Raw genomic sequence first — 72,089 nt, 5'->3', positions numbered from 1 at the left:
CCAGCCTTTCCCAGGCTGAGCCAGAACTGCTTGATGGAGTGTGAAGTGTCTTGTCAGAGTGGACAATTGAGTTCCTGTGGGTGGAGAACTTTAGCTGCAGAAGCCAAAAGGCTGGAATGGGGTGAAGGAGCCAGATTAGTTTTTAAAGGGAGACCGACAGTTTGGGACCAGCAGAGGAGGGCCCCCACATCCTGCATCCATAGCCACACAGAAGCCTCAGTAATTAGATTATCATATAATACCATACATTGGGGAATAGGGAAGATATAATATTTTTTGTAATAAGAATTTGAGCCAAGCATACTTGTTTTTTTATTATTTTCAAAGGACCAATTAGGTTACATCTGTGGCGTTCCTGATGAGGGCGATTTTGTCGCCAAAACGCGCGTTAAGACCATGAATTACCCACTTTTCAGTCCTAAAAATGGTTCATATACTGCATCAATGGATATTGTGAAAATGATTTATATACAACATTTTGTCTAGAATATGACTATGTATGGATTGTGTTATATTTTTGACAAAGCAATATGACGTCTTAGATTACACATAGCATAGGAATCAAGTATTGGAAATATCAGTAATTGGTCTTGATTTTATGATGTACAATTTTTTGAAATACAATAAAAAGTGTGAATGTTATCAGTTATGTTTGGCTCCATTTACCTAATCATAATGTTAAGTAGATCATGTAGCTGCCTAAGGTTTATTTATACACACATAACTCTGGGATTATAAGTATACCATTAATTGAAACTGTGAGATGATTGGAAAGGTTTTGCTGTGATTCACACTTAGGGCACACAGAGTAACAGAGTAAGACATGAGAACCATACATTGTATTCACTGAATCTGGTTCAAGAAATTTCACCACATGAGAACATGTGTACCAAGTGTTCCAAAATGAAGGACTGCGTTCGATTCTTCTATGTCCTGCATTTTCTGTGTTTTCGTCAGTTGCCATATTTCAGAGGCACTCGTGTTCTTCTATTCTACGATAAAACTCATGTGCTATATTGATACGTGTGAGAAGATGTCATGCAGAACCTATGAATCTGCAACAATATTTGGCGAGAGGAGTTTGAAAAGGAAAAACAATATATTCTAATGGCAATTTAAATTGTAACTGCCGTTAAATAGTAACTGCATGTGAAAGGACAGTAGATTTCTGTAAAGCTTTGCAGTCTGCTTTGTATTCTCAAGGCCAGGCATTGCCTTATAAATTAAGGCATCTTACCAGTGATACAATGCAAACCTCACATTTGTATAGTAGAATACAAAATGTCATCCCACACATATATCATAGACAGAATATTGGCTACCATCATATCAAGATTGAATAGCCACATCTGTTAAGATTGAGTGGATCTTTTTCAATAATTTTTAAAAGTCAATTGTCATGGGTACACTGTAGTGCTATTGATCACAGTGGGGCTATTCGCAAACTATATTTTGTAGTGTTTTAGTAGTCCTAGAGTAGCACTACTAACATACTGCAAAATGATATTCCCTAACCTACCTGTGGATGTCTACAGGTCGTTCTCGCCTCTCTTTTATGTGTGGAGAACTGTGGCTCGACTGCAGACATCTCCGCACACATAGGTATTTTTGAATCCAGCGCGTGAAATAAGGCTCGGACACCAGCTACTATTAGGCACGTCTTTATTCTTTGCCTTCAGATCCCTATCTCCTGTTACTTTCCCCGCTACTCCCCTTCCTCTTTTGGCCATGCCTGATCTTTTTCATTTTAAGTGTCCCAGGTTTACTTTCTTAAAGTTCTTTGATGAGCAGGGTGGGTCTCTGGATAGTTCTCTGTGGTCGGTCAGAAAGACGCCCTTTTCTCGGCTCATTTGTATTCATCACAAATCGGGGTTCTTCTTGATTGTCCACCTCTTGGCTTGATTCGTCCGTGTCCCACTCAGGTTCTTCTGTTTGAGCGTACACTGCTGGATTGCATTTCTTTAAGTGTGACACATTTCTTGTTGTCCTCTGTGTCCCAGAGGCGGCAGTAATTATAGTTCCTTTCCGCCTCGTTACTTGCAACAGCTGAGCACAGTATTGACTGTCGGTCTTGGTTTTCCGCTCCTGCCTTACTAGCTCCCAGTCTCCTTCTCGGATGTCAGATGTCTTGGCATGTCGACAGTTATCAGCATACTCTTTCATCTTTGCTTACTTGGTCCTCTCAAGATTCACTAAAGTCTCATGGTGCGAGGTTGGGGATCTGGCCTGCATGACGATGTCTGCAGTTGGTATCCTGGTGCTCGGATTTCTTCCAAGCCTCAGAGTGGTGAGGCATCTATTGGTGGTGCTATGTGGTGTGGTCTGTATGCTTGTAGTACTTAATTGAGAGCTGGTTTGGTGTCGTGTTGAGTCAGTTCAGCTTGCTGTATCATTTTCATTATGGTGGCCATGAATCGTTCAACCATCCCATTGGCCAGGGGCCACAGGGGAGTGATCTTTCAGTGTTTGAAGTTCAGGTGACTCGCAAACTCTGCAAATTCATGCCCGTTGTCTGTCTTCACTACTGTGGGGATTCCCCACGCTGCAAACGCTTCATTGATGACAGGTATGACAGCGGTTGCTCTTGTGGGAGAGACTTGTTGCTCAATGGGGAATCGGGAGTACTCATCCATGATGACGATGATGTATTTTCCAGACTTCAGTGGACCGAAGAAATCAACAGCTACTTGCTGCCACAAGCTATCTAGAAGGTCAGACATTTGCAGTGGGGAGTGTGGTTCGTCACGCCCCACTACTTGACATTGCGGGCAGTCTTGGAGTGTGGCTTCTACCATCTAGTCGAGGGATGGGAACCAGACTCGTTCTCGCAACGCTTTCTTCATGGCCACTACACCTCTATTTGCTTTGTGTGCTAGGTTGATGGTTGCGTGTCTCAGTTGTTGAGGAATGATGATTCTCCTGTCTCTCAATAATAATCCATTGGCGCTGTTCGTGAGCTCGTCCTTGACATGACTTAATTACATTAGTTCTTGCGTGTTAATGGTGTCGTTGTTCTGCGGGTCCTCCAGATGTCTCCAATAGTCTGTGTGGATTCGATGCCTGATGTTTTGGAGTGTGACATCATTGACAGTGGCTTCTATGATGGCATCCAGTAGGACGTCAGAGGTCGTCAAAATGGAGATATTATTCTGCTCACGAGCCACTCGTCCGTGTCAAGGCTTGTGGATGTTGTGATATGTAATCCGCCAAATTCTCTGCCTTCCCCTGTTTGTGAATGATGGTGTATGAGTAGTCTTGGAGGTGAATCCCCCACCTTTCAATTAACAGTGGCATCTTCAATTGGGGGGTTTCCAAAGATGGTTATCAGGACCTGGTGATCAGTGAGGAGTGTGAAGTGCTTCCCATAGACAAATAAATGGAAATGCTCACATGCCTGCACGACCGCCAGGCTTTCCTTTTCAGGCTGTGAGTAGGTTTTCTCTGTGTCAGTGAGGCTACGACTAGCATATGCTACAATGTGGTGTTGTTCTCCTTCGTCATCGAACTGAGCTAGAATAGTGCCAAGTCTGACAGGGCTAGCATCTACTATGATCTCAGTATTTCTCTGAGGGTTGAAGTATGCTAGGTTGATGGCAGAGCTCACAATTGTTCTGATTTTATTAAAAGTGTGTTCGCACTTGGCTGACTAGTGGAAACTTTGGCCTTGTCTTGTGAGTTCTCACAACGGATAGCTGATGGTCGCATAGTCTTTGATGTAATGGGCACAGTAGCTAGCCATGTCTAGGAAAGATCGAATGTCACTGACGCCTTGGGGTTGTGGCGTATCAGATAGAGCCAAGACATTTTCAGGATCGGGTCTCATGCCGTCTTTGGAGAAGATGTGACCATAGAATTTTAAAGTTGACTTGTGGAACCCACATTTATCTCAGTTAAGCGTGAGGTTGGCATTGAGAAGGGCATGACATAAGCGATCAAGTCCTTTGTCGTGATCCTTGCGGATTTCACGAAACACTAGGATGTCGTTGCTATAATTAAATGAGTTTGGGATGTGCTAGATTATGCACCGTACTGCCTCTTGAAAGATCTCCGCTGCCGAAGAGATTCCGAAATTGAGGCGCTTGTATCTGAAGAGCCCTTGGTGTGTGGTGAACGTAGTGAAGTACCTAGACTTCTTGTGATGTTTGAGCTGTGGTACCCCTTGTTGAGATCCAATTTTGAGAAGACAGTTGCTCCATTGAGGCGAGTGATCATGTCGCTGATATGGGGTCCTGGATACCACTCCCGCTCAATGGCTGTGTTCGGGGCTCACATGTCTACACACAAGCGCACTCTATTTTCTTGCCCTCGTTTGGGCACGACTACTACCAGCGACAGCCACGGAGTAGGTCCTGTTGACCTTTCTATGCTGTCCACTCTCAGCAGGTCTTGGAGCTCGTCATCCACTACTTGTTGGAGGTGGAATGGTACTTTCATATGGTGCTGGGCCACAAGCGCCACCTGTTTGTTAATGTGCAATCAGACTTTGAAATGAGCTTGTTAACTTAGGCCAGAAAATAGCTTTGTGAACTTGCTGATGACGCCAGGCGAATTGTCATCTTTTTATAGAATCTCTACTAGCAATCAGGCGTTCTGCAGTTGGTAAGCTGAGAATGCAGTCAGCGGCTTCAGGGCCTTCTATCACATGGATTTGTGCATGGACTGTCCTGTCTTTGTAGGTCAGAGATGTACGAAATTGTCCCAAGAACGGCAGCGGTTCTTTGGGAATCCACGTGTAGACATGCACTGCAGCTGGTTCTAACTTAGGCTTTGGGTTCATTTTTTTACTCAGTCTTGCATTTATAGTTGAGTGACACTCCAGTGTCTAGGATGAACTTTGCATCGTGATTTCCCATTTGAATGTGTAACCGTGGGTACTTCTTTAGTCGGTCAGGGTCCGCTACCATCCATCCGTACTCATCACTGTCTTGTGATATGGAAGTGAGGGTGGACGATTCTCTTGAGGTTGATCATCGGAACAAAATGAACCTTGCGACCGGGTGCTGGATCTTGATGAGCTCATTGAGCGGTCTCTTCTCCTTTGCACTGCCCTCACGTGGTGACGTGATCCTGTGCTTCTCTTGCTTGACCCGGGTTCCTTGCGACGGGTTTGACATGCTGCTTTGAAGTTGTTGTCTTTCCCACCTCAATGGCACTGTTGTCCATTGGCTGGGCAGGGGACTGTGTGGGGTGGTCCTGGCCACAGCGATAGTATTGCATATTTTTTTTCCGATTGTTGCTGCTCTTGTTTCTGCTGTGGGTCGAATTCCTGAATTTCTCATGTTTTCAATGAGCCAGTTGGCGTCTTGAATCTGTTTGAGACTGTATTCAGAAGGCTTGTTCACGTTTCTCCATCTTGCTAGCTTCCATCTTTTTCGCATGCTCTTCCGCTTGGTCATTTCTTTGTGTGAGCTCCTCGATGTTGTCGAGCGAGTAGTGCTTCTTCAGCAGACGGCAGTGCAGTGACTCACACTGGCACCCCTCAATGATTCGTAACCAAAGCGCAGCTTCAGTGATACAATTGTCAAATTCACAGTAGCGGGCCTAACGCTTGAGGCAAGAGATGAAATCACCCATGGATTCAGCTTGTTTTTGAGACGTTAGGTTGAAGGTGTAGGGTTCATAGTCCAGGTTTCGCTTTTGGAGAAACTTCCTGTATAATGCTTCTCTCATATCTGTGTATGACGCAGAATTGCAAAACACACAAGATGATGGACGGAATGTTGCATAATGGCAAAACATTCACCCCCAGTCATAGATCTGGGTTTAATCCATCGTTATTTTGCTCACCAAGCCACCCCAGTTCAGACATGGCCATATGCAAATCAGTCTTGACCCTGTGCCTCATGGGAACAGTCCAGCCGGAACTGGCAAGCCATGTCTTTCCTGGACCGAAATCAAGCATCCTACGACCGGTTTCTGGCTATCAGCTGTCTTCAGCCAGGATAGCTACACTCCAGTGGCTTAGTGAGCAAGGGACCCACGTCTGGGCTTACCCTTCCCACATAGGGTGAGCAGCAAAACACATAAAATGATGGACGGAATGTTGCACAATGGCAAAACATTCACCCCCAGTCACAGATCTGGGTTTAATCCATCTTTATTTTGCTCACCAAGCCACCCCAGTTCAGACATGGCCATATGCAAATCAGTCCTGACCCTGTGCCTCATGGGAACAGTCCAGCCCGAACTGCCTAGCCCTGTCTTTCCTGGACCGGAATCAAGCATCCTAGGACAAACTTAAAAAGATAGCCCCCTAGCGAGGCTGATATCGCATATGGCGGGCTGGCTGAGTGGAGAACAAAGAGGCAGACTCTGCTGCTCCCCAGCCTTTTATTATCCCCCCATACACTAGGCCAGTCTGGTTCTAACAGGCCTGGCGTTGTTCAGACGTGCGATTGTAATCACTTCCGGGGCGCGCACCCGAAACCCCGACCAATGGTAGGCGAGGCTGGCCAGTCGCATCTTCACTATGCGCAACAAGCCTGCCCATGTTTGGTCATCTGGGGCTGGCACAACCGCCATTCCTTAGGCGTGGCCGCTGCCGTCCCCGCCTCGCTAAACTGTGCGAGTATAATGAAACATTTTCCCAAGCCTAGTCAAAAGCCAAACTAGAGATACGTTTCTCCACAGAACTTGTATATGACAAAACAAAGTAGCCCTATGGTCACTGCGAGAGTATCCTTTGGGAAAGATGAATGGTGAAATAGAAAAGGAGAATCCATTTTAAGGCTGTTTTGCATAGTTTTCACTTCTGCTGTGTGAATATAACTTACCCGCGATAAAGGTTTTGTACCCTATTCACAAAGATGTTGCTATGACTCAATGGATTAGTAATCTTTGTTTAATCCTCAATCCGAGGAGTAAGCAAAAAGTAAGCCAAGATTACTTCCCGTTTTATATTGGTTTTCAAAAGTAAACCAGGAGTACGAAAAGACTAGCAAAAATCTATGGGGCTTACTTGCAAGCCCCTTGCGCCGCCGGTGCCTAACTTTTAATATGGAAAAAAGTGACACACCGGCGACGCAAGGGGCTTGTAAATAAACCCCAGGTAATCTACATTTAACAAAGTATCCTCATGTTATTAAGGAAGATACATGTTCAGAGGATGCAGTGACCGTCAATATTTGCTGTGCCACCACGACGTCTGTGCAAAATATCAACAGTTGATGAACAGAATGCAGAACAATGCCATACATTCACCCCAGTACAGAGATCTGGGCCTAAATCCATCTTTTTTTGCTCACCACACCACCCCACGACGTCTGTGCGCAGGTTTGTACTCTACCTTCGTTTATCACTGCTCATGCACAAGGTGGCCGCACAGCAGGTCTGTTTTACAAAGGCAGCTCTTTCCGGGAAGAGTGTTTTTTCCCTTTCCATCACCCAGGGCATATTTGATGGCTTCCCATAGTGATTTCAACAGGGAACGTATTACTGTTGGTAGCTTTGAAATCTTTTAAAGAGAACAACTGCCACAGTGTTCCAATTCCGTCAAGAAGATTAGTCACCACACCTGCTGAGTGCTCGTCTTGTTATTTGCTTCTTCAAACCGAGAATGAGATTTACATGGAAAAAATGACTGCAATGCTTCACTGTGTATCTCATTGGTAGTGTGTACTGAATCGATACAAAGTGAACTATAACCCGTGTGCAATTTCGGTGCGCAAGTGAAAACAACCTGTGCCTCTGAGTTTTAGATTGGCTCCCTACGCCACGACTGTACTATCCCAGCATGTTTTCATATTCTGTCACGTCCCTGAAACTCAAGCTGTTAAAGACTAGGCAACTTGTGAAATCTATATTTTGAAAAGTATGGTTAAGTGCTGTAAAATTACAGCATACACAGCCCAAGTACATTTTATTTTGAGAGGAGTACTGCTTTTTAACTCATTCCATAAGCTAGCCTATGCATACAATAATTATATGGATGCCTGGACCACATAATATTGTATTCTTAAGTACCTATGCCTCTAAGCTTCGCCCGGTGATGCCTTTCTGCATTTGCTATGGAAAAAAAGTTATCTGCCCCACCCATATAATTTCCTGCAGCACTTTTAGATGTATTAAAACTTTATATGGGTCACACGTTTTTACAATTTTATAGCTTTTTTATTATTATTACTAGGTATATGTTTTATGACGTAACATACACTGTGTTTGTAAATGATTTTAGGTAATCATACAATAAAGAATTTGCCCACATAGACAGCCCGAGCCAGTCACTCTGTGAGAAACTACACTCACAGATATGTTTTAGGATGAAAACAAAATACTTGCAAAGGTGGTCGCTTCTTCAAATCAAAAGGCGAATAAATTATGGTAGAATTATAGTGAAAGTAATTGTTTTTGATGGGTACTCACAGGTAACGGAAGGTGAAAACCCAGTGCAATTTTCTTCAGACTTCGATGAATTTCTGCAAGGTGACCAAATACTACCTCTCTTATATGTGTTTTAATTGAAAATTAGTGTTTCACCTAAGGACACGTTCATAATTTTGTTTTCCTTTCTGCGAAGAAGTGCAGTAACGAAAGTTACATCCTTCAATTTTATGTTTTTTATACATTTTTCAACATTAATCACAGCTGAAATAATTTCCTCATGTGTCCATAACCATTTATTACTTGTATTTTTTTCTTAAAAATGAATACATGAATTGTTTTGGGTATGTGCTTTGTTTTATTACCAGGTGAAGCATGTCTTAGACTGTGACAGATTCTGGAACAAACGCTACGCCTTGTTTTCCTTCAGGTATTGTTTTAAAAATTCCATATTTCAACTCGAGTAAAAAGTTATTTACATTAACATTAACATTTTCACCCAGCCGCATTCCACAATGACCGCACATAGCATATCTTGTGCACACAGGGACAGAAACGCAACCCTAGTGCTCCGAACATCATGCACGACCGGGAGCCCTTTCTATGTGCATTTCAAATGCGCTGTTTCTTGCAGGAGATCACACTATGTGACCCCATAGAGCATACTGTATTTTGAAAGCAAACGGACTTAAAACCTCGAAATTCTGGGCCCGAATCAGAATGTAGAAATTTGGAGTAGTTATTGCACGATTATGTTTTTTAAAACAAGAGCCCCTATTAAAAATAGAGCACAGTTTCCATGTTTGTACCACAGTGCACCTTTAAAAGGGTGTGCCAGGTGCAAACAGGAAAAGTCGGTCCTATTATGATGACTGCGCTGCCCTGAGGGCAGAGCTTTCAAGTGAAATATGGACCTGCGCTGTGTTTCTCTGTGCAGGTGGCAACCTACTTGCACTTTTGTAGAGGGATTAGAGATCCCCCTGCAAGCAGGTGCGGTGAGTGACTGGGAGGTCCATGGGGCCAACGTCACAAAATCCAGTCTCCGGATGCTTGTTTCTTGTCTAGGGAGGATCTTGTCTGGCCATTTGGGCTGGACTGTTCCCATGAGGAGCAGGGTCAAGACTGATTTGCACATGGCTGGTTCCAAACTGGGGTGGATTAGTGAGCAGAAGAAGAATGATGGATTCAGCCCAGATCTGTGACGGGGTGAGTCTCTGAAAAGTTTCTGCACTCCATCCTTCATCTTATTGTGTTTGCTAAGTTCACCCTAAGTGGCCAGGGTAGCCCAAATGTAGTTCTCTTGCTCATTTTGCCACTAGATTAAAGCTAGCCTGGCTGATGATGGGTGATACCCAGTAACTGGTCCCTGGATGCTTGTTTTCAGTCCAGAGAGGACCTGGCCTCGCAGATAGGGCTGGACTGTTCCCATGAGGAGCAGGGTCAAGAATGATTTGCATGTCACTGGATTCAGACTTGGGTGGCTAAGTAAGCAGAAGAACAATGATGTATTCAACGCAGATGTGTGACTGGGCTGAGTGAAAAGTTTCAGCACTCCGTCCATCATCTTATTGTGTTTGCTTGGTCCATGGGACCACCTTCCTCCCCTCGAGAGAGCTTCCCTCATGGGGTGTGATGACAGTGCAACACCTTTTTGTGGATCTCTTTCAGTGCATCTCTGAAGGACTCATTTGCCTCTGTACCTGCTTCTGTAATAGGCAGGCAGAGAGGCGAAAAAATTGCCCTATTGCATTGAGCCATTGCCCCATAAAATGAAGAGAATGCCCTCTCATTATAGCGCTAGTGCTTCATGTGTGCCAGCACTATCAGTATTACAGAAGGGGACGCACCGTTGGCTGTGGCTCCTTCTGTAATACCAAAGTGCCCTAGGGGTACACAAAGTGGGCCCAGATGCCTGCTGCGGCGATAGGGCGTTTTCCGTAATATGGCACAAGATATTCACTGTGTAAAACATACAGGGATTTCTGCATGCAAAAGTCACACTTTACAAATATGCACAGAGAAAGGGACTATATATGGATTCTGTGTTATGTCCCATTCCCAAGTGCAGAAGTCAGAAAGTAAACTGCCTATGGTAAACAATGTGTCCTGCAGTATCGGTATTACTACGTGAGGTATTGCCACACAAATTCTCACAGTACTTGTAGAAAACCCCAAGAGGTCAAACATATACCATAACCTTGTTTCCTGGTATTCCATAGTAATATTTCACTCTCACTCCCATATTACATTTTCAATGCTATAATGACCTCTCCAAAGGTGAGGTCTCTACAGCATCGCTCTACCTAATTCGTCGGGGAATTGTCTTTTTTAAATTTTTTGTAGTTTTATTCAGCATGATCTTGACCCAAGGGTATTAGAGCACTTTACATGTGCATTATATTGCATAACATTTTTTGGGGCATTGGGAGATCAAATGATTTGCCGGGAATCACCAGATGTTGAGCTGGCGTCGGGATTCAAATCTGGTTCCCCAGTTCCAGACAGGCCCAGGCTAAAAACCAAAAGCAGCCTCGTCTATTATGTCAGACCAGCCCCCTTATAGTGCATAATGAGAAAGCACAGTGTGTGAGCCTGATATCTACAAGGGGTTTTTTGTAGGTGTTCTCTCACAAGAAATGCAAGAGAAAAATTATGAAAATGGTGCATTTCCCAACTAATTTTTCGTTATATATTGAAAGGCATAACGTTTATATATAGTAAATGATGACCTTACCGTGCTCCACGAAACCTAGTCATAGTGAGAACATAAAGAAGTGCACAGGACTGATTTATGCTACATTCATAGTTGCAAATGACAAAGCCTTCTGACCGTTCAGTCTACAGTACATTGTTTTCATGGATTCGTAGTTTTACTTTTAATAGTAGACATGAGCACAAAACTCCCATCATGTAAAATGCCGTTGGCTGAAATAACAGGACATACAGAGTGTGTCATAGATGATATGGGCAACATTGACAGCTTTGTGTGCCTTGCAACAGTGGAAATGTTACTTGGCTGAAGCAAACTCCGAGCTCGCTCCCTCGACTAAAAAACATAATTGTTGCATTTGTCCAACCAATCAAAGTGCATTAACAAAAAGTATGGGAACTGTGATCCAGAGGCCAATTGGGAGTGAGGGGGGTGATGTTAGCTTGCGAAGAGGTGAGGTTAAATGTGTGGCTAAAAAGAATGACATTTTGCAACTATTTCGTTGTTCTTTGAACTTCAGGTAACGGCATAAAAAATAACACCCACCAGTTAAGCTAATCTGTGGAAATGCCCAATTATACATTAATAAACTTCTTTTTTTAATGTGATTACTACTGATGTCTAGATGTGTGTAACCAGAGAGCCACAAAATTGATCCTGGTTGCTGCAGTGGGAAATAGTGACTTGTGTATTTTTAGTGCTACAAGGTCCCAGCCTGTGACAGCACTGTACATATGTAAGTCATTGTTAGAAATGGGGATATCTAGTTGGCAGTAGTTTGCACCTTTGTCTAAGTAGGGACCCATAAACTAGTCAGGATGATGAATTTACACTCTTAAAATAACCCCTGTTCACTCCCTTGGTAGCTTGGAACGTGCAGTCATGCTTATCTCAGAGGCAGTGTGTAAAGCATTTGCACATAACCAACAGTAGCACAGTGAAAACACTACAAAAGGACACCACACCAGTTTAGAAAAATATCCAATATTTCTATATATGCAAAACAAGACCAAATTGATAAGAGTCCAACATACATTACTTAATTTTTTTTTTTTAATCACATACCTTGCAAGAAATCCTTTAAAATTGCAGAAATATCTCAACAACACAGTTCTTTCATGTCGGTAGCTCTGTCCGGGGCTAAGCTATACTGAAAACAACAGAATCTAACAGTTCCGTCTGACTGCATTGGTCGGGGGTGTCATAAGACTCGTAAACAGTACCTTTTCCATTGTGGCCGGCACTTTGGTGTGAGTCAGTTGTAGAAACCGTTGCAGTTGCTATGTGAAGTGAAGCGGTGCAGTGTGCGATGCCCTCAAGGCACTGTGCAGGCAGCAGCTCGGTGACGGTCATCCATCGGCATCGGTGAGACCTGGGCTACGATGCGGCGTGAGGCGGTGCTCGTTGCGGTGCCAGCAGGTCACGGTGCAATCGACAGAGTCAGTTAGCAGGACTGGCGTCGGTCATCCCAGACTGCTGTTTGATACGAGGTGGTGTGTCATGAAACTTACGAGCGGTGTCCCCAGCCACAATGCGGTCACCAGTGTCAAAGTCAGCTGGCAACGATGGCGTAGGTGAGACCAGGGAGGAGAAGTGAAGCGAGGTGGTGCAGAGTGGGGTGCCCACAGGTCATGGTGCAAGCAGTGGCTCAATGGTAGCGGCACCGGTCTTTGTTGTCAGTTAGACCAGGTTTGGGGTACAAGATGCGCCGGTGCCTTCAGGACATGGAGCCAGCGACAGAGTTAGTGAGAAGTAGGTTGCTTTTCCATTCTCTGTGGCAACTGAAACAACGGTACCGAAGGTCCCTGAGACTTCAGAACAGGAGGCAAGCTTTCCGCTAACGTTAGGTCGTGACCGATTGCATGGTGAAATCTAGCACTCACATTGGGGATGTTGCTGTTGAACTCGAGCAGCAAATAAAGCTGCATCCTCTGGCACTGCACGTAGTGCTGTTTGCGCTGATTTTCTAAAAATCAGTGCAAGCACTGCTACATGCCATACCCTGCTGCTCTCGGAGCTAAGGAGAGCGCAACTGAGTCTTCGCATCAGTTCACGAAGTTTCGCAAAGCAGAACTATGAGAACTCCTCCCAGGCTTAGTCACAATACTGTTGTTTGAGGAATGCAATTATCTTCCTTTTTCAGAATAAAGCATCCGCCTTTCCATGTCTGATCCCAGGACAATACGAAATAATGTACTGGAACTCTGAAGACATTCCAAGAGTTGAGGAATCCTACATTTTTATGGTTTGCCCAGACTGTAACAGGATGGTGACATCCTAAGATGTCCAGACATCTCTTTCATAACCAATAATTCCCTATTGCAGATTGTTTAATTATGTTCAGCTGATAACAGGGTCATTAAAAAGAAATCTCCATTATACAAACCCTCAGTTTTTAGAACCTTTGTTATAAAATAGCCCCTTTATCAAAAGAGGAAGGACATGTCTGTACTGCAAACGGCTTTTTGCAGTTAGGATGTCTTACAATGTATGCAGAGGTAAATTCCCCATTTCAAGTTGAAAAGAACTGTTCAGATCCCCACTGTAAGGGAACACCCCTCTTGGTCAATGAAGTAATTGGTAATGCAGTGGTAGAGAAGCCTCTATAAAATAGCTATACAGGTTAGCAAATCCTAGAAAACATTGCATGTCTTTCAAGTTTGTGAGGGTGGGCGATTATTTTACTGCTGATAATTTGCCAGGATCCATATAAATACAATTTGCTTAAATGTGGAATGCATAGAAGATGATCTAATCACTAAGATTGCGCTACGGTGCAAGTGTGCCTGCATTGGCGCTAGGCTGCACACAGTGAACTAGCACAAGGAGAGACAGAAATACTCCATGAGTTTGTAAATATGATGTATTTCTGCTCTCTCCCTTTCATGCAATGCTGTGCAGTAATTCTGCTTGCTGCCTTGCATTGTTTGAAAAGTAATTAAATGTGCCCCCTAGTGTGGAGTATGCACAAATGCCCAATTTGTCTATTAGATAAAAAAGAAATCTCCCAGTACATGTACTAGTTACAGAAGTAGCAAAGCACTACAACCACCTAATAGAATCCCCCTGGTCCCAAACACACAAACAAAAACATAATTCCCTCATGGACTATTTTGAAGATATTTGGATTGGCAGAATTCACCATTCAGGTCAAAGGTGCCAACCCATGCATCACATACCATGTTTGAATGTATATGACAGTATCATGGCTCAAGGGGTCAAAACAAACAGTGTGTTGAAAGAATGGCACAATGCCTTTCAAAGCATAGTAGGCTAAAGTCACATAACTGCTATCACTTACTAGAAATAATAAAACTAGAACAAAGCTACCAACATCTTAGAAAGGAACAATCTATTACCCAACCGAAATCTGAAGTGTCCAAACAAACCAAAGAAATGACACTACAGGGCAAAGTACAAATATTTGTAAACAATCAATGCCTACCATACCTGGAATCCATAGCAAGACCACTTCTCTAAAAATCCCAATATGCAAATTACCCAAATCCAATTTCTTTAAAGTATTTTGTCAAAATATATAAATATATCTTTCAATAAAAGAGAACGCAGTCCTACTGATAAAAAATAAAAAACAATTACATGAATATACATTAAAATAAAAATATAACACTCATTGAGAAACTCAACACCAATAACATACCACTTAAAAAAAGGATTGCAAAAATTGAAACAACTATAAAGAAAAATAAACATCTCCCACCCAATCATAATAATAAAATATATCCTATAGTTTTGTCACTGAGTCTCATGGCATACAATTAAGCCATAAAAAATAAACCTGCAAAGATAGATTGAAATATTCCATCAAAATAATTTGATTTAAAAAAACACTCCTCATAAATCACCAAATAAACAAAATTAAAAGTAATGGTGGATAAAATAAATCACTCTCATTTTCTTTAAAAAATAGCATCCAAAACCACATGAAATCATTGAGTCTAACAAATAAAACCTTTACATAAATTACAACATTTTCACCCACATTAAACAAATACCCTATAAATACACAACACAACATAGGGGGTCATTAGGATGACGGGCGGACTATGTCCGCCCGTCATCCTAGCGGGGTTTGGTACCGCCCGCCATAAGGGCGAGGGTCCCGGGTGTGGCATTAGGATGTGCCCGCCACTGTGGCGGGCACATCCTTCATTTCTAGCATTGTGGCGGGCGGTGCTCTCTGCATCGCCCGCCACAATGCTAGAAATGCTTTTCAGCATTTGCATTAACAAAGCGGCAGGCTCCGTGCGGTGCCTACCGCTTTGTTTATGCAAATGAAGGGGGGTACCACAGGTACCCCCCATGTGCAATTCCCACCCCTCCTTCCCTCTGGGGGCCCCCTGCGGGCCCCAGAGTGAAGACCGCATGCTTTTCCGTGGCGGCATCGCCACCACGGAAAGGCATTCTCCAAAGCCCATTGTAATATGGCTGGCGGTGTCTAATAGACAGCGCCACCATATTAAACATTTTCCGCCCCGGCCGCAAGGCGACCGGGGCAGAAAAGTGGCTGGCGGTGTTTTGCTCCACTGCGCCCCCCCGCCATTTTAATATGGCGAGGGGGAATTCAGGGAAGGCTTCGGGCGGATTTCCCCCGCCAGGTTGGCTGTGGCTACCGCCAGCCTGGCGGGGGCAATCCGCCCGACATCCTAATGGGCCCCATAGTGTTAACTATAAATAAATATTTTAAAAAATGTAAATATATGGGAAATGCTTTAGAAAGTATAGTTTTTCTTTACACTAATGAATACAATAAATTAAGAATGCCTATGTTTTCCACAAATGTCCATATAAAAAAGAAAAGTTTTTTCTTGAAAAACATGGTCCAAAAATATATAAAAAATATTAAGACATACTGAAAAGTAAAATATTAAAGGCCTAATTATGATTTTGGATGGACATACTTCTGCCCTACACTGCACCGGGCTTACCATACGGTGCACAAACTCCCATAGACAAATGGGAAAAACTGTTCATCCCTGCACTGTGCGGCAGGCACCTCAGGCAGTACTAGCAACCCCGAATGTCACTTTCCGACAGCCTTACCATGTCGGAAGCCCAACATGGAAAGCCTGTCGAGAACCAACTTCGTAACCCTTTGGCGGAAATGCCATTCATAAGGATTACGGGCAGGCTTCCGACTGGCCAACGGGCTCCTTGATCCCATCAGAATCCAGCCGGAATGATCAGCGGGTTTCACTATTGACCACCTGCATCATAATGCGGCAGTCAAAACTGAAACTGCAATGAGACTTGGAAAGCCTCCGACCTGCGGTCAGAGGTTTTCTGATTCTCATCGTAATTAGGCCCTAAATCTTTGGTTAAAGAAATTAAGAGTATACATGTTAAAAAATATCAAAAAAACTGTGATAATGTTTAGTCATTGCATTGTATACTACAAAAAAATACCAACAAATAAAAACAATGTTAAAAGTATTTTAAATATGTAGTCTATATAAAAAAGTGTCTACGTCTGTGAAAATAAAGCTGGCATCCACACAAAAATGCTTAAAAAATCTTTGTAATATTGCACCAACACCACACCATAACCTACTAATTAAAATCCCTACACTTTAGAGGGGGTTTAGTAACTATTTCCTCTACAAGGTAAGCTGCCTTGAGGTAGGTGTTGGACATTGAACGCTGAAAATACGGAGATCCTGCTCTAGTTTTGGAGCTCCTCTTGGTGGCCAACTGTAGTGGGCCCAGCTCCTGAGCCCACGAAAGTTGCAAAAACCTAGGGGTATTAATCCTTGACTCCTTATGCATATAAGAGCAAGGCAACACCACTTGCTGCAAATTATTAGGAGTACTTAAACTTTAAAAAATGTTCTGCTGGGTTCTGCTGGGTTCCTGTTGGCTGGCAAACTGATCACACGTATTCTAGACTATGGGAATGCACTTTATGTGGGCATGGTCGACTATCTTGTCACCTGACTTCAGGTAATTTAAAATGCAACAGGCAGGCTTATTTGCAATAATGATAGATTTAGCTCATCATCAGCCTTTCTAGAAACCATCCACTGTCTGTTGTAGCTCTGGTGCAATGGTGGAGGTGGCTTTCTGGAAGATGTGCAGCGGGCAGGGGTCATTGGGTGCTCCAGAGTGGATGCTTTTCATAGTCTTAGTGGTGTCTTCTGTGGTGACAGGGGCCCAGGTGAGGACGGTCAGCTGGGTGGCATTGCTGGGGGAGGGTGTTGGGTTGGTGCCTTGGTGTCTCGGCCTTGGTCTTCGAAGTTGTCATAGAGCGTCCTGATCTTGTGGTGGAAGAAGGAGCTGAGTTTGTTGCAGAGGTCCTGGGAGGAACGTCTTTGGTTTTGCTGTGGGGTCTGGTAAATTCTTGTAGGATGGGGAAGAGTTCCTTGAAATTGTCGGAGTTGGAGAGTATTCTGTCCTGAAATGTATTTTCATTGATTTATTTAGTGGTGTGCTGGGGTAGCAGCCCTGTAGGCAGTAGGTACTTCCGGGGTTTTGCCATTTCTCCATGCTTTCTCCAATTGTCGGCATGAGCGCTTGAATTCTCTGATGTCCTTGGTTAACCAGGTGGCTTTTGGGTTGTGTTGTCTGTCAGAGTTGGCTGCAGAGTTGGCGTCTATTGAGGTAGGTGGAGGAGTAAGCTGAGATGAGGTGTCCTTCTGTGAATTTGCTCCAGTTTCTGCATGGAAAATCTGGCTGTGTGCAGTGGGTTTCGAGAAGGAGAAGCGGATGCAGTGGCGGTCCTCCCAGAGAGGTTCCATGGTGTGACTGAAGCAAATGTTGTTTCCTCCGGCGAGGATGGGGTTGAGCGTGTGTCCCACAGTGTGGGTAGTAGTAGAGATGAGTTGCTTCAGTCTAATGTTGGCGAGGTTCTCTATGGAAGCTGTGGTGTTGGGGTAGCTGAGGTTGTCTAGGTGGAAGTTCAGGTCTCCGAGCAGAACATACCCTGTGGAGGTTAGGGCATGGAGAGAGATGTAGTCTGCGATGGTGTGGGTGAATGGGGAGCAGGGTCCGGGTGGTCTTTAGGTGAGTGTTCCACAGTGTGTCATTTTGGGGTTGGGCTGAATCTAGAAGTGGATGTGTTCCATGGGGGGCCAGGGGTCATTCGAGATTGAAGTTGTCGGTCAGAGGGAGCTTTTGTGGATGATGGCGAGGCCTCCTCCGTGGTGGTTGGGGCGATCTCTTCTCAGGATCTTGTATACATGGGGGATGGCAGTTGCGATGTCGGGAGCAGAGCTGGCATTGGTCCAGGTCTCTGTGAGGAAAGCAACATCAGGCAAGAGGGTGTAGAGGAGGTCCCAAACTTCAACTGAGTGACTGTACAGGGAGCATGCGTTCAGGAGGATGCAGCTCAGGAGTTTGAGTGTGCTGGCTTTCTTTCAGTTGGCAGTAGATGTCTGGGCTGAATGCGTGGAGAGTGCTAGAGTCATAGAGGAGGGAGGTCGGAGGACCAGGGTCCCTAGCGGTAGTCACGGTAAGGTCGCGGACGGTCGTGGATGGGCACAGACGGGCTTGCCTTTGGCTGCCATTAAGTAGGGGTCGGGGAGTGTGAGCAGCAGGTAGGCAGGAGGCAGGAGTGGGGGGAGGAGGGGTAGGAGCTGCAGGGGCATCAGTGGCAGCAAACAGACAACAGAGAAAAAAGGGAACAAAATAGAGAATCACAAAAGGCAAAAAAACAGACAGAAAAAAGAGGCAAACAGAAAAATAAACAGAAAAAGGCTGTCAAGCACAGAGCGGACCAGCAGAAGAGCAGACCCTTCCGCTGGACCAACAGGGGTGAGGCACAGGCAGGAGCCTGTGGGTGGAGGAGGGCCTCGAACACCTACCTGGGAAACCAGAAAGCACTGGGGGGCAGTCCCTCAATGAGGGAGCTGCGCTAGGGGAGAGCAGTTTCCCTGACCAGGAGGTCGGAGGACTTGCTTTGAAAGAGACCTAAACATCTTGATTTGCTAAATGAAACACTAGGTAGAAGATGATTGCTCTGCCTATACCTCATTGTGATGTCCCGTGGGGCTTGATATAGGTTTTGATGATTATTTGTTGGCTGGAAAAAACCAAGGTAAATTATGACAGGGTTATCACTCTGATAGGTTGTACGGTCACATAGTGTTATAGTCCATGCATAAGTTGACAGCGATTTCAGCAATACTGACACAGTTAGGTGAAACATTGTACATCACGATTAATTTTGTGACTCTGATATGAATTTATATACATATTTTTTCTCTTTGTGTTGTGTCTTGTAACTAAATAATATATAAACATAGAGGAAAGACCATGCTCTGTATTGTTATTTGGGCTTGAGATAGCCCTGTGCAGGGTTACAATGTGAGGGCTAGTGCCCTGCCTGAAAAATTCTTTTTAACCTCACCACTTTAGGAGTGCCTGCATCTTCCTTCATTGCAAAATGACATTTTTGTATGTGATAGTGGTTACTTGCTGGGCACCTGACTGCTGTGAACTGAAAGCAAAATAACCTCAGTAGAATCCTAAAATGCCCTACACTTAACAGCGTATGTATGCACTTCATATCTCATAACTTACACACCAGGGCATTAAATGTTTTACAGATTTGACAATAAGATAATGTCCTTTAAACTCAAATCACACACATTTTCTGGATACTCCACAGAAAGCTAAAATCTTCATATTAACCCCTTCGATGCTCATGACGGAAAGCTTCCGTCATGAGCGTCGGTTGAGCTGTGCTCATGACGGAACCGTTCCGTCATGAGCCGGTAGGCTCATTAGAACCTTCAGCACAGCGCAGGAATCTGCGCCGCGCTGAAGGTGTTAAAATCCCAAGCAATCTAAAATAGTGCCTTGAAAGGATACAAAATCTCAAAGAGAAGGTATACCTGAAAATCAAATATGGCTGTCATCTCTCCAGATGTATGAGAGTCCATAGTCCACTGGCATACATAGCTAACTGGCAGTGCTCTACAGAGTGGAACATTCCCTACATGCACACAACTTAAATCCAGTCAGTGGTAGTTGGTGTACTAACTTTAAGACTTTCATTTAACAAAAGGCCCTCTGCATAGAAGATCTCAAGATACTGCTGCCTTGCACCTTAATATGCATAAAAGTAAGTTGCATTTTCAGTGCAGCATCCTGACAGCGCCCCACCCCAGCAGTGGGGCTCCTGGCTTTCCAGTATATGTACCACACTACCTTGTTTAAAAAGTATTTTACTAGTTTCAAACCACAAGAACACTTTTTGAAATGTACTAAGCCCAATTAACAACTTTGAAGAAGCATGATTAAGGTATCCCATCTCAATATTGATTCATTATGGTATTTATTAATATTTTGTGACCAAAATCCAGTTACAAAATGTTAATATTTTACCATGAACTCAAAAAAAGTTTCAGCCTAATCGCAAAAGTGAAGTGGTCCCTGAGGGATCCTTAACCCTTTATGAATGTTGGCAAAAATATTTTTAGGATTAGGCAGTGGTCCATTGCACCACTGTCTACTCCTAGAAAAGGTATGTGTAACTTTTTATGTTTTTAAATGCAGCCCAATTTCCTTTAAGGAATAACAAACAATCACAGACATGGTGGTTTGGTGGGGTCCATCCTTGTGATTGTGGCCAATCGTAATGAGTTTCAATTTGCAACCTTCCTCATGAATATTGATGAGGTAGGTTGAATGACAACCCAATATAATTCTGAATTATGTGAACTGAAATCAAAAACAATTCGGTAAATGTCAGTGTGCAATTTGCAACCACTTTGACCAAATCAATTCTTTAAACATGATGCCCATGGAGTTGTTGCAGCACTCATGAGCATACAGATTTGAAACTGGTTCACATGACCTTTCTTCACGGTGAAAAGTTTTCCCTTCCACCAAATATTGCGACTTCCCTTGCACAACTCTTGCATTCGAAATTCCATATACTTCATACTGATTATCTGGACTGGATTAAATGGGCAAAAGCATGAAGCATGATGTGTTTTTTCAGGACAAAGCTTTAACAGTATGTCATAAGCTGAGGCAAATTCAACCTTGTCGTAACTGAATTTGGGATTGGCTCTTTGTAAATGACTCTACACTTTTAGTGTGCAATCCAGAGGGTCAAAGGCAAAATATTTATTTGCAAGTAATCTTATTTTGTCCACTACATCATACTGAGACGCAGGACTTTTCTTTTTATCAGCATTACCCATCTAAGTGTCTTTTGCCTTAGTAAAGGTCTCTTGTACAGAGTCCTGGTTGTCAATTGACATATTTAAATATTTTATACTGAGAGAGCAGAGGTTTACATGTACTGATCCAGAAGAAACAATAATGCTGATCAAACATACAAACGGAAGGTTACATCCCAATAAATTGATTCTTTATATTATTGTATCTTAACTCTGCCAACTACAACATTGTGCTCTAATGACCTTAGATAGTGTTCAACAAGCTGAATAAATTGGTCAGTTTGTCCATCCATCTGGGTATGATAACTGGGTTGCAAATGAAGCTCCATAATCTAACTATTTACACAAGGAAAAGCAAACTTGGCAAATTAACTGAGATTCTCTGTTGGTAATTAAAACCTATGAAACATCATGTAAATGAACAACTTGTGATAATAAACAAACTCATTTCTTTGGCTCTACATTGGACAGTAAAAAGATATAAAATGACCCATCTTAGTTAAATGATTCACAATCCCTAGGAATGCAACACACAGTTAATTATGGGGCAATTCTACAGTAAAACCGATTAGTACTGAATGCCAAGGTCTAGGTAGAACAAGACAGGGACTCAACAATCCTACCAGTTTATTGCACAGACTCTTGGCTTGGACATACATTTAACATGCTTTTATAAAGGTTTTAACATCAGCATATAGAGTTGGCCACCGACAATATCTTTACCTGCCAAACAGTTTGCAATTAAAAGATGCTCAGCCACTCAGGAATCATGACAGATAGTAAATATAGTACTTTCCACAATACAATAGTACATCTTTGTCATGTCTCTTTTCTGGTTCATTTAGCAAAACCCCTTTATCTAGTAAATGATTCCCTGTACACACCTTAACCAAGCTCAATCAGCATTTATCAGTGTAATAGAAGTATTGCCCAATGCCTTTGGATTCAAAAATCATTCATGGGCTCGCAGTTACGTGATTTTCTTTTTTCGTTTTTCATTTCTAATTGAACTTTTCTTTATAAGGCATCTATCTTCCCATTCTTAGGATTTAGTCTATAATTTTTCATAAATTCATGGTCAGGGAAAACCAAACTACCATCTGAATTGCTAGAACTGAGTGATCTAATTTACTTTTAAAACTGAACTGCAGATGTCTGTGGTCTCTAAATACTCACATGGGATGTGTTTCTCTTAATAAATAATGTCTCCATTCTTCAAAAGATATTTTTTAAGGGCAACAGTGCTTTTCAGTGATGGTATAATTTAGTTCTGAAGGTCAAAAGGTACTTGGAGAAATAAGCTACTGCATTCACCTGGCCAGTATCGAGATCTCTCTAAGATAAAACTCCTTTCATCAACAGCTAAGAAGCATCAGTTGCCAGAATTAAAGGACATCCTACATTAGGGTGTTGCAAAATTGGAGCATTTGGAAAATATTCTACCAAAAAAGAAAATCCCTGATATTTTTCAGTTGATCAAACAAAAACTAATTCTTTCTGTAGTAGCTTAGTAAGAGGGCTTACTAATCAGAAAACTAAAGCTTCCTGTAAAAAGTGGTGAGCCCAAAAACTCTGAATTGCCCTAAATGAAGCAGGTGTAAGCCATTGCATTATGACAGCTACATTATTTTCATTTTTCTTTGTAATCCCTGCTGTCATGAAGTACTCCAAGTATGCCACGGTAGAGTTATGGAAAAAAGCATGTACCCAGTTTCGAAAAAAGGTTTTGTTCCCTTAAGCTGTAGCATGAGATATGATAATGTTGAAGTTGTAATAGTAGATCAAAAATGTCATCTAAAAATACCATTCAAAACACTTCCACGAAACCCCTCCATAATTCATTAAAAAAGTAACAAAATGCTGTAACAGCATTTCGGAGTCCAAAAGGTCTGCCCTGATATTCCGACAATCCAAATATAATACGGAAAGTAATCTACAACTCTAGGACTCAGACTTTTACTGAGCTCATTTTAAATAGAATAGAGTGAATATTGTAGCATTTCTAATCAGATCTAACAAGACAGATATCACCAGTAAAGAATAATGATTCTTTACAGTAATTTTATTGAGTGTCCTATAATCAACACACACCCTTAATTTACCTCTTTCCTTGCATATGAGCAGTAATGGAAAGAAGTTGGAGACTGTGTGGGCCTAATAAAATGTTTAGCTGCATTTTTATGGAGACACTGTCTGAGATAGATGGTTTCTGACTGTGAGTGCATACACTGGTTACACTGTACTCTTACAGCTGGTTACAAATGTATTTTGCGGTCATAACTTCTGAGCACAGGTAATACATTTCATCTTGTCACATACATTGCTAAATTCTGGTTAACAAGGTTGTAAATAAATAGCAAAACACCCACAATTGCAAGAACCTTGGAAGGATGATTGTCTCTTGGTGGGCACAAAATTAACTATAGTTCTGAAAATAATCAGAATTGAACTGAACTGTCTTGGCATGCCAAGCAAAACATGCATTATGTTGTGTTAACCAGGGCATACCCCATAACACTTTAAAATGGAAAGAATATGAAACATCTTGCTTTGATGATTTCCAAAACAAATTAGTGGTATTTTGTTTTGGTAATACTTTATTTGTTGATTAATGAAAATCATTACAACCAAGAATAAAACACAATGGGTTATGAGCATTATTTTTTAACGATAGAGTACATATACTACATTGTATTGAAATATATTGTGGTACATTAGTAAACAATATCATATTGCAAACTAGTCATAGGCGATGTCCCTTCAAATGAAAGTTATAAAGGTCACAATGGGACGTCCAAACTGCCCCCATTTTTTTTAAATTCTCATTTCAATATACTCTAGTTGAAATACAATAAGATAAGATAAGTTTATTGCACAGTTAATTAAAACACAATTTAAGATACACAACTTTAAAAGAGATACATGTCAAAGGTAAAAATTAATTAGCAGGAGTTAAAAGTATGAAGTTCATATTAACAGTTTACATTTTTGTCATTGTTCGTTTGAGCTGCAGACCCAAAGTTATGCTCGGAGGCAGTGTCTGAATGTTACTCTGTTGAAATACAATAGGTAAAGTGCACTTGTGCAGTGTCTCGAATTTAACAATAATAACAAGTGTGCACTTAATTAGACCAAATCAATCTATCTGATATGGCGGCTATAAAAAACAAAATCACATATAATACTAGTATTATAGAGGTTCATTTTAAGATTCTTTCAAATTTCACACCTATCAGAAAGACCATTTCTCCAAAAAGGCCCAAATTTGAAATGCACACGTGGGTATTTCAAAAATTAAGATGTGTTAAATGAAGCGTACCTGTGCAATATATTACAATTAGCTGCAATGGATGAAAGTGCCTGTGCCAAGTCTTTTAGTAACAATACTTAAAGTGCAATTGTGCAGAATCTTGGAGCTAGAAAACATTTTTGAACTGTTAATTAAAATGAATAATTTCTCCTCTTCAGAACAGACCCACACAATACAGATAGTTAATCTTGTATTACGATTTAACCAGTTGCTATGAACAATTAAACATTTTTATACAACCTTTTAAAAATCTCGAATTTGTTTTTCCAATTACTATGAACAAATAAAAACGTTTTAGAACTTTAGATTCAGGGTCCTACACAAGACTTATTTTTTTGGGGGGGAGGGTTACCGATTTTTGTTTAAAATTAATGAGATTAACGACATTATCCTGCAAAAACAATCATTAACAGTCTAGGCAAGTGATTGGTGTTGGGTGTCGCACTTGGAGAGTAACTTCTTATCTGCGATAAAAATAAACTTTACAAATTGTGAGGTCAGGCGGGTCATATTCCCAGTGAGACCGGTTATAATAGCTTGTTGACATATTCTCACCCCATAGTCATTGGAGATGGATTTCAACAGAACTTTCCTCTCTTCTAACAGCTGATGGCATGAAGTTACAATATACATCAAAGATTCTGTATAAAAAAACAAATAACCTACAGCTGTTTGAGGACCAGTTTTATTATGTAAGAATTCCATCCTTTGTGGGATATCTCCCACACCATAGCAACATAAATGTGTTCCTTAAAAATGGTTTTAAGTGGGTCGTGAGATATGATTGAGGTTCTAGTTTGGTAAATGAGTTAATAACTGACCAAGAGTGACTCTTTTTTTTACGAGCTCATGCTTATCTAGAAGACTTGATAGAACAGTATCTGATCGAGGTATTGTTTGTTTGTACACCGCTTTGCTCCTGATTTCTTCTTCAAACGGTAGAGACTTAAACTTGTTTAAACTCTCTAATAGATAAGCTCTCCAACTCCTAGTGTGCCCATACCTCATTATCTCCTGCCAACATTGGTTTGCGAGGGTGCCCTGGTCTGAATGAAAAAAAAGAATATAACGATTTTAAAAAGGCAGATTGCCTTGACAGAGATTGTCTTTTCAGACCAAATTCCAATCTAATATTGGCATGCCCCACATACCTGGGACCCCCAAAGACGGATTTAAAAACTTTTATTTGTAGGTCATCAAGGATTTTCGCATCCTTCCCACAAAAAATCATTGAACCGTAAGCCAAAGAAGGAATCAGCTTTGCTTTCATACCCTTAAGTAGATGATCATGGTTTGGACAAGTCAACTTATCCCTCAACTTTCTAAAAGCAATGGCCAAGGCTGTAGCTTTTTCTTTAAGGTTAGTGAAGTGCTGTTTAAAAGACAAATTATCATCACATTTTATTCCTAGATACTTGTAATATTTCACTGTTTCAATACGTAACCTGTTAATCTACCATTCTTTCTTGCCTGTTTTGTACCACCTATCATCATTATTTTTTTCTTCTTGGTATTTATTTGAAAAAATTACTAATCTTCTGAGGCCTATTGCAGTGTGACTTAAAAAATGGTGTTGTCAGCATATTGCAGGTATGTGATATCTTGGACTAAGAAAGTAGGTGAGTGAGTGTTAACTTATTCAAAATACAACTGTAGGTCTGCCATAAAAAGATTAAAAAGGCATGGAGCCAAGACGCAACCCTGTTTAAGACCACTCTTAGTTTCAAATCGGCAAGTTGTACAACTTCCGTCCCCGACTTTAAACCAGACCCATGTATTAGTGTAAACAATTTAATCATGTCAAGCAATTGGTTTGAAATACCTCATTCAGATAGTTTAGCCCTAAGTAGATTACGGGGGAAGGAATCAAAAGCGGCCTTAAGATCGACATAACAAATATATAGCTTTTGCTTTCTATACTTTGCTCTTTCGACCAAAAATGTCAGTGACATTATATGCATATTTAACTTACGTAAACCAGAGGATAGATTGGAAGCATCCACTGCCTCAACATCCTCAAGAAACTTTTTCCGTATGACTGGAATCTGTAAAGATTGCAACAACCTTTTAGCTGTATAATTCGCAGAAGTTCTAGACTCTGAAAGCGCTGACATCACCTTTTCCTCACCTACATTCAAAATCATCTTCATAAGGATTCTAATATGTGGCGCAGCTAACTACATGGTGTTCACAACCCTTCTTGGAACTGACTTACGTTTCTCACTCGATACAGCAGTTCCTTACTGTCCTGATGGCTCTACCTTTCCTCCATATGACTCATCTGTGTACAGCACTGTCACCACCTGACTCTTAAAGATTTATGTTTGCAATCTGTTACAAAATGACCTGACCTTCTACAATATAAACACAAAATATTTACATGCCTTCTGTCTGGCACTGCTTGAGATATGGATACTCTGATACCTTCAGCTCCATTGATTCTGAAGATTCTATCATTCTAATCTCTTCTGTGTTAGGGGACACTAGTGACATTCATGTATTTTGCTCAAACTATGATGATCCAACTGTAACCCTAACTCACTAAGCTCATCACAATTTGTGTAAGGATTTACGAGAAGTATTAAGACATCCTTCAATTCCCTAAGAAAACCTGATAAAAATAAACATGACCTTCTGGTGGCAAAAGGCCAAAAAATTATAAATGAAAAATGGTAAAGTAAATGGTCATTTGTTTCTACCATTAGAATATTCCAATTGGCTGCATTCCCACTTATATATTATAGGAAATAAGCCACTTTGTTTACCATTTAGTAAGGTTGTTGGTTTACGACAAAATGTAACTTATAGTGATTCGAAATTACTTCAAATTTCTTTGGATCCCGAGAGAGTTTCTCTGGATGAGCTAAGGGTATAATTGGAATCACGGAGGATCAGGAATATGTGCAAAAAGTGAAGACCTCTATGCCTTTAAATACATGGTTGTTTTCTGCTCCTATGGATTATCTTACAGGCAACTGAGAAACAGGTCCATGACCGAACCCTTACATCAAGGATAAACTGTTTAATTCATGTACCTTGATATATTTTCATTGTGCGAGGTGATCCTATATGGTGTTGCTCGACAATAGGCTCAAATGAATGTAGCAGTGTAGATGCCATGGGGATTGCATCACATGGGTTCATCCTCTTTGCTTCAGCTGGCTTGATGATGGATCAATCAGCTTAGATAAAGGGTATGATACCATGGGTCTGATGTTAGTCTGGTCTCCTACTTTAAAAAAATCCTAACCAATATGAAGATTCATATGAAGGTTGCTACAATCAAATGTAAAGTGACATGAGGAATTTACTTGAAAGACAAGAATATGGGTGAATACTTTTTTTAAACTCCAAAATCTAACATGGTTGGAATTCAGAACTAGTTTTATCCAGCTGAATTGGATCTAATTCATGTGTCAGAGTTGAGAGTGAAAGAAAGATTGTGAGAATGGTGGAGAATAGACTATGTAATGTCACTTCAGTAGGTATATGTTATGTTATGTTATATGTTTATTTTTATAGCACACGGCTACTCCAGGGGAGTGTCCCGGCGCTTTATCAGGCAGCTCAGAATAAAACAACATAACACCGATGCAGAAAACAAAAAAAAACAAAGAAAAAAACAAAAACAAAGAAAAAAACAAAAAGAAAAGCGACTCCTAAAGATTAAAAAGCCAAGTCTTCAGGCCTTTCCTAAACAAGAGCAGGTTTGAGGAGGAGCGTAATGCCAAAGGCAGGGTGTTCCACAACTGAGGGGCCCTCAAACTAAAGGTATACTATTAATTAGGGCTGGGCGGAGCTCACAGAGTTGAACTCTGTAGAATTCCACAGAGTTACCCAACAGCTCGTCAAAATTAAGTGGAGTTCACTGAGCAGGCAGGGTGAGAGAGACCAACCTGTCCCATCACCTGCTCCTTCCAAGTACAGCATTGAGCTGTTCAGCAGGGGACAAGTGGAGTACACGGAACAGCCACAGGCAGCTTGCTTGCTTCAAGGAAAGCAGTATTGCAGCTAACAGGCTGGTGTAGCGGGGATTCTGCTCCTACACAGAACTGTGCATAGAGACTTGGAACTTCAGTGAATTAGGGTGTGCCAAAACTCACCTTAGTACCCAATATCCCCTACCAGATTAGCATCAGTATCTCATTGGCTCTTCCATAACACCAATGATTAGACAACCCAGACATGGAATTTAGATTACCTCAGGCAATGTGGAACACATGAACACTCTTTCATTATACTCTCATACCAGTCCAAAACAGGGAGAAAAAGAAGACACGTGCAAGTTTGAAATATTTATTTCTGATGCCGTGTTCTCATGCGCAGTATCTTAGCTAATACAAGCAGAGATCTTATAAGCAACACATTATCAGCATGGTTACTATTTCATAAAATACAAAGGGAGAAAGCAAGTTATAATGCTAAATGGAAACAGGTTTAAAATATACCTATATTTCACCCTCCCTTGCTAGTAGGTTATTTTATATTTACAGAAGGTCTCTTGGATTACAAGGGCGGCCCCATACCTCTGGAACTTAGTAGAAATGGATCACATCAGATTCTGCACCAGCTCTCAGCATGCGAATGTTCTCCAAGTGTGTATGATCATGCCTACACAGTACATTATTAAACGTGCCAAAATTAGAGGTGGCCATAGCTGCATATATGTTATGTCTAGAACGTGTGCTGATCAGTCCGAACAACAACCATTGTGTTGAAATAACCTTGAAGGCCTCGGCACTCACTGTTCAGACAAAGCTTACCAAGCAAGGCTGCTAATATAGAAAAACATATTATTCTCGTGTGAAGAAAAACACTCTGCTATACTCTAAACATTTATTATAGTGTGCTTTGTTCAAAAGGCAGCAGAAAGGAAAAATGGTGTTTAAACTTCTAATAAGCTCATGTCAACTTAACACAGTGTGAATGCAAGGCTCAGCCCCACGACACTGGTTTGATTATAATGCCACTAGAACTGAATTCATTCCAGTCACAGATCATCAACAGAATAAAACAGTTAAATTGCACACATATGTGCATGTTTCAGCGACCGTTAATGTAACTACATTTTCTGCTGAAACATTTCGCCAATGCAGCAAGCCGTTAACTTTAGGCACATTTCTACTAAGTCATTTTCCCTGCACTCACATTTACTTTCATTGGCTGATGGAAAGAACAACAGTTTCCAGGTTCTAAACTAGCCATGCAGATTTTTTGCGGCTATTTTTAAAATGTGTATTTGCGAGGTAGGGAAGAAGTCTGCTGATGAGAGGCTCCTTCACGTACTATTACCCATGCACACCTGCATAGGAGAAGTACATCTCACGGCAGATGAGGAATCCAAACTAAGGGAGTAAGTATCAATGTGCCTCTGGGTAATTGCTGTGCCATTTCACAACATAACCAACTGGTCTTCTCTCACCCTATCCCTGCACATGCGGTGTATTACATTGCTTGTAGTCATTACCAGCTGGGGCTCCTGCTCTGCCAGACAGGGCAGTAGGGCCAAATAAATAAGTTGACCCTGTCAGTAGTAAGTCCGCTCCGCCCAGGCATGCAGAGTCTTTGCTTAACTCCATACTCCAAGCGGAGCGCGGAGTTGGCAGAACTCTGTTAACTCCTTCGGCGGAGATGCTGCCCACCGCTAGTATTAACTTGAAGAGGCAAGAAAGTTAGAGCAGTTTTTTTTTTGCAGAATGATGCTAGGGTTGAATATGCTTTAACTATTGCTGCAAATGGTTTTCTAATGAAGACTTTTGCACGATCAATGTGAAACTCAAGTTGATGTTTGAGAAGGGTAAACAAGTATATGATTGATGCTTATGGTTTATTAGTAGGGGTAAGTAGGTACCTACCACTAGAAATAAGGTCACCATCACAATACATGGTCCAGTCAAGGTCTCAATAAATTATTCCCTTGCTCGACGCTTGGCTGCTGGCTGTGATCAGACAGGCCTAACTTAAGAGAAAGTTGTGCAAAGCATTTAAAAATATCAATACATTAAATAAGTAAGACATAACACACAAGAAAAATCTACTACTGATTTATAAAAATAGGAAATACTTGTATGAATATAATGACATAAAATCAACAAAAGTCTAATATTGGTAATTGGAGATGTGAATTTTTTAAGATTAAATACTTTTTAGTGCTAAAAATGAAATTGCCAACTTGGAACATCTGGTCACGCTTGACGGGAGCAAAGTCAAAGTTTGAGGCCTACCATGAAGGAGAGAGGGTCAAGTACACTGAGTGGTAGGCCCCATTCAAGTTTTTAACTTCTGATGTAGTCATTTTTTCTGGAGCTTTTTCTCTCATCGTCAAGTGAGGCACCTCATCACGCCGAGTTTCGAGTCAACAACAGCGGCTTGGTTCAGCACAAAGCCTCAGTGAAATCTTTGAAGTCTCGAGCTCTGGAGCTTACAGTGGCATAAATTTGAAATAAATCCATGCCGGTTGCAGTTCAATGATGGCGACTTGATTATGGACAACGAGTCCGTCAACTTATGCAGCTTTTAAAAAAATAAATCTCCAAAGTTTTCTAAACTTCTGGAACTTCTTCTAGAATGTCCTATTAGGGTTACAAAGTGTCCAAAACAGAATTCCAAGATTCTAAAATCTCTGAGTGGCTCCTTGGGATATTGGGAGTACGTTTACCAAAATCCATCTGGCCAGGTACACTGGTCCCGGTCCACCTGGGTTCTTCTTGGTGGAAATGATGCAGGTTGAGCTCTTTCAACCTGTTGCTTTTAGGGATCCCACTCCTTCAACTTTCCAAGCTAGGCAAAGTCATTTTTGGGCTGAAGTCTAAAGTGTGCAGCAGGTGCTGTCCTTGTTATTGCATTCTACTCTTGTGCAGATCAAGGGTCCAGCATGGCAGTTCTTTTTTCTGGCAGTCTCCTAGCGGTTAACATCTGGCTAAGTCCACCTACTGGTGTGGCTGTGTTTCCCTAACACTCTCCTTCTGGCCCATCTGCTAATGTACTAACTGGGGCTCCTGTCTGGATGGGGTTGTAGGAAGATGGGGTGAGCTTGTGTCCTGTTGTGTACTACCCTCTTTGAAGACCAGTTGGGCTACCTAGCCCCCTCCTTGCCTTTTGCCCTACAGATTCCAGGTCTCCTCCCACCAGATGGCCTTTGTTACTATTCAGGCCACTTCACACCTCATCAGAGCAGTTTGGCTCAGCCTGCCAACACCTGGCAAATCAGGAGAGGCTGCTTGAAGACTGAATTTATAGCACATCAGAAAAACAAGTTCCATAAATTATTTTCTGTTAAAGTTATAATAAATCTAACCTACGGAAGTTGTTGGATTTATTCTACCTATCATTTGCATATATATTTTTGTCTCACTTCTATTAATAGTTGTACTTTATTAAAGTATTCCCGTGAAAACTTATGGAGCCATTCTGCTTTTGTGGGGAAAAACAAAATTGGCAGTTTTTCCCTCAACAGGGCATATAAAACATCGTTTATATTGTCAACTGCATATTTTTACAAAGGACACTACACCTGGGGCACCTAGGGCGACCATCGGGTGACTTCTGTCTAAACATAAGGTAGTTTAATACTTTATAAGTACCTGTAATTCCGAGCTCAGATTTGCATCTAGTTGAATATTAAAAGTTGACTGCATAGCGGGGGGGTGCCTCTAAAGTGATAGCAATTTAGCTTTGCATAATTAAGTACTTTAAGTCAATTACCCTCTAAACCCACATACCCTACTATTTGCTATGGACTTACAGGTAGGTTGCCAGAACCAATTGACATTATATCTAATTACCATGTAGTTTTAATCAGAGCACAGGCCATGGGTCTGGTTAACAGAGTCCAAGACACAATCAGAGTCAGAAAACTAGCATCTAGTAATCACAAATGGGGGCAAAAATTGGGGGACACTGCAAAAAGCCTTGGTTTTTGGCAGTGTTATGGAATTGCCTTAAAGTAAACATAATCACTAGTTTTTTGTCCATGGTTTACCATGAAAAGTACTTCCTCATCAAAGAAATTTTGAATCCAGAAACACGAAGAGGAATCTTTTATTACCAAAGGAATGATCTAATCTAGAAAAAATGATGTAAAAATTGGGTGTAATAAAAATGTTTGAAAGTACTAAATGACAGAAACGGCTAAATAATTGCGTGCATCCTAGAAGTGGGGAGAGGTTCACGAAAATGCAAGGAGCTTCCCTTACCCAAAATCAGCCATGAAGCAGCCTCTTCTGATTTGCCCGCCTTTGATAGGCTGAGCCAAGCTGCATAATGAAGTGTGAAATGGCCTGAGCTGAAACAAAGCAGCCATCTGGTGGGAGGAGATCTGCTGCTGCAGAGACCACAACAGGAAGGGGGCTGGATAGCCAAACTGGTCTTCAAAGGGAAAAAGACAGTGAGGACAGGAGCAAGACCCATCCACTATACTTGCACCCCTAACCAGATGGGAGCCTATATATTTGAATATGTAAAGGGACTGGAAGTGAAGTGAAGTGAAAAGTTTGCCCCACGTGCACCTGTAGGTTGGGTTAGTGAGGCCTGAAACTTGAGGAGAGATTTTCTACATTTTGATTTAAGTGGAACAGTGCTTTCTGGGTCAACAAAATGCCACGCTTCTAAAGAGGATGTCACCACAGAAGATGGGGGTACCTCAATTATTACAATAAAAAAAGGGAAGAGGTAGAGGTTAAGGGTAGGTTCACCCTCCTTACTGAATGCAGTTCCACAATTCCGGAATTAAAAAACTAACCATAGGAAGAACAGGGATTCTACTGAACATGTGTGAAAAACCCTCTTTCCAGAAAGAAAAATTATTTTCTAAAGTAACTTCACCCACCAGGGTTATCCCTAGGTGGCATGCTTCATCACTGGAGTCCTCTCAATCCGCTGATGATTGAGGCATGCTGCGACTTGCGAACTACGTAGGAGCACTTTGTTTTTGAAAAATATGTGTGGTGCAGTAATGTGGAGTGGGAAAAATTGGTTAAAAATACTTAGCTAGTAAGCTAGTATTTTATTTCTGCTCCTAGTCGGTATGTTTTAAAATCAGGGATTAATACTAGGGAAATACTTAACTGTAATGAGTATGGTGTCCCTAGTACTGGGTGACATGTTTTGAGCTTTCCCCTAAAGCTCTTCTTCAAGACCACATGAGGGCCAGCCTCATGCGTACCACTACTAAAGAATCCTGTGAATAGGAAACAAAGGGGTGCACACCTAATGTGTGTTCACCAGATATAGATGCGGTCTCCAGGGGTGCCATCTGGTCATTTTCCAAGAAGAGTGCTTTGATGAAGGTGTGACTACAAGGCCCTCTACCGCTGCAGCTCATGAGGCATATTTCTGCTTAAACAAAAATACAGCATGTCAGTGTTCAACCATATATATTAAATATCTGGTGAACACACATTAGGTGTGCACCAAATTGTTTCCTATTCAAAGGATTCTTTAGGAGTGGTAACATACCGATTAGGAGCAAGAATAGAATATTAGCTCACTAGCTAGGTATTTTAAACCTATTTTTCCCACTCCACATGTCTGCACTCTGACTGCACTGCACTCTGACTCACTCCCTACTGCACTCTCTAGGTTTAACAAAAGAGGACTTTGCCTTATTTTTAGGATTAAGAAGTGAACTACAAGAAAGCAACATGTACAAAAGAGCTTCAAGAAGTTATCTGCATCAGCTCCACCAAGAGGAGCCCAGTTACCATTCTCCAGTGGACTTTAAAGGTTTTGATAAGGTGCATTGTGGGAGTTGTAATCACAACTCTACAAGGAGCAACTCAGAGCTTCTGGAATCTTAGTTGGTGTTGTGGACCCTTCAAGATCCCAAGAATACCTCCTGGAAGAAGATCCAGATGTTTGGGTTATAATTAGCTCAGCTAACTATAATGGCTGAAATTCTAAGGTTTTTTAAATGCTAATTTCAAACTATAACATCCCTGAAACCTGTGTTTTTTTTCAGTGATTTTCTAATTTATTTTAAATCTTAATTTCTAACTAACATCCCTGATACCTGTGGTTTTTTCAGTGAATATAGATAGATGTAGATATATATTACCTACTGGAGGTCACTAGTGTGTAGTTATAGTTAGGACCATGTTTCTAAAGGAAAATCATTTCTTGACTTGCCTATACTTTTGGCGTCGACTGAGAAAAAGAAGGGACTTCAAAAAGTGAGTTTCCCATGTTAATTTCCGAGATTTTGTGTCTAGTCTTGGTATCCAAGCACCTGTACTGTCCTTTTTTGTGTCCTATCTCTTTCTCCTTTTTGTTGACGTGTACATCCTACTTCACTGTTCCTCATCTACCTCTTGAGGCTTTCTCTACGTTGGAGTATTTATGATATTTTTATATGTATTTGTGATATCTTAAAATGAAGTTATAAAAATGATTATATTTTTTTATAATAGTTTTTTTATAAAAACTAGTCTATGGGACTTGTATATTTCTGGATGTGCTACCATTTCCAAAAATAAATATTAGGGAGAAGTATTTGTTGTTATTTAGTATGTTTTCCCTGCTCTCTTCTCCCTATTATCTGTACAACCAGGGACCCTCTTGTAATTCTTGTTCATCTCTATTCCTGCTGCAGACAACTTGAGGCTCCCCCTGCGGTCCCGATAGAAAAAGCAGCAAGAGGCAAAATAAAGGTCCAGAGGGACCAGTAAGAGCCAGAAAAATGGTCAGCGATGAGATGAAAGAGTCAAAATAAAGATCAGAAATGAGCAGAATGAGCCAGAAAAAAGATCAGACAGTAGCAGCAAGAGGCACAATAAAGGTGAGAAACAAGCAGAAAGAGGCAAACAAGAGGTCAGAAATGAGCAGCAAGAGACAAAATTAAAGTGATAAACGACAGTGAAAAAGCAAAGTAAAGATCAGAAACGAGCAGAAAGAGCCAGAATAAAGGTCAGCAATGAGCAGAAAGAGGCAAGATAGAGGTGAGAAGCAAGCAGAAAGAGGCAAAACAAAGGTCAGCAATGATCAGATAGAAACGGAATAAAGATCAGCAATGAGCAGAAAGAAGCAGAATAAAGGTCAGCAATGAGCAAAAAGAGGCAGAATAAAGATCAGCAACAAGCAAAGGAGGCAATGTAGAGGTTAGAAATGAGCAGCAAGAGGCAGCAAAGAGTTCAGCAATGAGTAGAAAGAGGCATACTAAATGTCAGCAACTTATAGAAAGAGGAAAGATAAAGGTCAGAAATTAGCAGAGAGAGACAGCATAAAGGTCAGGGATGAGCAGAAATAGGCAGGTCACAGGCCAGCAACAAGCAGAAAGAGGCAAAATAGAGATCATAAATGAGCAGACATAGGCAAAACAGAGGTCCGAAACAAGCAGAAAGAGGAAAAATAAAGGTCAGAAATGAGGAGAAAGAGGCAAAATATAGGTTAGCAGTGAAAACAAAGGTGAAATAATGGTAAGAAGCAAGCTAAAAATAGGCAGAAAATTAGCGGAGAAGAATCAGAATATATTCAGGCACTCATGCACCCACTCACAGAGCAACTCAGCCAATCTGACATCCACTCACAGACTCCATCAGACACTGATGCGCCCACTTACAGAATTACTCATTCTCTCTCTCACCCACTCACATATCTGCTCAGAGACTCATGCCTGACTCACAGACCCACACAGACACTCAAAACACCCACTCATACATCCAGTGAGACACTCACACACCAGTGAGACACTCATGCACTCACTCACACAATCACTCTGAAAGGTTACAGGTTACAATTAGGAAATAATACCTAAAACTGTAGATAGTCACTGAAAAAAACCAAAGGTTGGGAAACAGAATAAAAAAACTTCACTGAAAAAGCCAAAGTTTACAAGGATGCTATGGTTAAGAAGTAGAATGATAAAAACCTTAGACATTCACTGAAAAAAGGGATGATATAGTTATGCTCACATTTCACATCTCTCATGACAGGGCCAGTGACATCACTGATGACATCTCAAAAGTGTGTCATAAGCAGTGCATTACTGGGGTGTAAGTTAAAGTTAGCTCAGGTAACTATAAGTTCTGAAATTCTCTAGTTTCGATCGAGTGAAATGTCAGTCTGGGCTTATCTTATTGCCCTGAAAGCAATTCTGACTATGTAACAACCAGGATGGACATTTAATGCTGTGTCAGTAAATAAAACTCCAGAAATATCATACACTACTCAACAAAAACAACAAGGGCTGAGTCAAATGACACACAACCAATGACCACAGATCTATCAATGTCAGATATGCCTCTTTTAATTGACATGCAGGAACTATGAAGAGAAGGGTGCTCATCAAGTACACGAGATACTGCATCCAATGACTCATCAGACACAAGTTCAACTGAGACAACTATAACAACTATAACATCAACAAGGGAGAGTGGAAACCAACTTACCCCATTTAAATTAAAATCTACATTTAACCCTATCACTCCAAGGGACTCCATAGACATTTTCAATTAGCAAGTCACAGCTCAAATAAAACAACTTAACCAAAAAGTACAAAATACTAAACTAAAATACAACAGGCGTAACCATCAATACCATGAACTGATGAAGAAACTACACAAAGATAATCGGATAGTCATCAGAAACTCCGACAAAGGAGGAAACATTGTGATCTGGTCCTAAGATGAATAAACTAAAGAGGCATTGTCCCAGTTGAGTGATAGGACATGCTACATCAAAAGTAATGGATTACACCAACTTTTACACTTTTACACAATATTACTATCCTGCCTGGAAAAGACAGGGATTGATACGCATGCAAGAGTACAAATTCCTCAACAAAAGAAAACCCAACAACTCCTTCCATTCATTCCATACCGAAGACACATAAAGACCCAAATACACCACCGGGGAGACCGATTATCTCAGCCAGAGATGGCTTGCTGGAACATACATCACAATCTGTTGACTACTTTTTACAAGGTTATGTCAAATCCTTACTGTCATATGTAAGAGATACAAGAGATTTTTTTAACAAACTGAACAACATGGAATGGCACAGCGATTACCTACTGATAGCCCTCAACGTAACATCATTGTAAACAAGTATAAAACACAGTGATGGTGTGGCGGCATTAGAACATTATTTATCCAAAAGACCAGAACAATTGAGGCAGAGATGGTGGACTTTTGTCTAAAGAATAATGTTTTTATATTTAATGACATGCTCTTCCAACAAACAAGAGAAGTAGCCATGGGAGCCACCTTCTCCCCCCGCTACGCTTTTCTACACATGGGATGGTGGGAGGAGCTGGTACAAGTCACCGAGCACAGCCATTACAAACAGAATACCATCAGGCTATGGCTCCGTTTCATCGATGATCTTTTTATAGTTTGGAAGGGCACACACTAAAAGCAGTTGAATTTATAGCAGTTACACTTCAGTCAATTTTGTAGATACCCAGGTGTACATCAAAGATGACAGAGTAGAGACAAGAATCTATTAAAAAGAAACTGCTTTCAATTCAACTTTACATGCCAGCAGGGCCCACCCCAGGCATCTAGTAAAGAGAATCCCCTATGGGGAGATGTTGGGATTGAGAAAAGTGACCAGCAACAGCGAGGCCCTCAAAAATGCCCAAAAGGAGAGTAAAGCTAGATTCTTAGAAAAAGGCTATTCACACAAAGTAATTGACAAGGCAAATGCAAAGTCCATGACACAAGACAGGACGGAGTTATTTAGGGATACATGTGAGACTGACACAAGAAAGAAAACACAAGCTAGTGAATTCAGGATAATCATGGGATTCAGCAAACAGGAAAAAGATTTGCGGGAATAATTAAACGCAATTGGCCATTAGTACTAGGTGATCCAGTAATAGGGCCACGTTTGCCGCATAAAGTGTCAATCACACACAGAGAGATAAGTTAGTCAAAACTAGCCCTGAGATGATAGAGGGAAGCAGCTGGCTTACGACACACAGGGATTTTTTAAGTGTGAAGCATGCAAGGAGTGCCAGCAGGATATCAATAGAATGACGTACCAGACTCCGTTCAGTAAAAAGGAACACAAAATCACAAAACTTTTAACCTGCAAGGCAGACCATGTGATATATGTATTACTATGCCCATGTGGTTTACAATATATAGGAAGTACAAAACTTCAGGCACACAAGAGAGTACTTCAACACATGTGAGCCATAGTAAATCAGGACAACACATACCCGGTGGCTCAACATTTCAGGGAGTACCACAAGTCCAATAGCCAAGATTAAAATACTACCTGATAGATGCAGTACCACCCAGCAGAAGAGGTGGGAACAAAGAAACAAAACTACACAGGTTAGAGACTAAAAACATCATAGAAATGGACTCCAATCACCCAGGGGGACTCAACACCACAGGGGATGTATACACTTGCCTTTAGGTTTTAGGTTTTCGAATTTTTAGATTTGTTAAATATTTATTTTTCCATATTTAATATTTATTTGACAGTATTTATATTGATATTTATTGTCTAGATTGGAGCTAGAATGGTAAATATTTTATCTGTCTAGGTTCATGAATTAAAATCAGTAAATTCAACCCCCAAGTAAGAAAGAACAGGCAGCGAAAGACCATTGCAAGTCTAAACAAGAACCAAAAAAATAAAGAAATGTATAACAAATAGGGATCATTTGGTATTTAAACCCATAATTTGGCAGAAAGAAAAGAGTTCCCAACATCATTTGATTATTCTTTAAACAGTGACCGAAGTGCTTTAATGTGCAACGTTAGCACTGAAAGACACGTTTTGGCACGATGCCTTTTTCAATGTCCATGGCGTAATGGCATGGCATTCAGGAATTTAAGTTGACAAAAGGTGGAGGGCTGGGCTTACATGCAATTTCAACATTTCACACAACAACCCCCTGGAAAATTCCAAGAGTTCTTTGGCAGCATGTCTGCATGTCTGCTTTATCTTTCATGCAACAGGTCAAATTACTTACCCATGCTAAGGGCTATATTTTGGATTTGGTATAGTCACACAACAAATCTATCAAGAATATGTCAGTCCTCCCCTGCATATAGTCAGATCGCCACCTCATTAAATTTGAAGAATTTTTTTAAATCAGCACTGCATTGAGCACTGCGTGCCTGAGCATCTTCTGCAACTGGATCAGGGTGTATCTCCAGCAAATGGCTAATACCCTCTGTGAAATGTACTCAGTCCTGCAACCCCTTTGTTGAATAGATGTCAGTGGGTTTTTGCAACTAGCTGTATCATGCCTGTGAAGTGAATGTCCCTGAATGTACCCAAACGATGAAACTTGAGATCTCTGATGGCTAAAGCACTTATTAAAACAGAAAATTTTATTTCTCTATCATATTTATTGACATATATTTATAATATATATTTGATCAAAATGTTAGAATGCAATAAATGTAATTGAATCCATGTTTTGATAATATTAGTGTATGCTGCATCCTATACAGTGATTTCCTTCTGTATGGTTACATGAAATATCTTATGTCATGTATTTGTGTCAGTCAATGGAAAGTCAATGGGAACATACAGCAGATGCAAGGCCCATCCTTTCCTCTGGAGATTTCTGTTGTTACTGACTGAGAGTGGAGGAGGGGCTTCCCTACTTCCTAAGGTTTACGGTTCGCAGTGTTTGAGCAGAGAAGAGAAGAGCCTTGGCCAGGACTGATCCGGCAAGGACCAGGGGCCAGAAATACAGGGGGCCGAACGGAGGTTGGTCTGAGCCTGCTGGAGCGGCGGTGGTCGTTCTGATAGAGCGCACGAGGCCACCCGACCAATAGTTTTCGCCGTTTCCGGCTTCAGGGCCCATATACTTTTCAAATCACCATATACATCGATCAGGTGACTTCACGAGCTCTATCAAGTTGATGTGTGTGTGTTCCCTGCTACCAATTTTCGGTGCACCCGACTTACCATCCACCGATGCGGGTGCCTAATGACCACAATGAATCAGGGAGCTAGCTGTAAAAGAAAGGCAGCAAAATACAAACCCAACCAATAACATTCAAATACTGTTTAAATGACCACGGACAACTGGAAGTTTTAAAATGTTTATCTAAAGTTCATTATTTTCTTGCATGAGGTACAATAAAACAAGGCAATCAATAATCAAGATAACGTAAATCACATAGGCATAAAGAAATAATGACAGAGTAATCATCAAAGTACTAATAAAATGTAACGAGAAAAGATACTATGCAAGTCAGTATTATCTAAACAGGGATAGCCTAAGTGTGGGTGACTATAGGAGAGTTTATAATGAATAACACGCTTCACTTAAGGTGAATGGGCCTTTGAACAATCTAGGCAATGAGGTTCTAGACCATATCAGGAAATGACACACTGCTATGCAAAATATAATTTCTAACAAATGAGAAGACATAGGAATAAACTTATGGAAAAATATAAATGACTTTCAATAGTTGCAGAAAGGCATGGAAAATATCACATGTGCAATGTTGAACTTTATTAAAGCAAAAGTTAGAAATTCAGAAGGTGCAAGATTTTAAGAGTTTTCAGAGCAATATTTACCTAGAAAGGTGTGGAAACCAAACCCTGGCCACGGGTCAGTTAAGGACAGGAAACCCTCAAGGAAGGATATCCCTCAAAAGACGGCAGGTGCAGAATGGACACCCAGGACAGGACAGGATACCCTCGGAATAGAAATCAGGACAGGACCCTCAGGACAGGACAGCAAACCCTCAGGACAGGACCCTCTTCAGGACAGGACCGGAACCCACAGTTCGGAAGCAACGCCTGCGCTCCACCCGCTCTGCAGCTATCGATCAAGACCCCGATTGGGTCAGCGAACTCCCAGCTAAGTGCTTTGCCAGCACTTTAAGGTTCAGTAGAACCTTAGCCTATGGTCAAATTCGGACAGAGTGCTCCGCAGCGCTCTGTATCTTCAGTCACCTATTGAGTGCGTTGGGTCAGTGACAGGTCAGCTAAACCAGACAAGTCGGACGGTTCACTAGGTGAACCCAGGGTAGTTATACAGTTTGGGGACAGTGTACCACCCCCCAATGTTGCAAAGTGTCAGAATCCCTCAATTTCGATTGGTCCTAAGGTAGGATTTGGGTAACACACCAATCACAATACACGATTTGAAGCCTTCATTAACATATTTGGGTACCGCCTAGCAGGTTTGGGGTTCTCATGAGAACTGTGCAGGAAATTAACATTGTAACACATGAGGAGCAACATTCGCCGTTCTCGTAGCGCAGAGGTGGCTTTCCCAGGCGCATCTTGACTGTGGCTGCCAGCTGGCTGAGTTCCACTGTCCAAAGTGGCCACCTTTCAATGCTCCCTGGTCATGCGCAGAAGAGACCGTCAATATGGCTCCCAATCAGTTTGGACCCCCATTCCCCGCGGCACATGAAAAGTAAGCGAAAACAAGTTAATACATAATAATGTCATTATGAAAATACATCATAGGGTTTGTACTTTTAACTCATCATCAAGAAATAAAATTATTGCATTAAATGTTAGCTACATTGACACAATCACAAGAGCAGTGGCACGAGCAGTACCACATGATAAGCACAGCTATGAATTACGCATGCGCATAACTTTCCCTCCACTTCTGCAGACGCGTCAGGACACGTGAGTGTGGCTGACGCATGCGCAGTAACTAAAATACAAGCGGCGGCCATATTAGAGGACACGGATTAAATTCATTAGAAATACACATAGGCAAGCTTCGGGAACTTTGCCTAAACAAAATAAATGTTAGTAAAACATACGTTTTTGTTACCTTATTACACATAAACGAGGTTCTTGACTTCGGCAAGCCGCAAAATATGCGAAGCTTTGCTTCATCAGTTCAATCTCCTGCCCTCCCACTAGCCGCTCGCTCCCGCTGCTCTGCTGCGCCTGCAGCTTCGGCAGCTCTCTTACTCACTTGCTCCTTTGCTTCCTGCACTGAGCACTGAGGTGCGCTGGGCCGAGTTGAACTGGGCGAGCTGGTGAGCCCAACCCAGCCAAACCGAGTGTGATCGTGCCTGAGCGGAGGGCATGTAAATCAGAGGCTGTGCACTGTCGGATGTCGGAGCAGAGCAGAGTGGAAAGCAGAGAACGAAGAAACACTGGTTGCAGATCAAGGAGCTGAGAACTTGATACCCATTACCCAGCTTGAGCTGAGCCAGCGCATAGTGGATAGAGCACAGAGCATGCCGTGGTCAAACAGCTCAATGGAGGCAGCCGGGAGGCAGGAGGCTTGCCGCATGGTGCAGCAAAGCAAGGCGAGGGAGTAAGAGCTATGGAGCTGTGTAGTTTAGCTGCCTGCTTGCCTGCTTGCCTGCTTGCCTGCTTGTGCTTGTGCTTGTTTTAACATAGCTGAACATTGCTGCCGGGAAGGTCTTTAATAATCAAAGTAATTAAAATCAGATGCCGGAACTGTGGCCATTAGCACAGAAACATTTCAACAAGGAAACAGCACTTGTATAATTGGTTGCTGCAGGGAAACATGCTCACAATAAGGCAAGAAAGGTGGTGAGGCAGTAAAAGCAGGGGAGCCCACCTCCACGCTTGTTTACTTGCGTCTGTGCCCAATTTGAAGCCAAACTGTGAACTCTTTGGTCAGTGGGCCAGCAGGTTGAGCTAATTGTGCGTTCACGTGCTGCATCACGTCGCAGAGCAGCAGCAGCGAAGGAGGCAGTGAGAGAGCTGAGAACTGCCAATAAACAGTCAAAAAACAGCCAGGGAATATCGGGCGGATTTTCATTCTAGCCACTCTCCAAGCACCCATCAGGGCCGTCAGACCATCAGCCAACCAAGTGGATAGAGACAGCATTTTACATCTGTTACATTAGGCGTCTACATCTAGAACCCAGTAGTCCCAGTAGAGACCAGTTACAATGGCAAGAGGCTGCAAGTGGTGGGCGGCCAGTGCGGGTAATGTGGAGGCCAAAGAGGTCATAGAGGACAACCAGCCAACCCGCCAAAGAGGAAATGAGATCCGGCAGGATCAGAGGGTGCCTGTCTAGAACAAACAAACAGACACAAATGAGTAAGCGCAAAAGAGGATCCTTGTCGCCTAAGGGCTGCATGGCCGAGCCCCACCCTAAAACCAAAACCAGAGCAGGCGTTACCTCCCCTGACATGGGCTCCACTGGGCTAAAGAACGGTGATGGATTAAGCCCAGATCAGTTGACTGGGGGTGAGTGCTTGTATTGTCAACGCTCCGTCCATCATTTCCTTTGGTTTTTCTTTGTTCGCCATAAGTTGGCAGGGTATGCTCAGACGTGAGTCCCTTGCTCACTTTGCCACTGGATTCAAGCAAGCCGGGCTGAAGACGGCTGAAATGGCAGAAACCGGTCCTTGGTAGCTTGTTTCCGGTCCAGGGAAGGCATGGCTTGGTAGTACGGGCTGGACTGTTCCCATGAGGCACAGGGTCAGACTTATTTGCATATGGCCATGTCTGAACTGGGGTGGCAGAGTGGGCTAAAGAACGGTGATGGATTAAACCCAGATCAGTTTACTGGGGGTGAGTGATTGTAATGTCAACGCTCGTCGATCATTTCCTTTGGTTTTTCTTTGTTCGCCATAAGTTGGCAGGGTATGCTCAGACGTGAGTCCCTTGCTCACTTTGCCACTGGATTCAAGCAAGCCGGGCTGAAGACGGCTGAAATGCCAGAAACCGGTCCTCGGTAGCTTGTTTCCGATCCAGGGAAGGCATGGCTTGGTAGTTCGGGCTGGACTGTTCCCATGAGGCACAGGGTCAGACTGATTTGCATATGGCCATGTCTGAACTGGGGAGGCAGAGTGGGCTAAAGAACGGTGATGGATTAAACCCAGATCAGTTGACTGGGGGTGAGTGCTTGTATTGTCAACGCTCCGTCCATCATTTCCTTTGGTTTTCCCTATTGATAGATCCTACACAGCAAACACCAGTGAGGCCCAGGTTGGATCCTCAAAATTTCCCTACACCCAAGAACACTGAGCTGAAAGGGACCCAGGGAAGGGAGGCCATTTCAATGACCCCCAACTTAGGAAATTCAACCAGTCTACAGCAAAAATTGAACTCTGAAAATGTTTGGGCTAGCTTACTCCAAACAGTACAACATTCTAGTGGAGGCCCCCATCAGTATCAATCAGATAAACTGGACACCCAGCTAACTTTATTAAACACACTTGCAGTGTTCGTGGTGGTAATTGATGAAAAACTTGGTGCTCTGAACTCGCTCTTCCAGAGCTCACATGGAAAACTACAAGAAAGGGAGCTAAACGGTGGTGGTGGCCCAAGAGTCGCCAAACTCACCTCTCTCCCCACAATATTGTGTGACTTGTGTGCCCAAATCAAAGACTCAGTACGAAATTCTACTGAGCCTAACCAAAAGGGAACCTATCCCACGGAGGACAAGAATGGAACAAGCTCATATATCGTGGGAAATTCAGGTCCTATTCCGTCCATTCCAAAGCCAACAACAGGCAATTCCAAACAAGATGGGCACATTATAACACAGGCATCAGCATCTGAATCTATCCCGGGGACAGGGGTAGAGTTGACTGACCCAGGAGCAACTTCTAATGCTAAACAAAGGCGAGCCTAAAGGAGAAAGGGTCGGAATCAAAAACCTACCTCAAAAAAGGAGGACTTTGCCCGTCTCTTTAGACAGGCACTGCCTGAAACGTCTGACCTTTTAAATCAAGCATCGCCAGTGGAAACTCAATCAAGTGTATAGCATCCTGGGCAAAGGTTGGTCCCAAGCTCCAACCAACAACCTTCCACCACGGGTTCCTTGTGTCAAACATCGTCAGGGGAAGAAGCAGGAACCTGCACCCACAAGGATCATAAAATAACCAGGGAGGAAGGTAAACATCAAACACTGCCGTGTAGAACGAAACTTGCAGAAATCACCACACAGCGTCATGTCTCCAATCATACAACACCAGGACTTATGGTCGAAGATGACAAACTCCCCAACATCGCCATCTCTACCACCCAGCCAGATAATCAGCCAGAAAGGGTGTTTAATTACCGTCCATCACAGTCTCTAATGCTGGAGGGGATAAGCGAATATTTAACTATATAGATTGCAAACACGGCAGTACAAGAATCAAGCCAGCCCCCGCGGTGGCTATGAAGCATCTGTCCAGCACAAGGCGCCCTGCACTGGGCCAGCCATAAATATAACTTTGACGGACCAGAACAGGGCAGAAGGAGCAGCAACACTGGCCCAAGCAAGCACAAACAACCACGAGGCAATCAACAGGACACAACTAGATACCCAAGTGAATGACCTCAATAAGATTGGGAACATACTGGAGTTTATCCCTGTATAAAGATCAAGAGGGCCCACGACATATTAAATCGAGGGAACATTCTTCGTTTATTATCACATATACCCTCGTTATTGGAGGCAACCTCAACAGATTTGGACTCAGTCGAGTTTGTTACCTAAGGTGACACTCAAGGAGGTGAGGTCACATGGACAACATGGATACTGGAAAATATTGTACAAAAGATATTACTGGAAAGATCAACATTTGAAAACTGGGGCATAATGATAAAAGCTATCAACACACCCGGCTATCCCGCACCGCTAACACAATGGCACGCAGATAGATGGATAACAGGACAGACCAACAGCTCTAAGTCAGTACTGAGCGAGGCAAGGGGGCGCTTCATGGTCACCATGAGGCAGTTACAGGTTATAGGGATATATCGCCCAAATTGTTCACATCAAGATTTCTATCAGGAAGGCTCAAGATGGCCCATGAGGGCAGTCACCAATCAACTAAGAAACAATTGACAGAACAGCGGGTGCAATTCGCCAGGAGGTAAAATAAATTTACTACGGATATGCTCATGGAACATCAACGGGCTAAACAGCAAGCTGACAGACCATGTCTTTGTGAACTATCAAAAGTAATTTCACATCATTGCTTTTCAGGAGACATGGATGACATATCCACCATATTTACAAGGACTTTTATGCTTCTTTGCACCGGCACTCGAAAGAGCAAGATTTGGACACCTGCAGGGAGGCCTGGTGATCAATGTAAACAATACCTGCACAAGCTCACTTCACACATTTGGCCTGGCAACATCAGTATCCATCGCCATAAAAATATCCACGTCAAATGGGCCACCTGGGAATGGGAACAAGGAAATAGTAATAATAAATGCATATGTACATCCTAATAGGAAATCCAATGATGCAAAACAACTGGCCAACTTTGTAGAGTTATGCATGAATGAGGTTGATACACCAGATATGATACTCACAAGGGACTTTAATTTACATCTATTGAGCTCATCGACAGCAGAGGAAGCATCTATACATAACCAGTTATGAAATATCCCGCCACAGGGCAATAATTCATCAGCAGAAGTCTCAAAAATGAGACAGCGCCATATAGAGGATCTTGAACATCCCAACCTCAGAGCTGCGAATGGCAGAAGTATAGGCAACACATACCCTGCATTCACTTCTCACTCATCAACCAAAAATTAAACGCTGGACTATACCTTTGTATCTCTAACCGTTTTCAATGACATTTACTCATTTAGTATGGGCGACAAAGCTGCTAATGATCACCGGCCCCAGGAGCTTATACTTCGCACAAATATGCCAAGATTCATGAAATGGAAGGGTCAACCAGGCACAACCACCACAATCAACTATAGGAAAATAAAGTTTATGCATGCATTGCAAGATAATATCCGGCAAGCCGCAAAACTTTTATTTGAATCACGGGAAGGGGACATAAATAGAGAAATGGATAAATTATACAAATACCTTGGCAACGTCTTTTTTAGCCCCAAATAAATCAAATTCGCAGCGGGCCTATCAAGGCCACACTAACCTCACCATGTCACAAAAGAATAAGATAAAATCCATCAAAAACAGTATTAATTACTCTCTGCGGCAGGTGCGCCGGTCTCCAACCAACATCTCAAAATTAGCTATATTGCGACAGCAGAAAACACAGCTGAAGCAAGCAATTTGGGAGGCTAGGAGAGATAAAGAGGATACCCTATGGGTGAAACTACATTGCGGACTCCAAGAAGAACAGTGCGAGATTCTGGGAGACAATAAAAAGTTTCACCCACCCAATGCACGAGGGTTCTGTCTTCTCATATATCCAAGGAATACTGGGCTACCTACCTTGGAAATCCATTTCATCAAGGAAAAATCTTAACACACACAGAAACTTTCATGGACCCAACACAGGGGCCTACCACTGTGAAACACCAACCCAATGAGGGAAATGCAATATCAGAGGAATGGTACAAAGTGGAACTACCAGGAGTAACTCCCTCAAATAGTTACATTAAAACAATCAAAAGTTACATCAAGAAGGGAAGGCTAGAAGGTTCACCAGGGCCCAATGGAATTCCACCTGTGCTTTACAAACAAGACACAGAATATTGGCCAAAAGCACTCAGTCATCTGTTTATGGAAATAAGACTGACAGGCCTCCTCCCTCCATCTTGGCGGACTTCGGTAATTTCTCCAATCTTTAAATCAGATGACAAGACTCAGCCCAGGAGCTATAGTTTAGTTGCCCTCTTGGACAATGAGGCAAAATTCTTTGCGGGCATCTTACTGGAAAAACTGCAAATTTCAGCGGAAGACAACTCGATCATCCCGCTAAATCAAACTGGCTTCTCCAAATCCGTTGGGACTGTAACAAACATAACAGCCATGGCTCTATTAATCGATAAGGCAGAGATTACAAAAATGCAGTTACACTTCTGCTTTAAAGATTACCGTGCGGCATTTGATCACGTAAACCGTCAGAGACTCTGGTCGAAACTGGCAGGCTGGGGTATACCCCGGGCTTTATTAAATCTGTTAATTAATCTGCACACGCAGACCTGCATTCAAGTAAAGTTAGGGAACGGGGCAACTCTATCAAGGAAGATCCCAACAACCAAAGGCCTCAAGCAAGGCTGTGTACTGGCCCCGACATTATTTAACCTGTTTCTTGCAGATCTGATCCCGCTGCTGAATGCCAGCATTTCACATTCTCCAAAGATCAGGAACCTAGCAATATCATGCTTATTTTAGGCTGACGACTTAATTTTGATCAGTCAAACAAAGGTGGGTCTACAGCGTCTTCTTGATATTACTTTTGAGTACTCCGAGGAAAACGATTTAAATATTAACTTGGAGAAAACCAAAACCATGACAATTAAAAAGAACCTCAAGAAAACACCTGTATGGTTTTGGGGCAAGACTCGCATAGATTCAGCTCTATAAATACCTGGGGGTGATTATCGACAAAGGTGGGCACTTTGCACCCCATAGGGACACAATCAAAAGGAAGGGATTAGCCCTAGCTGCCTCAATGAGAAAGCGCAACCCAAAACTGACTGGCCCCTCACTTGCCCCTCTAGTTGAAGTTATACAGGCACAACTTCTATGGATGATCTTGAGCTCCTATACCTCCTTGGCTGCACAAACGTATCTAGCTTTGGGGTTTGCCAACTTTACAAAAATTTAAATTTTAAAATACAGATTAGGCCTGCTGCCATGCACAAATCACTTTTCACATTGGCTGAAAAACCAATCTGATTCTATTTGTCGCCTATGCGGTAAAGCGCAAGAAGATATGCTGCACCTTCTCTGTATGTGCAGAGAACTAACACAGGAAAGGAAACAGCTTTTAAAACCACTTTTCAATCAGAGAGGTGTTTGCACACGGAGGCAGGCTGTGTTGGCGTGCTGTGCACCTGAGGACACGCAGCTTAACTGCCGCTATGTAAAAGATTTTGAAACAAGTGGAGAAGAAAATGAATAGACAGAACAACAATATAGCTGAAAAGCAAAAGTTGGATTCTTTTAAATAACTGCTTATTTTACCGATGTATTGCAAAGATCAATTAGTTTGCATTGGTTTTTAACTGATTTGTTTTAGCAAATCGGTTTATTTTAAAAATGAATGATAAGTAATGAGATATTTTGTAGCAATAGTTTTAAGTAACTGTGCTAAATAAAATAATCTAAACTGTACAACAGATAAAAAAGGACAATATTGAAATGGATGTGTGGAAGATGGTATGGTAATATTATCATGAGCAAGATGCATTCTACAAACAATTTGAACATGAAAACGTGGTCAACATGTTGTCAGAGGTTATCCCTTACACATGAACAGATGAACGCATGCAAAATATTAATTTCTGCACCTTTGCAAACAGCTTCACGTACATTTACTAAACGCACTTTTTATGTAGATTGCATATTAAAATATTCGCGAAATGCAAATGACGCTATTCAATTCGAGTATTTAGTTCTTTTTATGTAGCCGTATTGCCTTTTGTAAATATATATTTCTCTCTCCGAGCTCAGCTCCCTTGCAGCTATTTTCTATTCGAAAATCTGGTAAACCTATTCCCATTTGTTCCAGACCTCATAATATCAGCCAAACGCAGTTCAAAGCTCAAAAGAAGTTAGAACAACTTATGGCTTCAAAGATAGATTCAATAGCAATAGAAATTTCAATTCAATGAACAGAGACTTTCTCTTTCCAGTGTCCCAGATGTTGTTATAGTAAACAGGTTCATTTTCTATTAACACCGTCCTGTTTATGCAGTACCTCACTCGCCCTTTCACTCTGACACCCCCACTGACTTGCCTGCTGCTGCTACCGCACCTCAGTGAATGAGCACAGCTCGGTCCGCCAGTGAGACATGACTTATCTTTGATTATCAAGTCTGCCCAGATCCTTACAATGCAGTTGTCAATTTTAGCAAATGGAAAATAACCCTACAATTACGAAACTGAGCCAAAGGCAGCATTGGTATTCTGTCAGAAGAGAAACGCTCCTGCAAGCTATTATGCTGGGAAATGATTGCTTATGGCGCTTTGATGGCATGGTTCCCGCTGTAAAAAACCTCACTAGAATGCAAAGCAACAGAATCAGCAGCTGATTTGAAAGAATAATTGTTATTGTTGCAAGGGCACTGCAGATGCCCTTCCAGAGATGGCAGCTGCCACGTGCCAGTCACATTAATACGAAATACAAGATTCGCCATTAATGCATGGTGTGCTGGGTAGAATATATCTACTGTGGCAGTGTTGTGTTTACTTCCGAAGACGTGTGTTTGTCAAGCAAATTATATTTTATTCCCTGGCATAATTTCACTCATCTGAGAGGAGGCAATTAACACTATTTAATAAACCTTTTCTACTGCATGAAGGCAAAATGCAATCTCAACGTCAACTAAAAGATGATATAATCAATGCCTTATACTAATTAATAATATGTTTGGGCCTGGTATAGAAAGCTTTGATGCTTTGCAAATCGCATGTCATCAACAGACATTTACACTACATGGGAGAATGTTGGAATTAAATCATGGAAAATCATGGTGGGCTTTTCGTCAAACTGCCATGATGCTTTACCCCCAACTGGCTGCAGTGGCTTACCTGATTAAGTAACTCATAGAAAGAATGATACAAGTGTGAGAATGAATCTGAGTCACACCTGAATGTGAGTTCATTGACAGTAATAGGTGCCTGATTATGTGTCCCATACTGCCAAATTCCACCGCTGACGCTCGCTGGATTTCAAGTTGTAATCCAGGCAGCGGACCTGTGGGGGCTGGCCCATGGCAACACTACCTTTCAAAGGCTTACAGGAGAACCTTAGAAAGGAAGCGCAGTGGGACAGTCGGATCACTGACATAATATCGACGACACAAATATCGAGATACACAAATATCGAGTCAAAAATATCGATTGACAAAATATCGACTCCCTATCTTCAAACAGGTAAGTACCAAAATATCGACTCCAAAATATCGACTTACAAAAATATAGACTGTCAAAATATCGATTTTTTTAAATGTCTTAAAATTAAGTTAAAACTAATATAGTAATAAATATATTTAATATAAACTTAGAAATAATTAATAAAAATTGTAATTTTAATAAATAATTTATATAATTAAAAAAATTATATCACCAAATATTACACATATATATATATTACCTACTGGCGGTCGCCAGTAGGTATATATAGTTAGGATTTTTTCTCTATGGGATTTTTGAAAATTCTATGTCTAATAACTTTGGCGTTTGTGGACGGAATTGGCTGAAATTTTCTGGAAAATGGAACATTTTGTTTCTGAGCAGCCCCTGGAAATTTGGGGGGGGTTCTTCAAGGGGGGGCCGAGAAAAAAGGGGGGTCCCAAAACATGTTTTTAACATTGAGTTTTCCATAGGGCGGTTGGCCTCACTTTTAGCCCGAACGGCTGAATGGATTTGCACGAAACTTGGCAAAATTGTAGGGACTGGTAGCCCGATGTGCCTTTTGTAGGTCTCAATATATGTGCTACAGTGGATTTTGAGAAATTAACGTTTAAAAAAAGATATATATCTGTAACAGCGGACCGGGCAGCGCCCCGGTTCGCGGACCGGGGCGCGTACCGGAACTTCGCGTAGCGAAGCTGATTGGCTCTCCGGTGTCTGTCAACATTCTAAACAGTCCGGAGCGGCCGCCATCTTGTCTCTCGGTAGGATTGAGAGACAAGAGGAGGCCAAAACAAAGGGGGAAATAACCATAAGGGGGCATAGTAGATCCTCCCTGACCCCCTAGGTTTAATGTGGAGGCTTTAAAAGGGCCCCGCGGGGCAAAAAAAAAATAATTTTTTTTTTGTTTTTTTGCGTGGGTAGCGCCCGGTCCGCGAACCGGGAAGCGTTCTGGGCAGCGTACTGCAATGAAAAATGAATGATAGACTTTTCAAATGCTGTATGTTAATTGATTGTTGGTTTTGTTGATTATTTTTTAATTTTTTTTATTTTTTAAGCATTTTTTTTATTGTGATTGTGTTTCATAATTTATTAAACTTTCTAACATTTCATTGTCAGAAATTTCATAATTATCATTGAATATACATTGTAGTCTCTGAGGGTGTAAAATGTCCTCATTTTCAAGGAGGTTATCTACTGCTTGTACACATTGCAGTAGTTCTTTGTTCCAAGTTTCATCGAAAAATTCAATATCATTTTCATCAATGATTTCTTGGCTGCTCTCTTGCAGGACAATTTGAAATTCAACTTTCTGTTCGCCTTCCATTTTGCCTGAAATTTAGATTAAAAAAATATATATTAGTAGAGATAGGGCACTGTTGGGATTAATTTTAGATAGGCAGTTTTTATCAGTGAATTTATCTTTGGGCAGTGTATAGTATCAGAGTGGAAGTAGGAATATAAAAAAGTGTATGTGATTTAACGTAAGTAAATTCATAATTATACAAGAGAAGCCTAACTCCATCCATAACTATAACAGAGAAGTCTATCTAAATCTATAACTACTACAGAGGGATAGTATATAACTATCAGAAAAAGTTTACCATATTAACTTATAGTGCACAATATACTTCAGTTTTAAAAATAAAAACTTACCTTTAGAAAGAAGTTGAAGGAATTAGTGAAAATACTATTGAAATGTACACCAAGAAGTAGTAGTCAAAATGGCTGTGTTTTCTTCTCTTCCTTTATATATATGCAGGTATATAACCAATGAAATGTCAGGTAAAAAAAGTAGAAAATGAAAGTAACATATTAATTGGTTGTCAATTCCAACACTTCAGATGTGTTTTGTGAAGTAATTTACCTCAGGGTATTTAGAGAGGTCTACAGGCTAAATGGCTAAATGGAATTCCAATCAAATTTGTGAAAATGGTAGGGATTGGTATGTAGTATGAGCTAATCTATATTTGGTGAAATTGTCTCCAGTAACTTTTCTGTAAACTACTTTCCCACCTTTTTTGATGGTGCGCTTCCCAGGGAGCGACCCGGTACGCGAACCGTTGAGCGCCCCGGTTCGCGTACCTTAAGCGTTACGGGAGTCCACCATTTTGTGTTTCGGTCGAATTAAGATACAAAATGGAGGGCAAATAATGTTCAGAATGGGTAGAAGGGGGCACGGTAGACTTATCTTGACCCCCTAGGTTTTGTGAGGGTGGCTGAGGAGGCTTATATGTGTGAAAAAAACCATTTTAAAAAAAAAAATTTGCGAGGTTAGCTCCCGGTTCGCGTACCGGGTAGCGCCCCAGGGAGCGTACTTTGTTGAAAATTAGTGAAAAATGTTAGAGTAAAATAATAATTGTGAGTGATCAGATGTAGGGTAGCTCTGAGAAGAGGTTTTGGGTTTATGGTACATTTAGGTACTTATAAGTAGGTACCAATGCACAGTCTTAAATTCAGAGTGAAAATTCTGTTGCCCTCATCTGAGAAGTGAACTCCATCTCCTCTGTAGATATCTTGCATGTAGTAACGCAAGTTATTGTTGTACAGGGAGCCCATTCCATGGTCTCTCATGTAGGCTGAAACAGATTTGTTTACATGCTTCCTCGACTTCTCAATTTGTGGACAAAATTGGTTTGACCACCTCCATTTCTGTCTTTGGCATATATTTGAATATACCAAGGCAGTCTGAGGAAAAAGTGCCATCAATTGCTCAAAGGTGTCCTTTAAAAGCATTTCCAGACCTACCCCAGTCAAAGTGCCCAAATCATTACCTCCACAGTGCACAATTAACAGGTCAGGTTTGGGCAAATGCATAAAGGTTTTCACCAATGGTATCAATTGGTGACATTTTAATCCTCTGTGGCCAAACCACTTAATTTCCACATCTTGTAAATTGAGGTTAGGTAAATTTCTGTTCTCAGAGTACCTGTGAGCCCAGTGAATATAACTATGTCCAACAATCCAGACAGAAAACATGGTGAGAGGAGGTTCTCCTGCAGTCAGATGAAGTGTGGCAATGAAATGGCAGTTGAAAAAATGAGAGTTTAAAATGAAAAAAACTGTGGAGTTTCTGTGTTCATGAAGCAGTAACAGTGATTGGTGGATTTTGATTGCTGAAAACAGAAAGTTAGGGTGCATGGATGTGTTCTTTGAAAGATGTATTTTGAGTGGTCAATAAAAAATCATTAAATGAAAGATTGCAGTGGATACGCAGGTGCACTGAGAGTTCAGAGTTCAATTGCAACATTGTTGTGTGAACTTGCAAACACCAGAAGTCTTCCAAGAGGTGGTTGCTATGCAGAAAAGGCATGAAATGGCAGGGGGGGAAGGGTTTTCATTTGAAAAAAAGTGAGGGAAGAGTTTTGATTGGGTGACATGAGAGATATGTGTGAAGAATTACAGCATTTCTGTACTTTTGATAGCTGCAGACTCTGGAGTGCATACCTTTTGCTCTGCTGAAGACAAATTGGTGTGTTTCTGAGACTGTTTTCAAACTCAAAGTATTTGCTAAGGTGAGAAAATATTTCTTTAATTTAAATAGAGAATAGTGTGCTTTAAGGAAAAAATTATGAATTATGTGGCGCAAATTGCTTGTAAATATGCTCCCACCTGTGCATGGAAAATTTAGATTTTGAATGTTTGTGTTACATAGCCATGTTAAAAGTGATACAAACATGCTGCAAAGGCAATTAAAAAACGCTTTTGTGTGTCTTAAGGACATTTTAAGTAATTTTCCCATGTGCAGTGTTTTGAAATTATGATTTGAAAATCGTTTTTGAGGAAAAGGAATGCATTTTAAATATATGACAAGGACATAATGGTGTATGCTTCTTTATACGGCAATTGACTGTCCCTGATGTTATTTTTCCCATTTTAATGTAAGACCTTTCTCTGTGGCGCAAATTGCTTGTAAATATGGTCCCACCTGTGCATGGCAAATTTAGATTTTAAATGTTTGTGTTACATAGCCATGTTAAAAGTGACCCAACCATGCTGGAAAGGCAATCAAAAAACACTTTCATGTGTCTTAAGGACATTTTAAGTCATTTCCTCATGTGCAGTGTTTTCAAATTATGATTTGAAAATCGTTTTTGGGGAAAAGGAATGGTTTGTAAATTTATGACAAGGACATAATGGTGTATGATTCTTTATAAGGCATTTCAGTGTCTCTGATGTCATTTTTCACATATTACATTAAAAGACCTTTCCCTGTGGAGCACATTCCTTGTAAATATGCTCCCACCTGTGCATGGTAAATTTAGATTTTGACTGTTTGAGTTACATAGCCATGTTAAAAGTGACCCAAAAACTTGCAAAGGCTTTTAAAAAAAACTTTCATGTGTCTTAAGGACATTTTAAGTAATTTCCCTGTGGGCAGTGTTTTCAAATTATGAATTGAAAATCGTTTTTGAGGTAATGGAATGTTGTTAAAATTTATGTGCGCCATATGCCCCCAAATTTATTTTTCAGGGGTGCAGCAGGGTGTTCTTGAGACACCCCTGCACCTTTGGAAAAATTCCTAATCTGCGATGAGCTAATTGCTAATCGCAAATTGCACCTTCATTCATATGGGCATCCTGGCCCATGGAAATTAATGGGTAATTTGCAATTAGCAATTTGCTCATCGCAAATTTGGAATGGTAAAGAATCGCTATTTATTCCTTAAAATTCGCTATTTTGGAAATGCAAAATAGTTATATGATACATATGGCGGTTGATGTCTAACAAGATAAGAAGCTTAGGGATACATTTATGATGACTGGCGCAATGAAGTGGACATCACTTACTTCATTGGTAGAGCTTTACATGTATTATGTCCTCTGTATTCTTCATCAAGCGTAACTTTAATCTGCAATCCTGAGTAGGCCTCACCTTAAACAAACCTCTGGATAGGCCACACCTTATCGTCATCATGAATTAATCATTTAAAATGCTAGGGACAGATTTATGATAGGTGTATGCCACTTTTGCGCCACTTACAAAACACTGTCCACGGGGAAATGACTTAAAATGTCCTTAAGACACATGAATGTGTTTTTTTAAAGCGTTTGCAATTTATTTGGGTCACTTTTAACATGGCTATGTGACTCAAACATTCAAAATCTAATTTCACCATGCACAGGTGGGAGCATATTTACAAGGAATGTGCTCCATGGGGAAAGGTCTTATAATGTAATATGGGAAAAATGACATCAGAGACACTGAAATGCCTTATAGAGAAGCATACACCATTATGTCCTTGTCATAAATTTGCAAACCATTACTTTTCCCCAAAAACGATTTTCAAATCATAATTTGAAAACACTGCACATGTGGAAATGACTTAAAATGTCCTTAATTCAAAATTTGCTATTCCTTATTTTGCGATTGCACTGAAGGATTTGCAAATTTTGCGATTCCTTAAATGTAATGTATCAAACAAAAAATATGTAAAAAATGACATTAAGGATTTGGAAACTACCACCAACTTCTAGTTTGTGGTAATTTGCGAATTCTTTTCAAAAAGCATTTTTTTCCAAAAAACAAAAGGTGCCATATGACGCCAATACATGTCCTTAGGGCATGTATGTGCGCCATATGCCCCCAAATTTCTTTTTCAGGGGTGCAGCAGGGTGTTCTTGAGATACCCCTGCACCCTTGAAAAAATTCCTATTTTGTGATGAGCTAATTGCTAATCGCAAATTGCACCTTCATTCCTATGAGCCTCCTAGCCCATGGAAATGAATGGGTAATTTGCAATTAGCAATTTGCTCATTGCAAATAAGGAATGGTAAAGAATTGCTATTTATTCCTTAAAATTCGCTATTTAGGAAATGCAAAATAGTTTGATGGTACATATGGTGGTTCATCTGTAACAAGATAAGAAGCTTAGGGATACATTTATGATGACTGGCGAAATAAAGTGTAAATCACTTACTTCATTGGTAGGCCTTTACATGTATTATCTCTTCTGTATTCTTCATCAAGCGTAACTTTAATCTGCAATCCTGAGTAGGCCTCACCTTAAACAAACCTCTGGATAGGCCACACCTTATCGTCATCATGAATTAATCATTTATAATGCTAGGGACAGATTTATGATAGGTGTATGACTCTTTTGCGCCACTTACAAAACACTGTCCACGGAGAAATGACTTAAAATGTCCTTAAGACACATGAATGTGTTTTTTTAAAGCGTTTCCAATTTTTTTGGGTCACTATTAACATGGCTATGTGACTCAAACAGTCAAAATCTAAATTCACCATGCACAGGTGGGAGCATATTTACAAGGAATGTGCTCCATGGGGAAAGGTGTTATAATGTAATATGGGAAAAATGACATCAGAGACACTGAAATGCCTTATAGAGAAGCATACACCATTATGTCCTTGTCATAAATTTGCAAACCATTCCTTTTCCCCAAAAACGATTTTCAAATCATAATTTGAAAACACTGCACATGTGGAAATTACTTAAAATGTCCTTATTTCAAAATTTGCTATTCTTTATTTTGTGATTGCACTGAAGGATTTGCAAATTTTGCAATTACTTAAATGCAATGTATCGAACAAAAAATATGTAAAAAATAACATTAAGGATTTGGAAACTACCACCAACTTCTAGTTTGTGGTAATTTGCAAATTCTTTTCAAAAAGCATTTTTTTCCAAAAAACAAAAGGTGCCATATGACGCCAATACATGTCCTTAGGGCATGTATGTGCGCAATATGCCCCCAAATTTCTTTTTCAGGGGTGCAGCAGGGTGTTCTTGAGACACCCCTGCACCCTTGGAAAAATTCCTAATTTGTGATGAGCTAATTGCTAATCGCAAATTGTACCTTCATTCCTATGAGCCTCCTAGCCCATGGAAATGAATGGGTAATTTGCAATTAGCAATTTGCTCATTGCAAATTAGGAATGGTAAAGAATTGCTATTTATTCCTTAAAATTTGCTATTTAGGAAATGTAAAATAGTTTGATGGTACATATGGCGGTTCATCTGTAACAAGATAAGAAGCTTAGGGATACATTTATGATGACTGGCGCAATGAAGTGGACATCACTTACTTCATTGGTAGGCCTTTACATGTATTATCTCCTCTGTATTCTTCATCAAGCGTAACTTTAATCTGCAATCCTGAGTAGGCCTCACCTTAAACAAACCTCTGGATAGTCCACACCTTATCGTCATCCTGGATTAATCATTTAAAATGCTAGGGACAGATTTATGATAGGTGTATGCCTCTTTTGCGCCACTGTGCGTCACTTTTCTGATGCAGCGGCGGTGCAAAAGATTTGCTATGAGGCGACAAAATTACAAATTGATGCATTTAGGCAGATATGTCATGGTGTAAAAAAAACGTACCACATGAAACCGATGCAGCAGTGATGCAAAAGATGCACCATGTTGCAAGACAGGCCTCACTTGGGGCCATATGTATCAAGCTAATTAGCATTCGCAAAGATCAAAATTCTGCGAATTTCGGCCTTTGCGAATGTTAATTAGACAAATGGTATGTATCAAACAAGTTTGATGCAAAATAAGGAGTAGCAAAATTTGCTATTCCTTATTTTGCGATTGCACTGAAGGATTTGCAAATTTTGCGATTACTTAAATGCAATGTATCAAACAAAAAATATGTAAAAATTGACATTAAGGATTTGGAAACTACCACCAACTTCTAGTTGGTGGTAATTTGTGAATTCTTTTAAAAAAGCTTTTTTTCCCAAAAACAAAAGGTCCCATATGACGCCCACACATGCCCTTAGGGCATGTATGTGCGCCATATGCCCCCAAATTTCTTTTCCAGGGGTGCAGCAGGGTGTTTTTGAGACACCCCTGCACCCTTGGAAAAATTCCTAATTTGTGATGAGCAAATTGCTAATCGCAAATTAAACCTTCATTCCTATGAGCCTCCTAGCCCATGGAAATGAATGGGTAACTTGCAATTAGCAATTTGCTCATTGCAAATTCGGAATGGTAAAGAATTGCTATTTATCCCTTAAAATTCGCTATTTAGGAAATGCAAAATAGTTTGATGGTACATATGGCGGTTCATCTGTAACAAGATAAGAAGCTTAGGGATAGATTTATGATGACTGGTGCATCACCAGGGATGTGTCAGTCATCCTGCGCCGCTGTTCCGCCACCCATGGTGTGCTGCATTTACAATGCGGGGCATCATGGGGCAAAAATGGCACAGATGCGTGACGTATCTGTGCTGTAAAGGTAGGGATTGCTGGAGTTGTATCGCAAGTGCGATGCAGCTCAAGCAAGGCTCAGGGGTGCCCCATCTCCACAATGTTGCGTCAAGACCTATGCCTGCTTAAAGCAGGCGCAGGGTTTTGACGCAGCTTTCTCCTATCTGATTGTAAATACGGCACACCATGGGTGGCAGAGCAGCGGTGCACGTTAACTGGTGCATGCCTGGGGATGTGCCATTTAACATAAATCTGCCCCTTTACATTTAAGTATGTGCAGGGGACACAGAGTCGGTGAGGCTTATCCAAGGTTAAGAAGAGATGAGTCCTGTTCACTGAAAAATTAGACATAGTCTTCACCTGCTCAGCATCGCTGGACATGGCTAAATAATAGCTGCAAAATATTACTCTTGTTAAACAATTTTACTATTATAATCTCTGAGATTTGTCTCTTACTCTGCAACATCTCATTGTTGTTATCTTTCTTTAAAGATAAAGACAACATCAACATGAGCGACAATCTGCAATCAGTTGATTTTGACCTCATCATTGAACTCGTAATTGAAACATCAGTGTATGTTGATCCCTTGGATGATTTAAATCCTAAGGATAAAGAAGAGCGTGATGAGGATGCAGATTTGTCCGAATTATATGACATAGGGTGGGAAGCTGACCTGCTTGAGCCTATGGAACTATAAAAATTTATTCTTAAAATTTATAATAAATAAAAAGTAAAAGTGTAAACCGTTTAATTTAAAAATAAAGACACCTTCAAAAACAGGTTATGTGTAGTGTCTTCAATAAAATATTAAAATATGCTCATAAAATTAGATCAGATTCACATATAAGATAGCACAGGTAACATGATTATAAATTCCATTTCTTTTCTGCTATTTCTGTATTGTAAATTTGCCAAGGACTAAAAAATCTTATATTTAAAATGTCAAGTAGTGTGTTAAGTTTTTGATCACTGTTATTGATTTACTGTTTGGTAATAGTGGTTAATAACATTTTTTAATATATTTTACCACAGATTCAACTGCAGATCATTTCAACATTTCACCATGCCAACGAAAGAAAGAGAGAGAAAGGCTGCAAAACGTCAAAGACAGCAGGCCAATCAAAATAAGCAGCAGTCCTCTAACAAAAAGATTTGTCAAGTCACGAAGAAAGCACCGGGTAAGAGCACAAAATATTTCATAAGAAATATGTGTAGTAAAAAAAATATTACTACAGAAAATGTTTCAGTCCAGAAAAATAGAAGTAATTCAAATGGAAAGGAAAGGCCAATCAAAAATGTTACTGCTAGAGCAAGAGATAACTCTGTGCATGATAGTAGAAGGAAACAACAGTTTAGGGACATTCGTAAACGAATGTTCCGCAACAGGATAATTGGCAATTTGTTAAAAAATATTAAGAAAGGTCAACAGAAACTGGTTTTTTATAAGAGAAAAAAAAAAGTTGAGAAAGTTATTGATCAGGCATTTGAAATTAAACGTAAGTTATTTATTTTGATAATCAATAGAATTAGGAAGCTAAACAAGACAATTTATGATTTCAAAAGAAATAGTAGATGGAAGAGAATAGTTAATCGTAGTAATTTTTGTGAAGTTTTTTCTGGAGAATGGATGCATAGTTCAAGCTGTGAGGCATTTTTTAATGAGGAGAGTTATTTCCAGGATAATGATTTGGTGCATGCAGTTGACACCAGTGGTCGTGCTTATGAAGTGAAAGATGGTTGTCCAGTTGAAAAAGAAAAACTTGTGACAACAGAGACAGAAGAGGTGTTAGGTAATGAGGTTTTAGGAAGACGTGCTAAGGGTCCTGTGTACACCTGGAAGTGTAGTAGTATTTGTAGTGTGCGACAGGATTCCATCAATTTGCTTTGTGATTTTGTACGGTCATTTAATAAGAAAAGTTTGAAGCAGAAAATAAGGTTGTTGCAAGAATTAGATCCTTGCAGAGTGAGAGAAGTGACAGGTTTGCATGGTCATTCACTGGCTTGTCTTTCCAGGAGAGTATGCCAGAGTGTTTTTCATCATTTCAGGATGCTAGCAGTGCATCATAATAAAGTGAGGAAATTAGTTAGAATGTTGTATTATGCTAAGAGTCCAGCAATTATGCTTAAACAATTATGCGCTGCTCTTTTGCATGGTTCTGAAATAGATGTGAAGAATATATGTGAAGAAATTGAGTTTTGTTACTTTGGAAGTAAAGAGGAGAATGTTGAAATTGACCAAGAAGAAGAGGGTAATGTGGAAGATAGTGTACAGGTTTCCAGTATAGATAATTTTCTGAAGGAAATTGCGACGTTTCAGGTGAAATCAAGTGAGAGGCCTAATTTCACTTGTGTGTGTTGTCGACGCACTTATTATAAGAATCAGACTAAGTTAGTGGATTTATATGCAAAAACTGAAAGGGAAAATAATAGTGAATGGAAGGATTTTGCAACATACTTGATGGTAGAAAATTGTTTTGATTTGGGATTCGATCAACGTGTGTGTACTTATTGTTGTTGCAAATTAAATCAAAACCAGATGCCTGCTAGAGCAGTTCATAATAATCTGGAATTGGTTGAGATTCCTTCTGAATTGAAGGATTTAAATACTTATGAATCTATTTTGATTCAAAGTATCCATCCCTTTCAGGCTATTGTAAGAATGGAGCCAAAGACAGGGAAATTGCCTCCATCAGATTTACAGAGAGGATTAAAGGGAAGAGTTGTTTATTTGCCTCTCGATTTGAAGAAAAACATTAACACAATCGGAGTAGAAAAAGTGGACGAGGAACCTCTGGTTATCTTAGTTAATGGGGTTCCGACAAAGAATAAGAAAATATGGCAAGATTTAGTAGATGTTAGGAAAGTTAAAAAGGCAACATTGTATTTGAAAAAAAATAATAAATACTATAAGAATGTATATGTTGCAGAAGAGGAAGTAAGTGAGGAAGAGGATAGCGATTTGTGTGCTGGTCAAATTGAGAAAGTAGAACCCTCTACTAGTGAAGAAATATATGAACATTATAGTGTTCATCCTTTGCATTCCAAGGAAGTCATGGGGAATGCTATTGAGTTGTTTCAAATGAAACAAGCCAAAGGAAGTCCCATTAGTGTTTGGGAGGAAAGTTTGGAAGCTCGGTGTTTCCCACAGCTTTTTCCAACAGGTCAGGGAGGAAGATATGATGAGCGACCTCATCAAATTCCTGCTTCTGAATACCGGACTTTGCGATTGTATGCAGGAGATGCTACGTTTCGACAATGCATTCCTTATTTGTTTCATCTCCTGTTTGAAAGCGATCTGTCTGGACTGTCATATGCAGTGAACCACATCTTGAAAAGTGGTATACACATGCAAAACATCTCGGCAAGTGACTTTATGGATAAAGTCAATGTCCAAGACAGTATTTTGGATTCTCACCTGATTAATCTCATGGCGTGTCAGCGTGGTACTAATGAGTACTGGTACCGTCGTCATGGTAATTTAAAATGTATGCTGAGGAACTTAGGTACTCCCACATGGTTCCTCACTCTGAGCTGTGCCGAGTATGGCTGGGAAGACTTACTTGAATTTCTACGAGAGGCAAATGCTAACGTAGATAACATCGAATTCAAGACACCCGGAGAACTGTGCTCTTCGGATCCAGTCAATGTATGTAGGTACTTCAATCATAGATTTGAAGCTATGATGTCTTTCATCATGAATAAGAAGAATCCACCTCTTGGAGAGGTGTTGGATTTCTTCTGGAGAAAGGAGTACCAAGCAAGAGGTGCTCCTCATATACATATGTTGCTGTGGATCAAGGATGCACCTAAATTTGGAACGGATCCAGAAGACTCAGTGATGAGTTTCATCCAACAGTATTCTACGTGTGCTGTTCCAAACGCAAAGGAGAAGAAAAGCCTAAGAGAAAAAGTTCTGCGTTTCCAAAGCCATCGATGTGGAAAGTACTGCCGTCGTAAATTTCGAAACAAGGACAAGTTCTACACCAAATGTCGTTTCGGCTTTCCACGACCGGTGATTTCTAAAGGAAGAGTAAACAGTTTGATGTCTTCTCTGCGACACAATGTCATGAAGAAATCACCTAAAAACACATACAATTTGAAGAGGAAAGAAGAGTCCAAGTACATTAATGACTGCAACCCGGTGATTTTGTCCATGTGGAATGCTAACATGGATATACAGTTTGTGGCTGATAACTGTATGGCTGTGGCTCGGTATGTGACGTCTTACATCACCAAAAAAGAGAAGACAGAATTGAAGGATATGTGGGAGGACATTTCCCATGAAAAGAGCCTCAGCAAGAAGTTGTACAGTTTCAGTCTGAAGATGTTGTCGCATCGAGAAATCGGAGCGTACGAATGTTCTGACCGGTTGTCTTCAGCAAGTCTCTATGCCAAGTCCAGGAGTATCGTTTGGGCGAGTCTTGGTCTTGCTGCAACGCGTAATCGAGTTCTCAAACCTGTCCGGGAAATTGAGTATTTGGCGGAAAAGGAGCCAAACAGTACCGACATTTTGAAGACCAACATGTTGGATACATATTATCCAAATCGAAGCATTCACCTCGAGAATGTTTGTCTGTATGAGGTTCTTCAAAATTACATATTCAAGAGGAACATCAAAGAAGATACTGAGAAAGGAGTGTATGCTGTAATAGGAAGTGAGGGATGTCTGGTCAAGCAAAGAAAATGCCACTTGGTAAACCATCGAAAATTGAGTGGCGAATCTCCTGAAAAAAAAGGAGTTTTTCTATTTAGCACTTTTGCAACTTTTCAAGCCTTGGCGTGCAGAAGAGGAACTGCTTGGAGATTTCCTCTGTTACGAAGACTCTTTCAATGCCGCAAAGGAGACCATAGAATGTCCTGCTTTTCCCAAATATGTAGAAATGTTGAATGCGGAAATTGAGCAGGAAGCAACGATTGCAGCCGAGATTGCCAGAGACAGTTCTCAGGACAGTCAGAGTTCTGCTTCATTGAGTCAGGATCCACTAGGAGGACCTGTTATTGAAAATGAAGCTGCCACTGCTATGAATGAAGTGGAAAGAGCCATGGCACATGCTCAAGAGGATGCGGTTAACTTAGAAGAGTTGGAAAGACAACTCAACGTTGAGCAGAGGAAAATATATGACGAAGTTACCATGCAAATTGATCATGGATTAAGTCATGATAAGAAAGAGTGCTCATGTACGTCGTTGAAGCCTGTCCGACTGTACGTGAGTGGAGAAGCGGGAACTGGAAAAAGTTTCCTCATTAAAGCAATTTCATGCTATTTGCAGGAAAGGACAGAGTCATCGCTGTCTTGTGTTGTCACTGCTCCAACTGGACTGGCAGCACATAATATTAAAGGGATTACTTTACATCGTTTACTGATGCTGCCAGTGGAGCATGACAACAAATTACAATATCACAAGCTATCTGGAGATGCTTGTTTTGAAGTTTCAAGAATCTTGAGGAAAATGAAACTTCTTATCATTGACGAAGTAAGCATGGTTTCCAATGTCATGCTTGCCTTTGTGCATTTGAGAATGCAAGAAGTTCTCAAAACAGAGTATGATGTGTTATTTGGTGGCAAACACATCATTGTTTTCGGAGATCTTCTGCAGCTGACACCAGTGAAAGGGCAACCTGTGTTCAAAATGCTCACGCATGAAGATACCAGGAAGTGCCTAGGCAGCATTGGCAACGTCAATATATGGTTAAACTTCAATTATGCTGAACTGCATGAAAATATGCGTCAGGCAAAGGATGAAGTTTACAAGACTATTCTACAAGATGTTAGAATTGGAAAAGTGACCGAGCATGGGAAAGAAGCTTTACATGCACGATTACTGTCAAATTTATATCCAGAACAAGATGTTGTGCCTGAGAATATTTTTCAGAAAATTACTGAGAAGAAATCTGGATTATGTTTGATGCCAACTCTTGCAGAATGTGCCAAATTTAACAACAAAATGTTGCATTTAGAAAAGCAAGAGATTGTGAAACTGGAAGCTATTGACAGAGTAGAGCATATGGGATCAACAATTATTTTGTCTGAGAATTTGAAAACAAAATTGGATTCATTAGAGAAGAGTATATCTAAAACTGCAGGTTTTGAAAAGACTCTGAATGTGTGCTTGAACTGCCGTATAATTTTAAGAAGGAATTTACATGTTGAAAGAGGTCTGGTAAATGGATCAATGGGTAATGTTGTTGATTTTGTAAAAATACAGAAATAGAGATGGAATTGAATTTTTAAAAATTAAATTTGATGGCATTGAGGAAGTACAGCTAATTGGTCGTTGCTCTGCTAGATTTTTGCTTGTAAAAGACTTATATGTTCGCCGTAAGCAGTTTCCTGTTTGCTTGGCATATGCGGTGACAATCCATAAATCGCAAGGTTTAAGTGAAGACAGTGCATTGGTGAATATTGGCAGTTCTGTGTTCAAGGAGGGTATGGCATATGTGGCATTGTCAAGAGTTAGAACTTTATCGGGATTGTACTTGATTGAGTGTGATGTCACAAACATTTGTGCGGATCTAGATTGTGTTAAGGAATACAATAGGTTAAGAAGAGAGTATGCGCCACATTTGCCTCAGTATCCTTTGTTTGAGAAACGTGTGGTAGGCCGGAAACGAAGAAATGTGACCAATACTGGGGAGGTTGTAGCAAAAAGACAAAAAGTCAATGAACCTAAAATTACAAGCAGAAACAAAAAGGATTCTGTTGAAGATGTTGTTGGTTTTCAGTTTGAAAACAGTTCTGGTGTCAACTGCTATGCTAATGTAGTGGTTAATGTTTTGTTTTCTCTAGAAAATGTAAAAGAAGAGATTGTGGTCAATTCTGATCAAACATTTTGCAGTTTGTTAAATTCTGTGTTAGAGAAATGTAGCACTGATAGAACAAACATAGAAAGTGTGTCTGAAATTCGAAATCTGTTAGACAGATGTTCAGGCCAAACACAATTCTCTCAAAATATTCAGCAAGATTGTCAGGAGTTTTTAATGTATATGCTTGATGTATTACATGCTGAAGGTGTAGATGTAGATCAGCTGTTTGGCCTTTCTTATCAATGGCAGCATGACTGCGAGAACTGTATGGTATCAAGTACTACTAGTGTAGACTCAGAAAGATTTATATATTTAACTTTGCCAGACAGTAAATCAGTCTCCTTTAATAAGCTAGTAAAAGCAGCTGATCACAACATGGAGTGTAGCCAATGTAAATCTGAAATGATGCCCACATTATTTATACGAACATATGGCCAGTATGTCATTTTAATGTTCCAACGATGTAGGCCTGATGGAACAAAATTGACAACTTTAATTAAAAATTTTGTAGCTTCGCAGTTGTCAATATCAGGAAGGACTTTTGTAACTGCAGCAATTATAAATCATGACGGTCCTTCAATAAAATCAGGACATTACACAGCTTATTTAAAGTCTAGAAATGGCTGGTCATTCTGCAACGATTCTGTTTTAATTTTCAAAAAAAAATTGCCGTATGACCTTAAAAACTCTTACCTGGTGTTTTTAAAACCAAAATTTTAGGGAAATAATCTCGGGATGTGCTCTGTGGAATTTCAAGAAGTTCTAATGGCTCCTACACAATTTGGCCTTGAGGATAAGTGTAGTTCAGAGACATAACTTCTAACCATAAGACTGGACGTGATGGAGAAATAAGTGCACTTTGAATGAGTTCAGAAAAACTATTTCTTTTTATAAGCTAATTGAAGCAGCCAATCAAAACATAAAGTAGAGGGAATGTAAGTCTGCAACGCTGTCTACTGTTTTACATTGCTTTGTGATTGAAAGTGATGTAGAGAATTAAATAATTGTAGTAGTCATAGAGTTAGTGTAAGTCTGCTTCATAGTAAGCAGTATCAGTGTCATAGGAAATGTAGAACATGACTGAGCAAGAAGGGGAAGATATTACTATTCCAGGATTGTGAAAATGATCTTCAACATTTTAATTCTGAAAGTTGCGGAAATGCCAAATGACGGGATTGGCTTACAAGAAATCCAAGAGTTATAAATGGGTCTGACAAGATTTGGCCTTGTGGAAACTTGTGGTAGAGAGCAAGAAGTCATTTATTGCATGTAACATGTTTTTAAAAACGATGGAGATTTTCTTTCAGAAAGTGGCGGGCTGAAAGTAATAACAGCACAAAAGAGTGTAAGCTGTTCATAGGACATCCTTTGACGTCATGGAAAGTAAGTTAACTTTAAGGAGTTCTGAATTCTGATTTCTTATGTTGTATGGGTTTTTTAAACACAATCATTTTGATTGTGTTTTTTTTTCCCCGCTGTTATATGATGAATACCTTCAAGTCACTGTTTTTAGTGAATTTTGATACATTCTGAGAACAGCAAAAATAAACCATTTAACATGTATAATTAATTCTGTACTGTTTGCATTTATGATGTATATGTAGAACTGTGTAGGAGGCATGGAGAAGGTGAGGCTTCTGTAAGTGTCAAAGTTGTTGCATGCAGTGCTGCACTTCTGCGTATTCTTTCATATGCTAGACTACATCTGCACAATGAGATACCTAAGCAAAGGAAACACAAGTGATGTGATTGTGAAATGAGCAAAATAAATTGCACGTATTTCAATTACATCACCTGTGTTTCCTATCATTACGAATCACATTGTGCAGATCAAGTTTAGGTCTGTCCAGGGAAACATAGGAGGTTTGGACTTTGTTCAAGAGTGCAGTGGACATGACTCACTTCATTGGTAGACCTTCACATGTATTATGTCCTCTATTCTCTTCAACAACTCGAAATTTCATCTGCAACCCTTAGTAGGCCTCACCTGAAACAAACCTCTGGATAGGACACATCTTATTGGCATCCTGAAGCAATTATTTAAAATTTTAGTGTCTTGCGACACTTTTCTGAGACAACAGCAATGCAAAAGATGCACCATGTTTTAAGATAGGCCTCACTTCATCTGCATCAAGATACTGTTAGTTTAAAATGTATATCTTTAGGACTGTGTAGGGGGCCTGGAGAAGCAGAAGCTTCTGTAAGTGTCAAAGTTGTTGAAAAACTGTTTGTCCTTCAATCTTTTCCCTTGTCTTTTGTAATTTTTAAATACATGTTTTAATATTTTTGAAATGTTTGTTCTCTCTTTCACAGATTGAAAGTATAAAAACAAAAAGTGAGTAATTTAACGACAATTATAAGGTAAATGCTTTGTACTCTTTTCGTTACATTTCTATCACATTCACCTACTATTAGTTCCACTGCTTCATTTCTTTAACCCTAAGTTTCCTGCCTTTGCTACTTCCCTCATTCCTTTCTCTATTACCTACTTACTCAACTCCTTCCACTCTTTTTCTCAGTCCCTCTCTTCTCATAGTTCCTCACTCTTGTTCACTCACTCCGTCTCTATTACTCTTAGTGTCTTTGACTGATCACTCTATCACTACTTGTTCATAATGCTTTCTCTGTGTAGTTGAAGCACACTAAGGGGCATATTATGAACACAGCCAATAAAATTATTGCTCTTTTTATTGGCAGAAAACTGGTGCAAAAGTGGTTTTAGCGGCAGTTTTCTGCCGCAAAAGCAGCTTTAGCGACACATTTCTGCCAATAAAAGCTGCAAAACTTTTATTGCCTATGTTGATGATATGGCTCTATGTTACTTACATTTCTTTGCTGTTTCAATTAATCTTTTTCTGTTATTTTTTGTTTTCTGTTTTCTATTTTTTCTCTCTGTTATTCCTCATGTTTTAATCTTATTTTGAACATTCACTCACATTCTCCAAGAAACTCTTCTTTGTTAATGTTATACTCTCTTTTTTTTTCTTTCACTTCGTTATCTATTTTGTTTTTCACAATTATACCCTCTTCCGTCTTTTCTTCGGTAAATAGATCTATTAAACAGTATGTCTTCTTTACTCCCTATAGCTGTCTTTCTTTTAACATCACTCTCTGTTTACTTTCCTTATACTTACTCTTTTTTTTTAAAAAAAAATGTTGGGTTAGCTCCCGGTCCGCGTACCGGGAAGCTAACCGGGGAGCGAACCAAAAGAAATAGAGCTTGCCAGAGTGCTAAACATTCTAGCAATTTTTTTTGAAAGGGAAGGTAGTTCTGAAAAGAACTTTTTTTTTATATTTTTGTTGTTTTATATATTTTTTTTTTTTTTGGAACATTTTTTGGTTTTTTTTGGGGGGGGAAACAACAAAAAACAGGCGTTGAAAAGGGCTCAACAGGAGCAAAAAAAAATTACTGGGGGCGGTTAGGGCAATTATGGTGTTCATACGCCAGGTTTATAGCATTTATGCTCATGTTGCCACATGCTAACAACGCACGACAGTGCATACAAGAGTGTATCATGTGGCCAAAATGTTCTTGTATATTTGGCACAGTTTCCCGTGCTTCTTCTGGTGTTAATGAAATTGGTATTCTTGGTCTGGCCACAGGAGTTGATCTTGGATTGTCCTGCAAATCCCTTATTTCCGCCCGGCTGTAATTGAGTGGATGCTTCCTTGTCATGTGCCTGTGCATTGTGTGATTTCCGTAACTATATTTCTTGTCCGTCCCTCTGGATAATTGTTCTTTGCATATGAGGCAGGTGACATACCTCGCATTGACTTTTTTTTGGCCACGAGGGATCGAATAAAACTGCCAGATGAAACTGGCTTTCTTTCTGGAAACCCGGGGCACCTCTTCTAAGAACTGTGGTTCTTCTCCTTCCTCATCCATTTCTTCCTCTTCCTCCTCAGTGTTGGTCATGACCTGGGGAGGTGGTCCTCTCTTCCCATGAGGAGGTGGAGGTGGTGGTGGGGGTGCACCAGCTGAAGCTACCAATGAAGCCATTTCTCATATAGTAGTAAAGGTCTTCCTCTCACAATGATGAAAGTCAGAGTGAGGAAAGAAGGAGGGGTTTTCATCATTTGGGAAAAACAATACTTCTCAACCAATGAAAAGTGTTATTTTTAGGTCACCTGACCTAGCCTTACATCATTATGAAACCAAAAGTGAAATGAACCAATGAAAAGTTTTATTAACAAGTCACATGACCTCTCACGCTCATGTTACGCGCTGCGGAACGCGCCCCGGTTAGCTTCCGGGTCGCTGAGCTTCGCGCCTCGGTCCGCGCCCCGGGACACTTCCGGGTGCGCTAACGCGGTACGTCACAAGACGCAATACGCGGCAACGCGATACGTCGCGCTTTCGCGACGCGCCGCGGATCGCTTCCGGGGAGCTGCGTTTCGCGCCTCGGTCCGCGCCCCGGGGCACTTCTGGGTGCGCTAACGCAGTACGTCATAAGACGCATTACGCGGCAACGCGATACCGTCACTATGTTGATTTCTTACCGGTTCGCGGACCGGGTCGCGGCATCAAATTGAGCTAACGGGAAGCTTCCCGGTTCGCGGACCGGGAGCGAAACAAAAAAAATATTTAAAAAAATTATTAATAAACATATAAAATATATTTTTGGATTTAAAGAAGAATACATTTTACAGCTATAGATATTAGCTTTTAAAAAACCAATGAAATTCACTGAAAAAACCATAGGTTATAGACCATATATAGTTAGGAATTAGCATTTACAAAACCTTATTTTACTCACACAAAACCATTGAAATTCCATATATAGTTAGTTGTACTAACTATATATCGCGCACCCGCAATCCACTGCTGATCATGTCACATATTACATCATTCATGACATGGTCAGTGACATCCCTGATGACATCACTGATGACATCTCAAATTACATCACTGATGACATCACTGATGACATCTCAAATGACATCACTGATGACATCACTGATGACATCTCAAATGACATCACTGATGACATCACTGATGACAACATCCAGTGACTGTATGTTTCTGTAAAGTTAAAATATGTCTTACATATTGAAGAATGAGTGGATGTAGAAGTGTCTGAACAAAGGATTTAGTAGGTGCATGACTGACTGTATGAGTGAGTGATTAAATGTGTCTCACTGAGTGCATGGGTTAGTGACTAAACTGTCTTAATTTGTGCATCATTATGTCTGTTGTTCTGTAAACTGCTGCATGTGTTGATCAGTAGCTATATGATTAACTATATGGGTTATTGATTGGTTGCCCAAGTATTTGTATGGGAGACTGAGAGTGTGTATGGGTGGCTGGGAGGTGTATGACTCTCTGCATAGATGTATGGGTTCAAAAGTGCATGTGGAAACAGCTGTATGGGCGGTTGACTGTGTGCATGACTGTATTGGTGAGTGAATAGATATCTCAGTGCTACATGTCAAAGTAAGTACATATGTAAAATACAGTACATGTGAGAGTTGACATATATAAATACCTGTGCATAAGAGCCAGTGAATGTGTGAGTGGCTGTATGGATCATTGTGAACTTGTATCCAGGATTGTATAAGTGAGTAAATATGTTTTAGTATATGTTTGAATAAGTAAGGTGTGTTTAACTGTATAGTTAAGGAAATGGAGGTGTGATTGATTGTTTGCATGACTGACTAGGTGTGTGTGTAACTTCATGGATGAGTGACAATCTGCGAGTCTGTGTTTACACTGAGTGTATCTAAGGTTATATTAGAGTCTGAAGAGGTTCATCGTATTATCACATGAATGATGTCATCAGTGATGTGATCAGTAATGTCAAATGAGATGTCATCAGTGATGTCATCAGTGATGTCATTTGAGATGTCATCAGTGATGTCATCAGTGATGTCATTTGAGATGTCATCAGTGATGTCATCAGTGATGTCATTTGAGATGTCATCAGTGATGTGATCAGTAATGTCATC

This window comes from Lissotriton helveticus, chromosome 1_1 (genome assembly GCF_964261635.1).
Source record: "Lissotriton helveticus chromosome 1_1, aLisHel1.1, whole genome shotgun sequence".
NCBI classification, from domain to species: Eukaryota; Metazoa; Chordata; class Amphibia; order Caudata; family Salamandridae; genus Lissotriton; species Lissotriton helveticus.
The sequence above is the reverse complement of the archived record's forward strand: the minus strand, read 5'-3'. Positions refer to the sequence as shown.